Source organism: Halichoerus grypus, unplaced genomic scaffold (assembly GCF_964656455.1).
Source record: "Halichoerus grypus unplaced genomic scaffold, mHalGry1.hap1.1 HAP1_SCAFFOLD_113, whole genome shotgun sequence".
In the NCBI taxonomy this organism is placed as follows: domain Eukaryota; kingdom Metazoa; phylum Chordata; class Mammalia; order Carnivora; family Phocidae; genus Halichoerus; species Halichoerus grypus.
The window spans coordinates 291-72,379 of record NW_027555040.1 but is presented as its reverse complement, the minus strand read 5'-3'; the positions used below and the strand labels follow the sequence as shown (position 1 = coordinate 72,379).

At 33.9% G+C, this 72,089-nt stretch overlaps 1 pseudogene; it reads right to left on the bottom strand.

Moving 5' to 3' along the window:
• Window positions 1-55,153: 55,153 nt before the first annotated feature.
• LOC144380721 (small ribosomal subunit protein eS24 pseudogene) lies at window positions 55,154-62,780 on the bottom strand (annotated as a pseudogene).
• Between the last annotated feature and the right edge of the window lie 9,309 nt (window positions 62,781-72,089).

Below are 72,089 nucleotides of genomic sequence, written 5' to 3'. Positions count from 1 at the left end.
TCCTTGACCCTCTACGGTCCCTGGCTGGGTCTGAAAATTACACTGACACAGACAGATTAACAGGAGAGAAGCATACAAATCTATTTAATGTGAGTTTTATGTGACTCGGGAGCTTTCATAAGGAAATGAAAACCAAAAGAAACAGACCAGAGTATTTTGATACTAAGTTTGAGGAGAGTGGGCAGTTGTGGAGGAACATGATAGGCTAAGGAGGATGGGGTAAGTGTAGTAAAGCAGGGCAAACAGCAAGACTGTTTGTTGAGGTTCTTCTCAGTGTCCCTTTGTCCCAGGTATAGGGAGGGCACCTTTCACATGAGAGTTTTATGACCTGTGTTAGAGGAAGGGGGCTGGGACAATGTCAGACTGACTTTCCTGCTTTCTGCAGTTTACTCAAACTCCCTCAGCTTAAAATATTCAATATGCCAAAGTACCTTATTTTGTCATAGTGTGTCCTGAACACCACACACACACATACACATACACACACACACACACACACACACACACACACACACACACACACCCCTAATATTCATGGGGATTTTGCTGAGCAATTTTTTTATTGTTAACTTGACTGCCAGAACTTTCTGACAAAACAGAGCAGACTGAAGCTTTCTACTATTTGTCTCAAGTTAAGTTATGTCTATCTTTTTCTGTTTCTTTTGCCAGCTAAGGCATTTCATGGACTCTATTCTAAGGATGATCAGATACTCATTTTTCTACTGCAAATGAGGGAGTAAAACTTCATATTTTCACACAGTAGGGTGAGATTTAGACATTGCAGTAGTCCTGGGCTTTATCAAAAACAGCATTCCAAAAGTCAAACACTTAACAAAACTTAAGAACGTTTAACCGCACTAAAATATTACATATCTGGTACTTTCAGAAGATTGAAAATTTCTAGCTAATAAAGTTTTCTTGGTAGTAGTTTACCTCTCTGATATCAAAGACACATAAGCACACACACACATGCACACACACAGTATTTCTTTAATAACTTAGACAAAAACTTTAGATGAATGGTTTCACAGACTTTCTTATGTCCATAAGGAAGGGAGTTGTTTTCTCTATTTTTATGACTTGAGGTACTGTACAATTATTTGGTGATGTCTTGTGAGTTCATTATCATGTCTAGACTTTTAATAGTCCTGTATTAAATATCTCTTCTTCTCTTGGTTACATAATACTGTTTGTTCTTCCTCAAGTTAATGTGCCCTCTTTTTATTTCTTCTTCTTTTTTTAAATTAATATTACTTCTTTATCTTTTCTTGCTACCATTTCCTACCACACCCTACTTGTAGTCTCCATGTGAACATTCTATGTTTTTACATACTTACTGTCATTATTTTTAAAGTAAACATCAGGAGTCTATACAAGACTAAAATAGACTTTCATGAATAAAATTCCTAAAGTCCAATGTGCAAGCTTGTCAAATGTATTTCAGCATTTAGTAATATTTTTTTTGCTTTATTATTAGTGTTTAGACATATTGAAGATGTAAGATGTCCACATATTGAAATTTGGAAAGATAATGACATATTTTAGAATATAAACTGTAGCTAACTCCTGGTCATAAACTTGGTGAAAATATTCCTGTATATCTACTGTATCTTCCTCATTTATTTGATTTCAGGTAATAATTTATTGAGCTCAAATTTTATAACATGTGGTGTACTAAAGTACTTATGCATATTATCACATGGAATCCGAAAAAAAAGATTAATTTTCTTGTCAATGTCATGCAACTATGAAGTAAAAAATTCAAATGTGCAATTTTGCTGACTTAGTCATGTTTCTTTAAGAGGTGCTCCGCATGATCATTTCTTTTGCTTAAAATATTGTATGTAGTGACAACAATTGCAATGACAAATAATTTATATTTTTGGCAAATCCTAACTAATAACTTTTCTTTTTTCATTGTAACTAGATCTGGTTAAAAATAACCAAACACACATGTGCAATTTTTTAAATATGAACCAAGACTTAGATAAAAACCCAGTTGGTGTTGGGTCTATACAAGTAATGTTGATTAAAAATAAAAGCATTTTTTGTTAAAATGTAAGGTGAAATAAATGAAACTAAACAAAATTTTATGTGTTGCAGAAAAATAACATGAAACATCATGAAAAGAAAAAAAACACTTACAATTAAGAATGCTGGAAACCTGTTGTATTACGTAGGAAGTATACAGGTTCACATAACAAGGTACTTTAGAGCATGGTACTAATTTTCATCTGAAATCATTGGATAGTTTTCTAGAAAAGTTATCTAGAGTTTGAAGGGGCAGATTTGTGATATTTAATAAAGGCATTCAGAAGTGTTTTTGAACAAAAACTTTACATTATGTCAGATAATCCAAATTTTGAGCTTCTTAAAAATGTTTTCAGAAAAATAAAAAATGGCAATACTTGTTCAAGGGACACTAATAGAAAAAAAATTATAATTCCAAACTCATTGGACTCATACTTTATCTCATGCAGAAAAAGCACTCAAAATGAACATGCACAGTGACTGTTTATATTGCTTTTAGACTTGCTGTTTATTTTAAAGTTACCTATTTGGGTTTTACTTTTTTGGGGGGAGGTTACTTTTCTTAACTTCATCTTCATGAATGAAAATTGGTCTTTGATGTATGGAATACATTTACAGATCTGAAAGCCTGATATATTATGTGTTTTTTTCCTACTTGGTAGACCGATATACATTATTTAAAACTAAATAAGGCAAAAGCTAGAAGTTATTCATATTATAACAAAAAATAATCTCTTCAGCAATAAGAATTCTACACACAAACAGCATCAAAATTTATTTCGAAAAGTTGTAGGAGACAGGAATCAAACATTTAGCGAAAGAAATCAATTTTAGAGATAATTTTAAAAGGCAAACATTTGTATTGCTATATAACTAAAAAATTTCAAAGCAAAGAAACTTGCAGATACGTATTCTTATATAGATAAGAGTTTTGTATTCTAGCATTTCAGCCATTCTTGTGTAAATGAGTCTCTTAAAGTGCTTAAAATAATTGAAAACAGATGAATATTTTGAGAATAGTAAGAATTCTCTGTTCAAGTTTTTTTTTTCCCCCTTAGAAAACCCCTTCTTTGCGGGGCATAGGATAGGACTACAAAAGTAGTCTTCAGTCCAGCTTGAATATCATGCATTTGAAATGAACAGATCTGAATTAATGAGGTCATGAGGTCTAAGTGAAATATAAAGGTTTTTCTATGAATTTAAAAGTGGATAAAAAACAGTTGCTAGGCCAATTTTTCTTCTTAACATACATTCTCTGACATAAGCACATAAAATGGGATCTAGATGATTTTTTAATAGACCTTTTATTTAGAGCAATTTTAGGTTCACAGAAAAATTAGGTAGAAGGTACAAAGGTTTCCCACATACCCCTGCTCCCTACTCTCCCCCACCCCAGCCGGCCCTACTATCAACATCCTGCACCAGAGTAGGACATTTGTTATATATAACTGATGAACCTACATTGACATATCATTATCACCTGAAGTCCATAATTTACATTATAAGTTACCCTTGGTATTGTACATTCTATGGATTTTGACAAAAGTATGATGACAAGTATCTACCAATCCAGCATCATTCAGAATAGTTTCAATGCCCTAAAAATCCTCTATGTTCTGCCTATTTTTCCTTCCCTCCTCCCTAATCACTGGCAACCGATCCTCTTTATACCATCTCCACAGTTTCACCTTTTCCAGAATATCATATACTTGGAATCATGGAGTATGTAGCGTTTTCAGATGGGCTTCCTTCACTTAGTGATATGCATTTAAAGTTCTTCTATGTCTTGTCCTTACTTGATATCTCATTTCTTTTAAGTACTAAATACTATTCCATTATCTGGATGCACCATAATTCATTTATCCATTCACCTACTGAAGGACATCTTGGTTGTTTTCAAGTTTTGGCAGTTATAAATAAAGCCTCTATAAACATCTGTGGGCAGATTTTTATGGGACATACATTTTCAACTCATTTGGGTAAAAGCAAGGAGCACAATTGCCGAACCATATGGTAAGAGTATGTTTCGTTTGTAAAAAACTGCCAACTGTCTTCCAAAATGGCTATACCATTTTTCCACTCCCACCAGCAGTGAATGAGAGTCCCTGTTGCTCCACACTCTTACCAGCATTTGGTTTTGGTAGTGTTTTGGATTTTTGCCATTCTTATAGGTATGCAATGTATCTCATTATTTTAATTTGTATTTCCCTGATAATATATGTGGAGCATCTTTTCATTTTCTTATTGGCCATACATATATCTTCATTGGTAGGTCTTTTCAGGTTTCTTGCTCAGTTTTAGTTGAGTTCTAACTATGGAGTTTTAAGAGTTCTTTGTATATTTGGATAGCAGTCCTTTATCAGAAATGACTTTTGCAAATAGTTTCTCTCAGTCTATCAGCCTTTCATTTTTAACAGAAAAAAAACCTCCATAAACTTAATGTTCTAACTGTGCAGACAACTTATTCTAGCTCTGGGCATTGCATATGTTTTATTCCACAGCATCTAACTGCTTAAACTATTCCAAAAAAAACTTACGTGCATTCTGAGAACGCACAATTTTTATTGCATCAATTACTTTATGTTTTATAAGTTCCGTTGTTAAATTTCCTTTATACGATGAGGATCTACTGGGCTTTAACTTGATCTTTGAGTAAGTGGACATCTTTCTCTACAGGGGGATTGGAATTGTCACTGAGTTAAAGAACCTAAGTGACCAGCACTTGACCGGTTTGGATGGATTATATTAAACCAGTTAATCTGTTATACTATATTTCCAAATACCTTCCGATACAATTTCCTGAAATATGTCCTATGGGCACGCCAAACATGTGCCACAGAGACTATCACTCATTTGACACCCATCCCCAACCCCAGACCCAAAGGCAGGTATTTTAATTGATTAAAGTCTTGTTGTCTTATCTAGGATGACAAATTTCTTCAGCATAGTGCCCCAGGAAGCTGCCTCCAAGAGTGAGGACAGCATGACAAAAATAACATTTGTCATTTTTGCTTGGCCATGAAAATTCTTCATTTTCCTTAATTAATATCTTTCACTTTCACCTTACAAACATAAAAATAAAAAGAGGCAGTTACTCAATTAAAAATGGAATTTCTTTTCCATTTAAAAACAGAAAAAGTCTGGGGTACCTGGGTGGCTCAGTCATTAAGTGTCAGTCTTTGGCTCAGGTCATGATCCCAGGGTCCTGGGATCGAGCCCCACATCAGGCTCCCTGCTCAGCGAGAAGCCTGCTTCTCCCTCTCCCACTCCCCCTGCTTGTGTTCCTGCTCTTGTTAACTCTCTCTCTCTGTCAAATAAACAAATAAAATCTTAAAATAAATAAATAAATTAATTAATTAATTAATTAAAAAAAGAAACAGAAAAAGTTAGCACCCATATAACATTTATTCATTTGAGTGAAATGTTAAGCCTTTACTATGTCACTGACGCTTCTCTGAACAGTAGTTTCTGACAGTCCACGAATACACAAAATTCACTACTTTCATAGAGTTTACATTCAAACTGGGGAGGTGGTGAATAGATGAGTAAGTAAAATATTAATAGATTAAAGAGAAGTAAACTCTAAAACAAAAAGAAAGCATGAGAGGAGGGTAAGAAATATATCTGGGGGTGGGGTGAAATCTTAGAGAGACCAGAAAAAGCAACACTGAGTAAAGGACTTTGGAGTAAAGACCTGTAGGATGCACATTTGTTAGAGGCAGAAGGAAAAGCAAGTGCCAAAGCCCTGCTGTCTATAACCTGGGATAGTCAAATAACAGTAAGGAGGTCAGTGTTGTTGGAGAATCGTAAACAAAGAGACAGTCTGAGATGGTAGGAGATAGCATTTTCTATTTCCCACAGGCCTTTTTATAATGATTTCATTGAATTATTTTTGCAGCCTTTCAGCACAATTATTAACATACCATTTTACGCAAGTGAAGGCAGAATCAAAAAGCTATACAATTTACGTAATGTCTAATAATTGGTAAATTACACCATTCCCCTCCCCGAGATCCAGGTTTTTGGAATACAAATTCATCACCAATTCTGTTACAACACAGACGCTCTTTTATAATTAAAGAAATAGCTAATGTCTAAAATGGAAACTATCCTGCGCAGAGTATCCTTGGCACTTGAATCAAGACAGCAGGTGGACCATGTCTTGCCAATAAATTCTCTATTTCAGCAGCTTAAATCAAGCAGGGCATCTTATTTGTGCTTCTGTTCATCCATGTCAATGTTCTGCTTGATATGTATGTCAATAAAATAGAGTCAAATTTTTACTTGTTTACACAGTGTATTCCTGATAATGCATTCTAAAAAATGGAAAGAATTTTTGTCAAATTGTACATATCTAAGGGGAATTTCAATCACAGTGAGTCACAATTACAAAATTAATCTGTAGAATTTAGTAGTTTAGATATTGTCTTTATTTTTGTCTTTTTTTTTTTTCCCCCTTTTAAAGATTTTCTCTACTTGAGAGAGAGAGAACATGAGCAGGAGGAGAGGGAGAGGGAAAAGCAAACTCCCTACTGAGCAGGGAGCCTGACATGGGGCTCAATCCCAGGACCCTGGGATCATGACCTGAGCCGAAGGCAGACGCTTAACTGACTGAGCCACCCAGGCGCCCCAGTTTTTGTCTTTTCTTAATATTCAAATATAAAGCAGATGAGCTGAAGTCCCATCAATGTTTCATTTGAAGATGAAATTTAAGTTTATTTTTACCTTTATTTACAAATTTGTTTCAACTGAATTAGATTTACAATACGCTATTTCTTTTCAACAGATTCAAAAACTTTTATTTTCTATTCATTTAAGCAAAGTAACTAGGATCTTTCTGTAGGATTACCTCTAAGGAATGATTAATCACAGGTAGATATATAAAATGCCTGTTACCATGAACCTTGGAAAATAATGGAGTTGCCTATGTGAGAAGCTGCTATGAAAATGATCAATATCTATAGTCTAGAATTTGTCCTTGTTTCTTTTGATTCAAGATTCATATTATAAAACCAATGTTGTTTTTTTTTCTGTTCACTAACTTAATACATATGATGAATTTCCTGATCATCTAACATGTACATTTTTCCTTATAAATCACTTTTTATGACATCATTAAGCTCAGTTGAGGACTGCTTCTACTTTTGGGCCGCAACACTGATAAAATTTTCACATGTTCAAAGCATACATTTAAATGAGATCCGTCAAAACATATTGCCCAAACTTATTAAAAATCTACCTAGGCCTTTTTCAGTGATGAGCAAAAGAAAAACAGACAGAAGATCAATTTATTTAAAAACTACAGCAAAGTGTAACAGAATACTTAAGTAATTCCACAAATATGGAGCCCCAACTGCCTTCACAAAACAAAGATGAACTATTGGCCTGCTTAAATATTTTATTTAGACATGAAACAATCAGAGAAAGTTTCAGGATATCAGTGCAAAACATACAAAATTAATCATCAGTCAATATGCAAAATTCCAGGACCGCATCTATATTGTTTTATTTTTTAAATTTTAAAAAGATAAACTATTTTTAAAACTAGATTATTTTTACATCAGAGATTAAATTATGAAATTGACAAAACTGTCCTGATCACGCACTCTCTCACAGATCATTCTGCACCGTTTGTAAAATCAGAAGACAACCAGGAAATAATATTGACCTGAGTCTGATTTTGGTTTAATAAGACAATGTAGACATTTGGTCAATTGATAGAAATTTAAAATAAGATAAAATAATAAATAAATAAGCTTTGCAGGATCCCATTGAATATGCATACCTCTGGGTTTCTTTCATCTCCTTGGGAGTTTCTTTTGTTCCTTAGATGGCTTTCTTAAGCTATAGCTTAAAAGGAACTTTTCTGTGACATCTTCAAAGACCTTCCCAAGATTAGGTTAGTTGTCACTCCTATGTATTCCTTTAAGGAATCTGTACTAGCACATATCAGAACAGTCATTTGATTGAAGAGTATCAATTTTTCTGATCAATCACTAGATTCTTGTCACTGGTTTCTTGTTCACCAAGATAGTCCCAAAGTCAAGAAGAATGTTTAATACATAGTTGGTGCTTTTGAAAAATCTGTTAATTAAAATAACTTAAATTAAAAGCATTATATCTTAGCATATGTTTTAAAGTGATAGAAATAGTGATAAGAAGCCTTTTATAGATTTGACAGAATAAATGTCATTAATAATTCAATATATTGTATAGTACTTTGCGTGTACAAAACACTGATGTAAAATGGAATGTTTGAAGCAAAAATGGGCTACACTTGATTGTTTTTAAAATATAATTGAACGCTGATATATTTGACATGGATTTTTTATTTCCTTAATATAAATCATTTTAAATTAAGATGCAAATCATGAGTATTCCCCATACATCTTCCTAAATAGTAGAAATATTAAAATAAATAAATAAAAATATTTATTTTTATGCAATTATAATGTCATACCTTCGATCTAATATAGATTCCTTTAAACACAGGTTATACAATACCTTCTTAAGAATCTATTATTTCTAAAAAAATAAATAAATAAATAAATAAAAGAATCTATTATTTCTAGAATTGTATTAACTAAAATAGTCTCACTATATAATCTGTTCTAGGTCTATAATTTGTCAAAAAATTAAACTAGAATTTATTATCATTATTAAACTAGGCACTACATGGTCATTAGGCTAAATAGCAGTCAGATGAGTGAGCTTGTTATAAATGCCGTGTCAATCAGACAAACTTAAAGGAAACTAAGGAAGGATCCAGTCCTATCCTTTTACAGATACCATCCTTGAAAATGGAAAAGTATGTTATACTCAATGTGAAAACTACCACCCTAATCACATTTCCCATCACACTGCAGATACTCATTTCATATTTGTCAAATTAAATTCATTAATTTCCTAAAGGTCTCAGGTGGAATGTAATATGAACCCTCATTGATTGACAGTCCAACCTGTTTTAGCATCCTGTTCTTGCATTTGAAGTGAGCCTCCTTCCAAGGAATGAAGAAAAGATGGAACAGGAATGAGCAAATTACAGCTAATTTTCAAAAGAAATACCATTAACTGAAGCCAGGAAACTAACCTAAAGTAGCTCCAGCATCTGTCAGACATGATTAAAATGTGGCATCCACTAATGTTACTGTTCACGAGGCCCCGGGCAGAAATAGAAATCTACAGAAGTAAAGGGACTATCTGAATTTGAGAATGAAAGGCTACCCTAATGTAAAAAAAGAGTTTCATCATACTAACTCTACATTTAACAACCTAAGAATGATTCAGTTCCATCAAGAATTGTAAAATAGTCCTTTAGGGAAATACAATCTTAGATTATCTTACTACTGTATATTTAAGTCTCTAGCAAACAATATTCTACGTTAAACTTTATAATGTCTGGGATCCTAAAGGATGAAATAATCCTTAGTTTTATTTAAATAATTCACTGTGACACGGAAAGGAAAATGCTTTCATCTTTCTTGCTTTATACGTTTTGAGAAAAAAAAATTAAGTGCATTTTAATGTGGTAATTAAGATATCGTACATCTTCTTCTCAAGATATTTTCACTAAGGATAAATCCTTCTTTTTCAATTGACATAACCTTTAGCCCAAACCAGCTTATTTCCTTGTTTTTCAACATGAATGCTCTGTGCTCTCTTTCTCTTTTTGTGCCTTTTGTTTTCCTGCTTTCTATCACTGAAAGTGATGAAAAGCCCCTCCCTTTTTTAATTTCTCTACATTTCTTCAAGTTTTGCAAAAATATAATATTGTAAACTTCACTGACTTCGTGTATGACGATACTATTTCTTCTGACCTATTATAAGATGCCATATGCATTGCTAAATAGCACTGCACTTATGCAGAACTGTCTAATAAATCCACAGGACTTACGGGGAAAGAAAGGTTGGGACAAAATACTCAAAAACTTTCTCAGTGATACAAACACAATGGAAGATAAGAGTGTAATAAACATGGTAGCACAGTTTTATCAATGTTAGATGATTACAAAGTGTTAGATAAAGACTAGAATGGCACTTTATCTTGAAAAAGACCCAGTATGGACTGGGCATTGGGTGGGTGTGAAGTGGTAGAAGGAGAGTTTTATGAAACAGGCTGAGAACTGAAGTAGTTTGTAGCAGGTGTCTGAGGGGGGCGTGTGTGTGTGTGTGTGTGTGTGTGTGTGTTCTGTGCATTTTGTATATTCCCACATGTCTTGATTCATGTAGCTAGGTGCAGTTTTCTGCATTCACCTGGTGTTTCTCATGAACAGAATCACACATATGCAAACATGAAATTTGCATTATGCTCAAATCATCCCTAATATATCAATCATGTTGGAACAAGCCCACACTTTCAAAACAAGTGTTATAGCTGAACTTTGCACTCAGAAACATCATCTTAAACTCCTATTATATTTCTTAAGCACATACTTCATTTCCCCTGGTAGACTATATATACCTAGAGGATAATTTATCATTCATAATTGTATTTCCCATGGCCTTTAGACTTTTAGGTAACTATATAGGTTACTTTTTTTTTTTTAAGATTTTATTTATTTATTTGAGAGAGAGAGAATGAGACACAGAGAGCATGAGAGGGAGGAAGGTCAGAGGGAGAAGCAGACTCCCCACTGAGCAGGCGCCCCTATATAGGTTACTTTAATTGAAGTTGTTTACCTTTGTTCTGTGAGCCATAGTATGGGCTGTAATAATTTCTTACTCCATATTTAATTATGCCTAGAATAATAACTTAACATAAATATTTCTAAATAAAGAAATAAATGAAAATGGGCGCCTGGGTGGCTCAGTTGGTTAAGCGACTGCCTTCGGCTCAGGTCATGATCCTGGAGTCCCGGGATCCAGTTCTGCATCGGGCTCCCTGTTCAGCAGGGAGTCTGCTTCTCCCTCTGACCCTCCCCCCTCTCATGCTCTCTCTATCTCATTCTCTCTCTCAAATAAATAAATAAAATCTTAAAAAAAAAAGAAATAAATGAAAATGACAAATCCTATCTATATGAATCTTTTTCAGGTAAAAATATAAAAAAGCAGAGAGGATCCAAATAAAATTATTATATAAATACCCAAATTTCTTTATCTTAGATATCTAAGAACACTTACCTAAAGGTGCCTTTTGTATTCCGCTTTGGCCTCCTTTTGCTCATTCTGATTCTAGGGGTCTTCTTCAATAAAAGTTGTGCTGCCTTTATCCCAAGCCATTCACTTGTGTCACTTCCTTAGACTAAATGCTTGCGAAAAATTGAAAAAAAAAAATCTTAATCTATGCATAAAATCAAGTCAAAGTTCATTTTCTCTAAAATTTCTTTTGTGGACCAAATTCCTGAGGAGGTTTGTTTTCCTCCAAGATAGAATTCTAGCTCTTTACAACCTGTGGATCTCATCTCCCTCTATTTTCTTGGTATGGCTGATTATTGTTTTGTTGCCTGTGGTCTCTGTGTTTTGCTCTTATTACTTATTTTGCATCTGAATAAGATAATGGGGAGGACTTTATTATATCTTTTTTGGGCAGAGGATCTTCTGGTTTGGGTCCCAGTTGGGAACATATATCTGTAATAACATAAAACTATATACCATTTAATTTCCCCTTAAAATTTTATTTTATGTGAATTTTACTTGAATAATGTGAGTTATAGTGGTTCTTTTCTAGAAAACAGTGAAAACTCAAAAAATTTATTAGGAAGAATACTTTTTAATATAATTGACTTTTGTGTAATAATCTAATAATATGTAGATGATTCCTAACATTATTCTGCTTTTTTTCTGAGTTCTAAAGAACTTGATTATTAATATGATTGAACTAATTTGTTTGAGAAAAGAGTATGAGAAAGCAAAAAGACTAATATTTTTTGAGGATCTATGAAGTACAAGCATGGGCTAGATGATCAAGTACATGTATGTGCTCAATTAATTTTCCCCCCAATCTCTGAAGGTAGGAATTTCTGTGTATAGTTTATAAAAATATCATATTTTGTAAATAATGATCTGTTAAGGGAATTTATTTTCCAAACATAAGCTTATGTCAAAGATCAGGTAGATTTGGGGTGGAGAGAAGGGAGGAAAGCCACTTAGCTCTCTGCTATCTCATGGACGTGTCAGCTAAAAACAGTCTTATAAACATATTGCCTGGTTTCTTTGACAAGAGTCAAATATAATATATATATATATATACTTATATATAATATATAAATATAAAACATGATTGCTTATATTCTTTTTGACATTAGGTATAGCTCATAAATCTTCATAAATGAAGCCTACTTATAAATCTATAGAATATGCAAAGTCATCTTCTTAAAACAACAATGCTGGATTGTTTGATGACCTTTGAACACTCATTTTCACATGCAGAACTGCATTAGTCAACAAAAGCATCCACGGATCAAGATACCCTTAGGTTTGCAAGAAGTGTTCATTATTTACATTTCTAAGTATTCAGCTTCTTTGAAAGTGCCTGACAAGCCAAATAAGGCAGCCATTCCTCATGCAGGAGAGTATGTAAGCATGGCTTTTGTTCTCTCAATTACAAGAGATAAATGGAAAAAAGGAAGAATTCTTGAAAGCTGTGTTGAGGTGCAGGTTTTGTTTGATAATCAGACAGCATCTTAACTGAATAGAAAAAAATGTAAAGCACTTTATATTATTTATGCAACCAGAATATTCTTGCCTTCCTCATCCTGAAATGGCCAGTCAAGTTAATTAAGGATTTCATAAAGTTAATTAAGGAATTCATAAAAATAGATTGGCATTAGCTTTTGATTTTATTTCTTTTAAATTCTGCTGTAATAAATAATTCTACCATACTGAACTTTTTTTTTAGTGGTGATCACTACTGGTATTTCTGTATGTTCTAAAGGTTTATCTTTTCTCATGTTTGTTGGTTGGTTGTAAGGGCATGTTTTTGTCAGTGATCATGTTTATAGAGTACTGGGGACTAGGTTATATAATTTGGTTTATGGAATGCCAGCAGGGCACCACATATTTATAGAAGCTCAATGTGCTATTGTGTTGATGGATATTATGATGATGGCTGATATCCTTTTTATTATCTATATAGCAATAATCATCTCTTAGTGCTTTAATCTCTCAATGCAACAAAATGAATCGAACAGGAAACCATATGGAATATACATGCTTGCTCAATATGAATGTTCATTATATTTTATAGAATATGAGCAAAAATATTTATAAATTATATACAGGGGTTAAAAAATAACAGAATAATACATAAATCTGACAGTACACTGAAAAATACATTGCCAAAGCCTAACTTTTATGTTTTATGATATATTTATTAACAGAATATCTGCCACTTGGTTCCCGGAGAATCTGTTGTGATTAAATGGTAAGTGAAAGGAAATGAAGAGCATGTAATTAGCTTTTTCAAATAAACCTAATTAGAAGTAAAATAGCCACAGAGTAATGCATATGAACATTGTAATTAAAAAGAATAGTGCCGATAATCCTACAAAAATTGCAAAGAGATTCGGGTAGAAATTATTGTTGATGAAACGATAAGCCATGGCTCAGTTTCAATTTCTGAGCCTAATAACAGCAGAATAATTCTATACAAAATATTTTTTAGCATTTTAGAAATCGTATGTACATAAAATACTTAACAACAATTCCAAAAATATTAATATTGAAATTATTAGTAATTTGCTCTATTTGAATAAGCATACAAAATGATCTTTAGCACTTAGAGAAACAGACAAGTGATTTTTCAAAACAACTAATTTCCTATCCAAGCTAGCATCTGACATTTTGTACAATGAATATTTACAAATATTTTTGCTCGGCTTTTTGACACCATGGTACCGATAAACTTTTGTCAACTAATCTTTTTTGCAAATGTATTTTTGATACCCAGACACTGGTCTCTGAGAGCTAAACTATGTGCAGTTAAGTTATTCTAGAATGATTGAAAGATACCTTAAAATCATTATGTTGTAATTTTTTTAGTTTATTAAAGATTTATTTAAAATGAGATGGTGTTAAACTTGCATTTAATTTTAGCCTGGGTATCAGCGTTAAGAAGTGCCTGGGTTGGCAGGCTGATCAGCCTAAATGTCCTGGAAAGGGTTAATTAACTCCTCTTCCCCCACCTCCTCCGCACCCCCACCCCAGCCCATCCCAAGCAATTTCTTACAATTCTAAATACACAGATGCAGACTGGAAACGCACAAAGACTAAGGGATGGAACATAAAGAACTTTCCCCTGAGGACCTCCAAAGTGAGGACTTCATATGTTAAGGGACTATGTTTGATGAGCTGGGGAAAAAATAAAGAAGGGAGTGACCATATTTCCTGGGCAGAAACGTGTTCACTGCCACCAGAAAGCAGTAGGGAATGGTGCTTCTGTCCGTACGTGTCACTCCATTCATCGTGGAACTCATTTTACTTGATCTGATTTTTAAATATATAAACATAACTGTCGGTAATGTATTACACCTTACTCTCTTCTTTTTATATATTCATATAGCTAATATTTTCTAGTAATCTTGTTCTTCTGGTTCAGCTTTTAACTTCCTTTATTCTTTTATTTTTTTTTTTCTTTGCAATGTGGTGAACACACAAAGTTACCTTAGTTTCAAGTGTACAACACAGTGATTTGACAAGTCTATACAAAATGCTCACCACAGGTATCAACTATCACAACACTTTTAAGATACCCTTGACTGTATTCCCTATGACTAAATCTGAATCTTTTATCCTCATGATTTATTCATTTTATAACTAGAAGCCTGTACCTCTCATTCCCCTTCACTCATTTATTCGTCTTTTATTGGTCTTTTACATACATTTATGGTGGATTCATATTACATATTTAATGTAAATACATATTTAACATCTAACTTAATGAAGTCCTAAAATTAACTCAATTCGTAATGACTTATCAAATATGAAGGAAAAAGCTATGATTAAGAAAATAGTTCATATTCTATATGAAAGAGGTAGAAATTGCTCCTGCTCAAGGACTGTTTCTAGCCCATAAGTCACCTTTCTGTAAATTAGAAAAAAAAAAAAAAAAATGTTCTCCTTCTGGATGGGTTCAGCCCTGCATCTGGATAACTTGGTGAAAAGACAGTACTTTGTGTACAGGAAAGTGGTAGGAAGGGCATGACTTGTATGCAGGGCATAAGCTTGATTCTACCTTTTTTATCTCCCTTGGTCAGGAATCTCTGACGCATAAATGTGCATAACCATCCTGCTTGAAGCATCCCCACCTACCCACCATAGCACAGCATTCATTTATCCTCAGAGACCTCACTCTCTGTCTAACTCTAGGTATAATCCAAAAGTAAAAGCTAACAATAATGTTAGGGAATTCCCTGGACTGCGAAATATATTCATTTGTCAGATCAAACTTTCTACCCTCATTCAAATTCTATGTATGCATTCCTGGGACTTCCCTTCCCAACTGCAAGAAAACTCACTGTTTCTCTTGGTGTTAGTACCTCTGAGATGTGAGAACAATCTGGTCTCATTTACTGAACGTCCTTTTAGGATATAAGGAAGCACTTATGGCCTAAAATATAAGCTCTCTAAAAAGGCACAAAGTGAAACAGAAGGCAGATGTGTTCAAGAAATGATTTCTCACTAGAAACATAATTGTAATCTATGCAAGCCATCAGATGGTTGAACCTTCTGAGTAGGACTCGTAGGAGAAAGGACAAGGGTGTGACATAATGGAAACTCAAATCTCCTCTCTCACAATTTTGTAAATTTCCTTCTTTCCTGCCCACTTTCCTTTTACCAATGAAAAGTTCAGTTCACTTCTACCAAACAAATTAAGAAAATAAACTTGCCTTGGACTTCGCCTCATTTTGTTCTACAAACCTCTTCTCAAACCTAAATAGGGAACCTCTCACGGCAGACACATCCCCTCTTACCGTACATGTTCTTACACCTGGAATTCCATAACTTTATTTATTTATTTATTTGACAGACACGGCGAGAGAGGGAACACAAGCAGGGAGAGTGGGAGAGGGAGAAGCAGACTTCCCGCCTAGCAGGGAGCCTGATGCGGGAGCTCAATCCCAAGACCCTGGGATCATGACCTGAGCCAAAGGCAGACACTTAAAGACTGAGCCACCCAGGTGCCTCTGGAATTCCATAACTTTCTATAATCTCACTGTAGACTCAATACTTTCCTCTCATATTGCTGGCCTTTCCCTACACTTTCATAGTCCTCTCAACCATTCCTTTCTGACTCTTCTAAGAACTTGCTGTATTGTCTCTCCTTCCCTCCACTGACGTACTTCAAAATCCCCTTTTCCTGCTGCCTCTGTCAGAACGTAAATTTTGGTTCACTAGCATTTATGGAGAACTTGCAATGTAGAGGCCTTAGACTAAAGTCTCTTTGATTGTAAATGACAAAAACAACATCACCGACAATAAATACTACTGTTTACTTTTATTCTTCAGGTAAGGGATGCCCCACTTCCTTTGACCATGCCAGACTTCATGGAAAGAGAAACAAACTCTCCCCAACTCTAGTTCTTTTGTACTCACAAAACTACATGTAAAATCTACCTAACTCTGATCTTTATAATCCAGAGGTCACAATTCATCTTTACGTGGTTCAATGGCTTGGAATCTTTATAAATATATATATAAAGGCTTTTTTTTTTTTTTTTTTTTTTTTTTTTTATGAAGCCAGTCTCTCTCTGAGTCTTCTTTGTATAATGTGGCTATACCACCTCACTCTCCAATAGGCCATTTTTGCCTTTGTTTACCCATAAAATATTTCTGCATTAGGTTCCCCCTTAGACCTTCCTCTCTTCAAACTGTGTTCTGTCTTTGGATACTCCAGAAAGAATGTCATTAATAATGAAGCACAGGAAACCATATTCTGTCTTTACACACTTCAATAAAGAGAATAATCATGTCTTAGTATAATATAATAATTTTGATTGTAGTGGTTAATATCTGAAATGCTTAATAAGAATCACATTAAATAATTGCTTGCATCTGTATGCCTTTAAGACTATATATAAGAATGATACTAACAATGAAGGCTTTATAAAAGGATTAAATTTCTCTAATTCTTAATGAGTTCTTGTCTTTCCTGCCAGTTCTATTGGCAGTGACTAATTTTAATTCCCGTATTAAATATAGACTGTATATTTCAAAAAGGAAATGCTTAGTATCTCAAATATTGGCCACTCACCCTTAGGTACAGATTTATTTTCTGCTTCCGCAGATTACTGAATTGCCTAATTACCTACAAAACATTGTGTCAAGAATTCATTTCTGTTAAAAGCTGATAATGTCTGAGTAGGAATAAGGGTTTATCTACAACATGTTTTTGTAGAATCAAAAATGCCCTGTATGTGTCTTTTCATAACAAACAGAAGAAAGGAATAAAAATCCCAAACAAAAGCTCCTGGTGGCAGTATTTCTTCTGTCCATAAGTGGCCTTGCTCACGACAGCATGGATTAACAATCACCAAAGCCAGATGTGAACTGCATTTGATGAAATAAAGAAAGGGCTGGTTTATTAATATAAGAACATAAAAGTTGGATGCTAACTGAATGGAATTCTCCAGATAAGGAAGAATCATAAAATTTTTACTTTTTCTTTGCTTCAAGAAAAGGAGAATTTTTTTTTTAAATTTTAAAACAAGTCTTCCAAACATTGATATTAGCAAGAAAACACACCTGTTTGGAAAAGGGAGTGACGTGTTCGTCATTGGTTAAATTATATTTCTTTTGATATATTTTTGCAGGTTAAATAAATACTTGTATGAAGCTTGAAGTTCGCCTTTATGATAGAGAGCCCGCTTAAAAGTGTATTTGAAGCCTGCGGGAACTAGGATTCAGTCATCTAATGTCTTCTGTGGCTTATGTTTTCTTTTGAACTAGGGAGGAAAATGAACACATTATCTGTTGTTGTGGTTTGTGCACAAAGACTCAAATGAGTGTCTGGGGAAATGTTTAGAAAATTCGGCATGTTTCCCATGAGGTTAAGATTTTGTATTGTTGGAGTTTTTTATTTCCAAATGCAATTTAAGGCAAAGATATATCTCTACATATTATGAGACTGATTTTTACATAGCTGAACAAAACAGGAAATAAAGGAAAATTGATCAAGTAAATAAGAAGTAATACTGTTCTTTCAAATGAAGTTATGATAATGTCCTCTCATTTTTAAGTGAAGAAAAGTAGTAACTCTAATATATAGTGCCTACATGATTGATTCTATCACTTTATTACCTGGTGTGAAACTTATAGCATAAAAATATTGAGATTTGATAATATAGAACTAGTTACACCTGTCTATTTAAGGCCAGAGTTGAAATCATTAAGAGATCAGTGGTATAATATACTATGATATGATGTGAAATGCTACAATATAGCATATATAATGAAATGCAATATGTAATACCATATCATATAATGTCATAACATATCATATCATGTTCCACATTTTGGGTTAATTATAGAAAGTGAGCTAAGAAGTGAGAAAATATTGAACACGTGTCAATGTGTCAAATTGCTTGAAACAGAGCTATATGGCCTAGTAAAGAAGAGAGCTAAATAAAATTCAGGGATCATTTCCAGCATGATATACTGTAGATACAACAGAATGAGAATAGGATTTATGGCATATTGGAATTAAGCACACATGAATAGCATATATATAACTATGTTGATGAATATTATTTGAAATTCTGTGTATTTGATAAAAAACCAACAGCACACAGTTTGACTTGCACATATGAGACCTCTTTTCTTTATCTCCATGACCTCCTTTATGGACTTTCTTCTCAGTCTGAACAACTTCATATTCCTTTGAACACAAACTCCGTAAGATTTTAGGGAGCACAGAGGGTATGTATTAACTAAGTCAGTACACTAAGCTTGGTGCCTAGATATAGACAAAAACACCACACAGAGAGCTAAAAGTTTACAGAAGAAAACAGCAACAACAGTGTTTGGCATTACGTGGACCTAAATCTAAACTTGGCTCCATCAGTTACTAACTTTATATTTTCTTCATCTATAATATTAGAATAACCTGCTTTATAAAATATCAAGTACAATGCCTTGCATATAGCAGACATTTAGTATTTTTTTTTAAAGATTTTATTTATTTATTTGACAGAGAGAGACACAGCGAGAGCAGGAACACAAGCAGGGGAGTGGGAGAGGGAGAAGCAGGCTTCCCGCAGAGCAGGGAGCCCGATGCGGGGCTCGATCCCAGGACCCTGGGATCATGACCTGAGCCGAAGGCAGACGCTTAACGACTGAGCCACCCAAGCGCCCCAGACATTTAGTATTTTAAAATGAGATACTTACAACAAGATAGTATTTAAGTCAGTCTTATCTTTGATATAGCTAAGTATACTATCATGGGTTACAGAAGTCATTGAGAAGTACTATAAAATACGTCTGGAAGGAGTTTTAGGTTTACAAGAGTAAGGATCCCATTTTTTAAAAATGTACCACCCAATACTGTATGTAAGTGATGAATCACTAAATTCTACACCTGAAACTAAAATTGCACTGAATGTTAACGAACTGGAATTTAAACAAAAGCTTGGAAAAAATAAATAAAATAAAATATACTACCCAAAACAAGAGTGATACTAAGGGACAAATCTGTCATCTTTTGTTCTTTGGTAATTATTTTATTCAACACTAATATCTAAATATTTCTCCAAAGACTAAAGATCTATCTTTTCCAGCAAACATGTTGAGTAGAGTTGCTGTCGTCCCTGACCTTGGAACCATATCTTTCTGCAAAGATATGTCCCAGCACAATAAAAGGGATAGAGAATCGGGACCACTGGAAGTGATGTTGCCTTTTCTGACAAAATTATTGACTGGAGATCAGTGAACCTCACCAAACTAGTTTTCGGTGCTCCACATTTGAGTAACTGCAGATCTGACAATGTAGTTGCCCAGTTAGACCTGGGGCACTGGTCATTCATGGTGGTGACTAATGTTGAAAGGCTTAGGTGGAGTACCAGGGCAGAACTATGAGCTGTTTGCTCTACATGGGAGGCATACTGTGGTTCTGACAAAAATGAAAGGGAGTACAAAAGCCTATCTTGGGAAAACACTTACAAATGCTGTCATCATCATATCAGCTTCCTTTAATGACTCCCAGCTCCAATTCTTTTTTTTTTTTTAAGATTTTATTTATTTATTTGAGAGAGAGAGAGTGAGAGAGAGCATGAGAGGGGAGAGGGTCAGAGGGAGAAGCAGACTCCCCACTGAGCGGGGAGCCCAATGTGGGGCTCGATCCTGGGACTCCAGGATCATGACCTGAGCTGAAGGCAATCGCTTAACCAACTGAGCCACCCAGGCACCCTCCCAGCTCCAATTCTAAAGATGTAAAAACCATCACTAGTTTTAACATGCTCAGCATCATCAGTGAGCCAAATACCACTAACATCATTTATGCCTGGGTGCCAAAAGAAATATCTTATATTTGATACGTACATTCTCACTATTAAAAGGTTCTTTATATTCAAACGTACAGCCAGAGACATCCACATTGAAGTAGAAAATTTCAGCACATGAGTCTCCTTCTTCATCACCAAATACAAATCAAGCATACAGTGACAGCAGTGAAAACACTGGGACGGTCTCCTCTACATTTCTTGTAAATTTGCTAAGCTCACCGCTTTCTTTTTATAAGATTTTATTTATTTATTTGAGAGAGGGAGAGAGAGCACGAGCAGGAGGAGCAACAGAAGGAGAAGCAGAAGCAGACCCCCTGCTGGGCAGGGAGCCCGATGCGGGGCTCGATCCCAGAACCCTGGGATCATGAGCTGAGCCAAAGGCAGACACTTAACCCACTGAGCCACCCAGACGCCCCCTAAGCTCATGACTTCTTACAGCCCGAATTGTGATTGAGCCTCTCTGTGAATAGATTTGTTTCTATCATTTTATCATTCTAGCCTTAATCCATTCTAATAAAATTTTTAAACTTCCTCTCAATATATAGATAAAAATATGCTAGCTTTGGTAGCAATTTCACTTTTGAAAAAAACACAATATTCAGTTTCCTTATATTCTAAATATAGGCTGCATGAAAATAACTTCATATACTAGAAGCATTAAACAAAACTCATTTTTTTTTGTTTTGAATTAGCCAGAGTTATTTTCTATAGCTATCAATTAAGAATGTTGAGAAATACAATTTTACAATCAGATATCCATGAGAAAATGTGGTATGTCTTTCTCCCAGAAATATACTACACCCTAAACCCAGATATAGCATCAGCTTTTAATATAAACACATAATAGAACTAACAAAAGTAAATATAGTGATGAGTGACAAAAGTTAAGGATAAACTCTTCCACAATGGTGTGTTGCTGGTGGGGGAGAAGAGCACAGAATATCTTTTCTGGGCCTGCACTGATTGCATCTACTCTCCTATGGTTTTCCAGCACCAACTTTAGAAGAGATTTTCTTTTCTTTTTATCTTGGGAAATTCTTTGACATACTGCCTAAAATAACCACTAACCCCTAAACACTTCTAAGTCCTTTACATTCATTGGTAGGGTTAAAAAATATGGGGAGGCCTATTTTTTTAATGTTCTTTATGGCTTGTTTGGCTATTATGGATCCAAAATACTTCACTGAGATATAACAAAATTGAAAATTATTATGTGCTAAATTAGAATCTTTTTTTCCCCCAAATTCTTTGATCATGCTTTTCCAGACCTCTTCAAATTCAATTGTTATCAAAATATAGGTAGGTAATTTACCTGTAAGTAATTCACATTCCTGAATATAGTGGAACATCCTGAAACATCAGTGTTTGCAAGGAGGCTTGGGTTTCAGAGATTTTTCTAAGGCATCTTTGAATTTAAAAAAAGTATCTTATTGGTCAGATGGGTATGTTTATCTACTTTCTTAAACTGAAAGTATCTGCTAGTCTGAAACTAAACTAGCTTGCTACTAGGCAATCTAGGACATTCTGTACACAGAATTTAAATAAATCAATCTTTTGTGATAATCTGCACACATATTAATTTTCTCTAATTTCTTCTGCCCTACAACAATTCACAATTAACATGGGCTTGGTACTTTGAGATAATGCTATTAATTAGTAATTCTTTAATCAAGTTCTTCAAATAATTGACTTTCCTTGACAAAAATAATTACTACAGAACAACTGTCCAACAATTCTGGGGCCTCACAAATGTTAGATGTAACTACCACTCTAGCACAGCCTATCTAATATTGTAATAATAAAGAATAAAAATGGCCCTCAGCTAAAATTTGGTAGGCACTGTAAAACGTAAGAGTTAAAGCAGTTCAAATCAGTCCATTTTTCTTTTGCCTGTAAGGCCTCTCTTACACTCAGCTGGTGTAAGAGAGAAATGTCCTCTTCCTGCCCTGCAGCCCTCTATCTCTTGGTTTCCCAGCATGCACTAAATGTGCAGTTCAATCTGAAGTAGTTACCAGTTACTGGCTTATAGCACATAATAGTGGACCAAAACTTTGAATGGGCTGATGCTAGTCCATTAAATCTTGTTACTCTTGGTAGACTTGTAGGATTGAGTCATAAAACAGTGCAATGTTCACACATTTTCTCCCCTCCAAAAGTACTCTAGGGAATGCCCAGTTCACCATAACCTACCCTATAAATAGATGGACCTCTCTTTTTAACTTATATGTTCCCCGTTCTATCAGATTATACAACAGAACAGACACACATGTACTCATTTTCTTTAAGGGCTCCGTAAAGCATTTTTATAAGTTGATTCTAGATTTCCTTTATCCTAGTTAGTTGGGGATAAACTAAGACCATAGCAACTACACAATCTCTAAATAACTTTACTTCTTCAAAATTTTATTAGAATTTGAATTCCTCTACCTGTAGAGAATTTCCCGTTTGGACACTTTTTCCTTTCCTAATACTATTTCATTCTCTCCACACAGTCTTATTTTTCATTTTTCTTTCTATTCCAATATATTCATTTCCTATTTAAATAAAACAGATTAAAAAACAAAACAAAGAAAAAACTTGCTAAATGTCCTTAAGAACTCATCAGTGTCCAAGATTTTTTCATTGGTCTTATAAATTATACAAGACTGGCAATCCTCCATAAATTTCCTTTTGACAGATTCTGCTCCCAGAGAGAAGGAAATAATAACTTTAGTCCCAGAGGTGTATGGGACCAAAAAACTCTTGAGGTGCAGTTTGCTATTTTTCCCAAATAACTAAAAGAGTCAAATACATTTATCACTACTAAGTTACTTTTTGGGCCAAGTTCTTCAAGGAGTCACAAACAAAAATGATTTATACTTGTTACATAATCTTAAACTTTTACCAAAAAATAAATTAATAAAGGCCTTCACCCTTTCTACTGATGTCACACTGAAAGATGGGGTACTAATTGGTCTTCTCTATTTATAAAATTTTCTTTTGGATTGCAAGTTGTTGGTCAGGGAAGAGACCAGGACAGTTCAAAAGGATTCATACCGTATTACTACAGGGAGGAGGATATTAGTGATGGCAGCAAATGTTACTGGGATGGAAAACAAAAAGCATGTCTTTATTCATAGGTAAGCGTCTGTTATGTCAGTATTTTGCACTTGCTAAAGGTTAAAAAACTAGCCAACAACTAAAGTTCAGAATTCTTTTTCAAATGAGTGAATGTGTCCATTTTCTTTGACTATACCTAGCTTACTTCTTATATTGTTTTTATTTCTCTCCTGCTGTATGGCAGGACTCAAAACTAATAGACATCCTCAAATATAATTTTTCTGACTAGAGAGAGGGTATCATATTTTAGTTTACACAGGTATTCAGCACTATGAAGTTTGAAAACAGTAAAACACGTGAATGTAAGCAGTTTTCTGAATGAAAGATATTGAATTCAGTCACTGGATTCTGTCCAAACGAAGTATGAGGTCATTAACCAACTAACAAAGTTCTTAAGAGAGATGAGGCTGCTAAGCAGTTTCAAGATGTAGAGGAGAATAATTATTAGTGTTTTTTAATTAAACCATTTTATTTTCCAAAGGAGTTATTTTTATCAAATATGCATTATTGTTTTTTTTTAAAGATGTTTTTATTTATTTTAGAGAGAGAGAGAAGGTGAGCAAGTGGGGGCAAAGGGCAGAGGAAGAGAGAGAATCCAGAAGCAGACTCCCTGCTGAGCGTGGGGCAGGATGCAGAGTGCAAGCCTAGGACCCTGAGACCATGACTTGAGCCAAAACCAAGAGTCGGCTGCTCAACCAATTGAGCTACCCAGGCGCCCCACATACATATTATTGTTTAAGCTCTTTCAATTCCTTATAAGTGTTCGTGGGTCAAGACTCAGATTCTTTCTTTTCTGGGGTTAAATTTTCACCACAGAGTATCCTTAGTAAGCAAACAATAAGCACAAATACACTAGTTTAGTTTTAGTTAAAACAAACAACTACTTAACACATACTTTAAACTAGATGGGTAAATAAGACAATAACTGATATGCTTTGTCATCCATCTATCTGTTTTTATCATCGTGGATGCATTGTATATATATTGACTTCTCTCTGCTAGTTTCATGTTTCTGTCATAGTAAAAATATTTATGTTCATTAGTTATTAAGGGTGACATAATGATAGTGGAATTTTAACAGAATTGGAACTCAAAATCAAATGCATACATTACTTTTGATAAAATTGTTTCCCATGCGAATACAGATTAACAATTCTGAAACTACTATACATGTATACTGGAATTAAACAATTAAGTAAATGAATGGCAATAAATGGGAGCCAGGTTCTTCGCTACTGGAATGGGAAGTTACAGATAAGCAAGGGGAAGAGGCCAGAATGATCGTTGTGTTAATGGATGACAGTTGGAGACATCAGTATGAACCCATCTTTAGCTTAATATAGATATAAGATAGTTATGCATAGAAATATTTGTAGATAAGTATATACATTTGAGTTAGTATACATTCATGTAACCTCTTACTCCTTGCTCTGTCAGCTAAGATTCCTAGATGAAATGACATCCCAGTAGCAACAAGCAAATCTAGCCTCCAGTTATTGGTTTCCAATACCATTCCCTAATGCTGTATAAAATCCACTACCATCACCAAAATGAACAGAACACATCCCTTTTTAAAATCACACTATTTAAAAGATTAAATTTCACTCCTTCAAATGCAAATTGCATCAGTACTATGTGTTTTGTTTGCTTGTTTGAGTGGCAGGTGGTAATTAAAGCAAAATAGCCAAGACTGAGTTCTGTATTAACTTAATATAAAGTAGAGTTAGTGTGTATGGGGGAGAAAGAGGAGGGAGATTGAATTCTCCTTCAAAATATACAAACTTGGGAAGTCAACAGAAACTTTAGTGAGACCTTAGAGTTTCCATAAGGTGGAAACAGGATTTTCTTTTTTTTTTTTTTAAGATTTTATTTATTTATTTGACAGAAAGAGACACAGCGAGAGCAGAAACACAAGCAAAGGGAGTGGGAGAGGGAGAAGCAGGCTTCCCACAGAGCAGGGAGCCCAATGTGGGACTCGATCCCAGGACTCTGGGATCATGACCTGAGCCGAAGGCAGACGCTTAACGACTGAGCCAACCAGGCACCCTGGAAACAGGATTTTCAATCAGTTTTATGTGGATCTCAGTAGACTGATATCAGGTTTACCAGATCTACTGAGAAAAATAAAAAGCAACTAAATAATGATAAGAATAAATAATTAGGGGGCATCTGGGTGGCTCAGTCGTTAAGCATCTGCCATTGGCTCGGGTCATGATACTAGGGTCCTGGGATCAAGCCCCACATTGGGCTCACTGTTCAGCAGGGAGCCTGCTTCTCCCTCTCCCCCTCCCCCTGCTTGTGTTCCCTCTCTCGCTGTCTCTCCTTGTCAAATAAATAAATAAAATCTTTTAAAAAAAAAAAAGAATAAGTAATGAGAAGTCAAAATAATTAAAAATAATGTTAAATATGAAAGAAACAATGGGCTTACTTAAACCTGTCCTTCATTATAAAAATGAGAAGCCAAAATTTCTTATAGAAGTAAAGTGTAAAGTGGCCTATGAAGGACAACTAGGAATTATAATAATAATACATTATTTTGGAAACAGAGGAAAAAAATTGTTGCAAAGACCTAGAAGTGAGAAAAAGTATGTTGCATATAAATAACTACAAAGAACTGATATTTAGAAATAGACATTCCAGATGTATTAAAACAATGAAATAGTAATGAAAGGTATAAAAGACATAATCCCTTATGATCCTATGAATTTTATAACTGAATTTATGTTTCCATGCTGGAAAAATTTATCAAAAATAAAAGAAATGTGAGTAGATTATTTCTTAAAAAAATACTAAAAGAAAATTAAGCCACAGCCATTATGGCAAAGAATATGGGAAAAAATTAAAAATAAAACTATCTTATCATCTAGGAATCTCACTTTTGGATATATTGCCAAAAGAAGTGAGTAAGGTTCTTGAAGTGATCTGTACTCCCACGTTCGTTCCAGCATTATTCACAGTAGCCAAGCTATGGAATTAGCCTTAGTATATACATACCACCCATATATATACAATGCAATATCATTCAACCATGAAAATGATGGAAGATCTGCCATATGTATCAACATGGGTGAAGTTGGGGGACATTGTACTAAGTGAAATAAGTCAGACACAGAAAGACAAAAACTGCAATGATCTCACTTATATGTAAAATCTTAAACAGTCAAACTCATAGAAATAGAGAGTAGACTAGTGGTTACCAAGGGCTGGAGGAGTGGGAAATGGGGAGATGTTGGTCAAGGGGTAAAAAGTTTCAGTTATAGAAGATGAACGAATTCTGGAGATCTAATGTATAAGAATGTGACTATAGTTAACAACATAATATTGTATATTTGAAATTTGTTAAGAGAATAGAACTTCAGTATTATTTATCATCACACAAAAAAAGTAAAGAAAAAGGTAAGTATGCGAGGTGATAAATATGTTAATTACTTTGATTGCAGTGCATATTTCTGTGATGATCACAGATCATCAACTTGTACACATTAAATTTATGTAATTTTTAATTGTCAATCATACTTCAATAAATCTAGGGGGAAAAAAGAAAATGAAGCTCTGCTCACATTCAAAGAAGTCACTATATATATAATACATATATAAAAGATTTAAATAAGTTATATATTTATATACAAATTTCTTTATACCATTTATGTATACAAATATATAATTTTATACTGTTTGTATATATTATATCATTTACATATAAATGGTATAATTTATGCATAAATGGTATAAAGACATTTGTCAAGAAAGGTGTAGAAACCAAAATCTATATAAGGCAAGATAATTACACATGGGCAGAGAGTTAACACAGTTCTTTCCTCTTCTACATGCACAACTGATCTTTGGTTAACTACTTAGCTCTGTTCCTCTGATAACCCAATAAGGTGCAATGTGATCTAAGAAAGCAGCATTGTTTATGTAAAAAGACACTTGATGGGGAAATTGCATCTGGCCTGGGAGAACTGCAAATACCTGATAGCCACAGCTTTGAGTTTCTCTGAGTGTGGTGATCCTTATTACTGGGTCTGTCCCTTGTGGAAGCCTGAAACTGTTTTCAGACATAGTGACTCTTTTCAAAAATAACATCTAAGCCAGTTCTAGTCCTGAGAGAGGTTCATTATGTTGAAGTGAATATTGAAACACATGATAAATTTAGTTATCATATACTTATCATTCAATTATTTGTTTTTTTAATTATTAATAAAAACACAAATCATGTATATTTGAACTCCATAAAAAGAAGTTGTAGCAGAGAACAATGAAAACATGCTTCCAACAAATATTTACTGAGTCTCTGTGTCATGCACTGGAGAAAAGATAGATACATTAATACTTAAAATATATAATTAGGATTTAGAAAAGCAAAGCAATATTTTTTTCAAAGTTAACAACTGAAATTTACAATCATAGGTCACTTACTGTATTCTTGCACATCAGAATTATACGGTAATTTTGCACACCAGCATATTATGAAACTAATAACATTATTATGGCAATTATTTTATAGCATGGGAAAGTATTTAGTTAAAAAATAGACAAACATTTATTTTTAAATTGGATATACATATATTGATATGTTCATTAAAAAACAGTAAATGGAAATATAGCATTGTGTCAACAATATTATTCTCTGGTTAGTGAGATTAAAAAAGCACTTTTATTTTTTCTTGTATTTATAAGACAGTATGTGCATAATTGTTCAAAATAAATTCATTTCAGTATATAATATGTCAGTGAATATTAGAGTTGTGTAGTTTAGAGTTAAACATATGACAGAAATTACATATATTTGACAATGGTAGATAGAAAACTGAGTAATTCTCCATTTTATTCTTAATTAAGGCCTTTCATAAGAGGTCTTTATAGTGTTACTCGGTCCTATGGAATATAAGGGCAAGCAGCTGCCTCCAGAGGACAGTAAAAACTTATACATGAGTTCAAACATAATCTTAGAAATAATTTGAGCCTGAGTTCAGAGTATTAAAATTTCACAAAATGTCAAGCTGTTTTAGAACTGTCTTTTTAAATTCTTCGTATTTTGAATCATTAAAAAATACTGTAAAAAATCAAGACATAAATAAAAACAGCTTAACCAATCACAATTTCATTTGAACTACAATTCATGGTGTTATGGATTGGAAATAGGACATTTATCAGTCATAATAATTTAGGAGATAATTGTACTACATAGAAAGTTCGTTAGCTTGTTATAAATTCACTGAGATTTATCATGGAGATTTAACATCGTGACCCTCAATTTAAAGTTATTCAGGTATTTAGGCTTAGTATGCATTCCAGAGATTATTAATTATAAAAAGGATGGTTAAGTTTAATACATAGTTCATAGATTCTTAGTACCTCCCCCCTTGTATGTTGTTAAATTAATGAACACATGAATAAATAACGTATTTTACTCCTTTTTGAAAAACTGCTTTACTACACAGGATAAAAGAAGACAATGGCTTCTTTCTTTTTTGTCTACATTTTTCTAAGGCATACTTTATGTTCAATTTTTTGTTTGTTAAGCTTATGAACATCCCAGATAGAGAAAGAGGATTTATTTTCTTTGTGTCCTGTCTGTGTCCTACAAGAAAGGTGGTGAACTTTCATCTACATCAAGAAACACTTGAAGCCCATGCTTTACCTATGATAAAACAAACACATAACTAAAATAACCTTCTCAAAACCCATAGCAATTTCAGTTATTTAAAACAGTCAATGGATTGCTGCTTCAAAACAAAGTAAGGTCAGATCTACTTCAGATGTGGAATAGAACACACTATTGTTGGTTGTCATGAACCCTCCATGAAGGTGCACACACGAGTAGTGTCTTTCCACAATGTCGGCTTTATTCAATCATAAAGCAAAGTTAAATCACAATTATAGAGCAGGTTCAGGCTTCCAAACTCCGTGACAACTCACCATGTGATTAAATTAGTCTTCTTACACAGCACACAGAGCAGGGCAGAAGACAAGCCACACAAAAAGCAAGATAACAGAATGGTGCGGGAAGTGGAGGAACCAAACGCGGAGTCAGTCTGTGGGCGCGCCGTTGAGATAAGGCGTCGGTCGGTCCTGTCCGGCTCCGCTCTCGGCACTGACTGCTGATGTGCAAGCGGGGGAGGCCCTCGGTTCTGTTCGGAGATCAATCGGGCAGAGCCTTCGGGAGCAGTTGCCTTTTTTAAGTGGTCAGACATAGAGGGGTCAGGTCTGAAGAGTCTGACGGTTTGCTGCCAAAATCCTTCCCTTTTTAAAGGGATTTAATCAGTTTTGGGTCTCTGCAGACCTCCTCTGGTTCTGCTCCTTATCAGTTCTGGGGTGTCAGGTGACGCTGGTCCTGGTGATGTCACCTAGCTGCAGGACCTTAAGTGCTTGCGTCATTGCTTGACCCGGGCTCCTGCTTGACATGGAGACTTCGTTTTGCTCTCTACATGGGTCAAAGAGGAAGCTGCAACCTGTGGAGCATTCACACCAAATACAGCCAGTGGTGGCTTGGAGTTAGACATCAGGGAACAAGGTACCTGACAGGTAGCAAGAGTATCAGACTTTGAGTAAAATTAGAGCCTAAAATAGCTGACTGTCACCCACAGTGTATATAAAGCAGTGTACTTATAGACAGAGATGATAGCAGGAAAGAAGAAACTAAATAGACTTGGGTCTAGCCACCAGGCTCTGTAATTAAAATATAATGGCAGGGTGGAAATTTTGAGCTACTGATAGAAACCATGGCTTCTATCTAATTGGGTCTTGAGGAGACAAAGGGGAGGGAAACAATAAACACACACACATAAATTATAGAAGCAACAAAAAAATCCAAAAACTTTGTATAAACTATGTACATAAAAATAAGTCATAGCTCATTAATATATATATGTAAATCCTTGAGATAAAGTGGCAAATGCTATCAAAGAAAGACTAAGATGACACAACAGAATAGATAATTAGAATATAAATTCATTCTCAAAGAAATCAAGTATTAGCTATAGCTCAAAATGAATTTTTAACAAAAGATGCTTTACATTTTAAAAGATGTAAAGAAATAACCTACACAATAACGAAATAAGTTATTAATAAGAACATAGGAATATTAGACAAGAAAGCACACACACACAGACAAAATATTAGACAGCAACAAAAAAATCCAGATACATTTATTAAATAGAAGACAAACAAAATCAAATGTATTGGATAGGATAATTTATATATTGAACACAGTAGAGGGAGGCAATTTTAAGACAGTGCCTATAAAACACCAATAAATCAGCACAGAGAGTAAAACAGTTGAAGTATGAAGTTAAGAGATACTCATTGCGTGACTTTAACATATATGTAGTAGCATTTCAAAAAGAACTCTGAGAGAATGGTGGAGATGTAATAATTTGACACACTAGGACTGAGAAGTCTGCTTCTACATCTCGGGAGACTAGAAGTCCAAGACCAAGCTTCTGGCTGATTTTGTTTCCGGCAAGAGCTCTCTTCCTAATTTGTGGAGAATCATCCTCTCGGATGTGGTCTCCTCAGGGCACGCATCAGAAAGAGCAAGCTGGTCCTCTGGCGTGTCTTCTTAGAAGGACAGTAATCCCATTGACAGGGTCCCACCCTTGTGACCTCATTTAACCTTAACTGCTTCCTTATATACCCCATCTCTAAATATCGCCACAGTTAATGTTAGAGCTTCAGCATATGAATTTGGGGGGACATAATATTAAACAATTTTTGTTTAAAGAAGGGTTAAAATGAAAACACTGGCCATACAAAAATGAAATGAACAGTAAGAGGGAGAGACAATATAGTTTAGTAGGGAGATAAGTCTTGATGAAGTTCTTCTCTTAGAAATTGAGAGTGAATAGAAAATATCAAATAAATTTAGACATATAAAATTAAATAAATTAAAGATAGATAAACGTTCTATCTCCATATCAGGAGCCACAGGGCGGCTGAGTTAAAAACCATCAATAGTAAAAAGATAAACAGGAATATCACAATAGCAATAACAACAAAAGGAAAAAAAAATAATCTATAATTAAATGCATATACACTTTCTTCAGCGTTATCAGAAGTTAAAGAGAAAATCATAATGCAGCTTTGAAGTATTTAAACTGGACTGTACATAGAAGTACTGCATATCAAAACTTGTGGAATGAAAGCAAATAGCATTTGAGGAAAAATGCATAGCTTTAGGTACATTTATTCAAAAAATGTTAAAGGTGCGTGGGGGGCTCTGCCAGGTAAGCGCCTGCCTTCTGTTCAGGTCATGACCCAGGGTCCTGGGATAGAGCCCTGCATCGGGCTCCCTGCTCAGCAGGGGGCCTGCTTCTCCCTCTCCCTCTCCCCCTCCCCCATGCTTGTGCTCTCTCTCTCTCTCAAATAAATAAATAAAATCTTTAAAATAAAATTATATCCCTGACTTGTAAAACAAAAAAGTAAACAAATACATTAAACACATTAAACAACATTTTAACACTTGGAAAAGAAAATGAAAAATAAGTAGCATTAAGGTAGGAAACATTTTTTTTAAGAGAAAAATAGAATATATGAATAACCAAAGGCTGGCAAATTGTATCATATCAAAAGTGAAATTTATCAAACTGAATACTATATAAGTGCTAAAAAAACAAAAAAAACAGCCTAAGAAAAGTTTAAAGTGTCAGTAACAGAATAAACATATATTTAAAAACCTCCAATGGAAGAAAATATTAGAATACATGCAAATGCTATTAATAATGCATTCCCAAAGAAAGAACTATAAAAGGTCAATAGATACGAGGAATGACTGCAATCATAGAAACAAAACATAAAACCTTGAGATATAGAGAGGATATAGAGAAATGGGAATTCTTACACACTCCTGGTGAACAAACACGTCAAACAATTTGGTCAAGTATAAAAAATGTTTAAATATAACACTGTGATAAAATATATGTAGCCAATATACTATATTGCTCAGAAAAATTGTTTTGAGAAGCAAGCTATTGATAAAAACAATTTTTGTGCAGGGGCGCCTGGGTGGTTCAGTCGTTAAGCGTCTGCCTTGGGCTCAGGTCATGATCTCAGGGTCCTGGGATCGAGCCCCACGTTGGGCTCCCTGCTCAGCAGGAAGCCTGCTTCTCCCTCTCCCACTCCCACTGCTTGTGTTCCTGCTCTTGCTAACTCTCTCTCTCTCTCTGTCAAATAAACAAATAAAATCTTAAAAAAAAAAAACAATTTTTGTGCAGTAATTAAAAATACAAGAGCCCTTCCAAATGCTAAGAACTAAAACCACTTGCATCCACATAATGAAATTGAAGAACTGAGGTTGTTTGTGTCAATGTAACTTAATTTTTAGTTCTTGGAAATCCCTATCCAGGCAGATAAAACCATAAATCAATAAATAATTTCACTCATTGCTTTACAAAATTTCTGCAAGCCCATCTATCTTAGAAAGAGTTTGTTCATTTGGGTAAAATCTCTTCTGCTCAAACAGCTCTCTTAGACAATATTTTACTTATAGACTTCTTTAAGAGTGTAGGCCCTCTGTGTCCATTAATCCTACATAATTATGTCATAAATTTTGTCCAATATCAATCAATTCTCCACCTTGCAAAATCCACTCAATAAATCAGAAGCTCTGAAGGTGAGGCTCTGAGGACATTAGTTGTTAAAGCACATTTAATTATTCTGAATGCAACAGTTTAAAAGCTACTAGAATTAAAAAGAATTCCTCATTTCAATAAGTGTATAATTTGAGGGGCACCTGGGTGGCTCAGTTGGTTAAGCGACTGCCTTCGGCTCAGGTCATGATCCTGGAGTCCCAGGATCGAGTCCCGCATCGGGCTCCCTGCTGTCAGCAGGGAGTCTGCTTCTCCCTCTGACCCTCCCCCCTCATGCTCTCTCTCTTTCTATCTCATTCTCTCTCTCTCAAATAAATAAATAAAATCTTTAAAAAAAAAATAAGTGTATAATTTGAGAGTAAACTACAATGTGTAGAGTGCATGAAGAGGAATTACATAGGCACTAAACATAATGTGAATGCCATGGGAGGAGCATCCGACATACTTTTTATCATATCTTTGAATTGTTCTCAAATCCCATTTACCTTGACTTGCTAATTAGTGGTTTTTCATGCTGTTAGTTGGTAGCTCCGAAAGATACCTATGGTTATATTATGCATATCCCCAGAGTAACATTTGGAATATAATCACATTTTTGTTTTATTTCCTTTCTCTTAAGCTATGATTTATTTGAGGAAGGAATCTTGCCAAATTCATCATCTCTACTATCCTCATGTTTGGCACATCATATATGATTCATATTTGTTAAATGAATGGACATGAATGAAAAGTTTGCATGATTCCTCTGTAATCTGAGCGTCATATATTTTAAATGATTTATGTTTATTTACCTTAAAAGTTAGCTTTAAAATGGTTCACATGCTTCAGTGATTTTCATTTCTTAGCTGTGGAAAATCAGAGGTAACTAAAACAGTCTCTAAAGAATATAGCTGTAGCTGTTTTTAAAAAAGAGATACTTCCATGAGTATTTTATAGTTTTCTGAGTACAGATCCTTTGCCACTTGGTTAGATTTATTCCTAGGTATCTTATGGTTTTGGGTGCAATTGTAAATGGGATCGACTCCTTAATTTCTCTTTCTTCTGACTTGTTGTTGGTGTATAGGAATGCCACTGACTTCTGTCTATTGATTTTATATCCTGCCACTTTACTGAATTCCTGTATGAGTTCTAGCAGTTTTGGGGTGGAGTCTTAAGGGTTTTCCACATAAAGTATCATATCATCTGCAAAGAGTGAGAGTTTGACTTCTTTGCCGATTTGCATGCCTTTGATTTCTTTTTGTTGTCTGATTGCTGTGTCTAGGACTTCTAATACTATGTTGAATAGCAGTGGTGATAGTGGACATCCCTGCCGCATTCCTGACCTTAGGGGGGGAGCTCTCAGTTTTTCCCCATTGAGAATGATATTCGCTGTGGGTTTTTCGTAGATGGCTTTTATGATATTGAGGTATGTACCCTCTATGCCTATACTCTGAAGAGTTTAGATCAAGAAAGGATGCTGTACTGTTTCAAATGCTTTTTCTGCATCTATTGAGAGGATCATATGGTTCTTTTTCTTTCTCTTGTTAATGTATTGTATCACCTTGATTGATTTGCGGATGTTGAACCAACCTTGCAGCCCAGGGATAAATCCCACTTAGTCGTGGTGAATAATCCTTTTCATTTTAAAATGTCAGTTAAAATTTCTTGCCCTTTTGAATGACAAGAAAGCCTCGTTTTCCGATGCAACTTGCCTTTCCATAAGAACAATTAATAATGAAATAAGGTTCCAGATATGCTTGATTCCAGTTTTCAAGGGATTATCTTGCTGCTTCGTATTTTGAGAAATGATTCTCAAGAAAGAACTGGTGAGTTTATTTCACAATATCTCGATGTGGACCCTAACATAATTAAAAAAAAAAAAAAAACAAACCTTTGTCTTAATTACTTAATTAAATTATTAAATACATGCAAAGAACAGTGTTTGGCAAATGGGAATCCTTTTTGGGTATTATTATGGTTTGTAACAGTAACGATATTTATCATATTTCAGATAACATTGCGGGTTTTTTGAGTTTTAAAAAGCAATGCTCAATTGTTGTCTATGTTGCAAAATTATATATGATGAAATTATCTTCCCATTACATTTGATTATAAAAGTAAATATGTGTTTCTTTTAGAAAATTTCAGGAGATAAATGAATTTTATAAGGAAATATTACTTATGTACTGAAACTAGATCAAACAATTAATGCAAAGATTTACGTTTGACAAAATATTCTGAATATGTTTTAACGAAAGAACATAATACCCTTCTCAAATGACACATGACCATATCTATAAATTAGATGCATTCTAAAGTACTCTTTTCTCTACCTCCTAGCTCTCATAGCTTTGTTAATGAGAAAAGGAATGATACATCAAATGGTCTTGCGGGAACTTAGATGTTTATTTTATTGCAAGTTATTTGAGTGGTAATTTTATATTTATTTGATGAACCTCCACAATTAACATCTAACATCTTAAGAAAGCTTTCTAAAGGCTCAATATGATATTTTCTGTTAACTGTTCTTTGCTTAGTAGCAGCTCAATAAACTTTTTCAAATAAGTCATCTGTGGACTCAAGATATTTTATGAAAATGTTGTGAAATGTGACAGTTACAGTGTTAGACTGTCCCTCTACCTTTTCCTAGAAACAGATTAGAAGTCAATCACATATTGGTCAGAAAATAAACAATACAAAAGAGCAAATCAGGGCAAAAGAACATTACACATTCTCTGTTTTATTTTGCAACTTGTTTTTAAGATTGTCTTTTTCTCTAGACCTTATTATGTAATTTCTTTAGACAAAATTATACTATTTGGAAATAGAGTAGATGGGGCAAATAATTTCTGAGACTTTAATTTATATATACAAACCAATACAAATCCTTTCCCACCATTATAGTTAGGCATCTGATGGCAAGTTTAATACATTTCTCTTGAAAAATGTGATCAATAATTTCTAATTGTCGAATTCAAAGAATTATTATCCATATATTTGTTACTTTAGATGGTAATTCCTTTAAAACTTTCTCCTTTCTTGAATTTTTTAAACAACACTATTTTTTTCATCCTACCAACTGTTCGGTAACTCAGGCACTTTTGGATTTTATCCTTATTCCCCAATATTTAATTAATATTTATAATCTTTAAAATTTATATTTGGCCTTTTGTTTTCCTGTTCTCCAGTTTTTCCTTTAATACTGTGTGATCTCATTGATTTATACAAATATAACAACCATTCTAAACTTGATCTCTTGTATAGACCTATGTGTAATTGAGAGCTCCTGTCTTCCTCTCTATGGATGATGAAATCCATCTTAAACAGTAATTTAAATAAAATAATGTCAACGATTTACTAGGACATAAGAATATGTTAATAAAGCCTCTGTTACTCAACATGTTTGGTAAATATTCAATAATAATTGTTGATGGTGATCACGATGGGCACTGGGAGAAAAGATTGGTACATATATAAATTTACTATTGTTCTGCAACATTAGGCCCATCCACATAATCCAGGATAATCTCCCCACATCAATAGCATTAATTTAATCATATCTACAAGTTCCTTTTGCAATGTAAGGTAACATATTCACAGGTTTCAGGGTTTAAGTGCATACGTTTTTGGAAGGGCATTATGCAGCCTACTGCTGTGTGCTCACTTGCCCTTAAATACCCACATTCATCTCATATGCAAAATACATTCACCCCAAGGTCCCCAGAAGTCTAAACCAATTATAGAATAACTCAATTCCAAATTTCATATAAGTCTTACCAGCTCGAAAGTTCCAAATTCTATCATCTAAATCATCTAAATCAAATATGGGTGAGATGCTGGGTGTGATCTATGCTGGTCAAAATTCCTTGCCAAATATATACCTGGGAAACGAAAAATCAGTAGATCTACTCCCAAAATGCAAGAGTGATAGGCATAGGGCACCAGGTATAGTTCCTTTCAAAAGGAAGAAATTGAGAGTCACCAGTTCCAAGCAAATTCAAAATTTAACTGTACACACTCCATTAAGTTTCAAGGATTGGGAATAGTCCATTTGGCTTTGGGCTCTACCCTCTGATCCCTCAGCTCTGTGTCTGGACCCTCAGTTCTACCTTATGAGTCAGGCTTCTTTTTTCATGAAGGGTAACATGTGTTTGCAGTTGAGTGGTTTTATCAATCTGTCTCCTGCCAGTAGAATTTCGGGAATCTCACAGCCTTTGTTCCCTCTCCTTCCTTCCATCACCACGGTGTCCTCTTTCTTTGCCTCTAACTCAACTGCCTCATTCTTATAAGGCCACTTATGATTACATGGTACCCATGTGGATTATATGGTTTGTCTCCCCATCTCAAGATCCTTAACTTAATCACATCTGCAAAGTCATTTTCCCATATAAGGTAACAAATTTACAGGTCTGGGGATTAGGATATGCATGCCTTGGAGTAAGAGAGACATTATTCAACCTATCATATCACATTTCAAATATGATGTATCCATGAAGAGATATAATGACATAAGTTATGATCCATTATATACATATAATAATTATATGTATATATTAAAATATGAGCACATATGTAGATAAAATGAGAATCATTTATGTTATATAATAATTATGATTATTAAGTGGTAAGTATAGGGCATCTAATTATATTCCCTCCAAATCTTCTTGATGTTAAATAGTTCTAATTGCATTGTCTTCAGAAATAAATTGTTCTTTTATTTTTTTCCCCAAAGTGTTCCATGTATTTTCCAATTAAAGTTCTATGGATATTATAAGGACTGTAAAAACTCATAATTTGACAAAGATTGTTAATTTTGGCTTTATAAAATGAAGGAAACAGTGTTTTAAATGCTCTAGACATTAATTTTGATTGTTTAAAAACTGTTGACAATGCTTTTATTCAGTTATTAGATATTCTGTCTATTTTAATTACTGTCATTTTGTAGTTTGCTATGCATAGCCTTATTATTTTAGTTGTGAAATTATCTGCATACTTCCCATTAGGTCAGTTAATGAACTTACATTTTCTAGAATTTAAGCATATGTTTCTTAGTGAAATTTTTCCAATTATACTGATGATCATTTTCAAAGCTTTGCAGAGGCAACTTGTTTTAAGGCATTAAAAAAGTGACTCTCTGTCCATGAACTAATTAATCCCTTTATCACTTCAGCAGATCTCATGACGTTTCATTAATTTACCCAAAATTGACTATAAGTAGAGAATATAGCTTATCATCTACATTCATTGGTTCAACTACAGAACCAGGAACTAATATTTCTGTTAAAAAATATTTCTTAGGGTTGCAACTACAATGAAAGAGTGGAAACTCTCACAGCCCTCAATGTCACTAATCATCAAGGAAATGCAAATCAAAACCACAATGAGATATCACCTCACACCTGTTAGGATTATTGTCAAGAAGACAAGGGATAACAAGTGTTGGCAAGAATGTAGAGAAAAGGGAACTCTTGCACAGTCTTGGGATTGTAATATTGTGCAGCTGCTTTGGAAAACAGTGAGGAGATTCCTCAAAAGTTTAAAAATCGAACTACCACATGATCCAGTAATCCTTCTTGTGGCATATACTCAAAGGACATGAAATCAGAACCTTGAAATGATAACTGTACCCCCATGTTCACTGCAGCTTTATTCACAGTAGCTAAGATATTGAAACAATCTAAGTTTCCATCAACATATGAAGGGATAAAGAAAATGTAGTGTACATGTATAATAGAATGTTATTCATCCATAAAAAAGAACTTACCATTTATTTATAATAACATTGATGAGCCCTTAGGACATTGTGCTAAGTGAAATAAACCAGACACAGAAAGAAAAAAACTTCATGATCTCACATATATGTAAAATCTAAAAATGTCAAATATGCAGATGTAGAGAATAAAACAGTAGTTACCAGGGGCAGAGAGGTGGGGAAATAGGGAGATGCTGATCAAACAGCACAAAGTTTTATTTATGTAGAATGAATAAGTCTAGAAATTTAGTACAGCATAATGACTATTGTCAATAATTCTGATTTGAATACTGGAAATTTGTTAAGAGAATAGATTTTAGGTGCTCTCACCACAATAACAATTAAAAAAAGGGTAACTATGTGAAGTGATGGAAATATTAATTCACTACATATATGTACAGCAAATCATCATTTGTGTATGTATGTACTTTCACTGTATATGTACATCAAATCATCATGTGTACCCCTTAAATATACATATTTTTATTAAAAATGCCGTACTTTGCAAAAATTATTATTTTAATTAAACATTTTAAGTATATAATGGATTTCTATTTTTAAGAAATCAATGATTTACATGTATCTTAAAATTTATTGTATATGAACAGATAGCATATGTTTACAGAGAAAAAACTCTGGCTTTAATTTTTCTACTTTGTTTAAATACTACTATTATCTTGTCTTCTATTTTATTCATTTCTGAAGATATAAACCAATTACCTAATTGAATATTGAAAAAATATTTGCTAAAACTTCTAGTATTCCTATCATCTAATAATTTGGATGTAGAAAGTAAAATTTTTTTAAAGATTTATTTATTTATTTATTTATTTGACCCACACACACACAGACACACACACACACACAGAGAGAGAGAAAGAGAGAGAACACAAGGCAGGCAGAAGGGGAGGCAGGCTCCCCGCCGAGCAAGGAGCCCAATGTGGGACTCGATCCCAGGACCCTGGGATCATGACCTGAGCCATAGGAAGATGGTTAACCATCTGAGCCACCCAGGTGTCCCAAAAGTAAAATTTAAAAATAAGCTGTCTTTTGCCATAAACTATGATCTCATTACTGGTATTTGTCTAAATATTCTGTACTTAAGATTTTAATCTTACTTGAAGAAATTGCTATTAGATTTGAAAGTATTAGTAAAACTCGGAAGGCAATTATGTTTTCCTTAAATGATAAGCTGTGAAGTAATAATCACACTAAAATATTTTTAAGATGTTCACTCTATTAGACAGAGAAGAAAAATCAAAGAGTATACCAAAGTATACCAGAAAGATTGAGATAAATGACAGAGGAAGTAGAAAAAATATATAACTGTACTACTTTTAAAATATATTTTAAATGATAGCTTATCATTTCCAATATTGACAATTTGAGATTCTAGAATATTTAAAGAATTGAAGTAGTATCAAATAGATTGTACAGCTTCAAATTTTTTCAGAGTAAAACTTATCTAAGGAAACAGACAATACTGAAAAAAATCAAAATACAAAAAAAAAAGAAGTCTTACAAATATTTAAATAAAATGAGCAAATAAAATTACCTTCTTACAAAAAGTTAGAAATAAAACACTTTCTCAGAGATAGCTTTTGATTCAGTGGGAAAATAAAAGTGGTTTATTATTTTTTTTTTTAAGATTTTATTTATTTATTTGAGAGAGGGAAAGAGAGCACAGAGGGAGAGTAAGAGGGGGAAGCAGGCTCCCCAGTGAGCAGGGAGCTAGCCAACGCAGGGCTCAATCTTAGGACACCGAAATCATGACCTGAGCCGAAGTCAGACGCTTAACCAACTGAGCCACCCAGGTGTCCCCATAAAAGTGGCTTCAACAAGATATTTGGAAAATACCTATCATGAGAAAAGTACACAGAAAAATCTTTATGAATTGACACAATCTATACTTGGAGGATAGCACATTGCTTTGTAATTCCATTACTTAAACAATAAAAATACACTAATCATTTCGCTCAAAAAGCTAAAAGTTACAACAAAGCAAACCTAGGGAAAGGAGAAAAATTAATTCAGATGGATTTAGAAGAAAATAAGAAAACAAAAGTCAGAGAATAGACATGGGAGAAAAACGGGGCTCTTCTTTTAATTGAATGGATCCCATGCTAATATTACAAAAATTATTTTCAGCATAAAACTGAAAGCCTTCCATGAATCACTGTAATCTGCTGTTCTGCAATGGGGAATGAGGTTCCCAGAAAAGAGATTCCCATTCTCCATGACTGGCCCACATGGTCCATTTTGAAGTTTTATGGGATATCAATAAGGTTTGTCAGAATTCCCTCTACTTTCTTCCTGAGATAGGTCACTGTTATTTCAGGTAAGAAAATTATATTTAACTCTTGCTAACTTTTCCTGATTCATTCATTTATTTTACAGCCAGCCAAATTATTTGAAATCCTTGGAGGATATATTTTGCTCTGATTCCAACTTTTAACTAAAGTGGTTTTGGTTATCATTGGTGTTTTGTGTTTATTAATAAATGGTGGTGAATGTGAAATCTTTTCCTTATGCTGTTTGGTGCGGTCCTTCCCAGAAAAACCTGCAGTGTGGATTTAGTAAAATTAATTATACAATTTAGGAAAAAAGAAGAATCTTTCTTCAAAATCAGTATAATTTGACTAGGAACTCATCCTTAAATCCATAGACACTCAAGTTCCGTCAATCCTCAAATTTTGTTCAAGTCACCTCCAAATTGTATGTCTGATGCATCTTCATTTTTCTCTCTCCACAATTTTAGTAAAAGTGACTATCATTGCTTGTTTAGGTGAGCACAGGCTTCCTATCTGGCTTCCCTCCTTTCTTTCTCCCACCTCTCCAATTAGCAGAGAGAAAAATCTTTTTTACAAATGAAATTATGCTATTCCCAGCTTAAAGTCAATGATTTTTCATTATGCTTAGAAAGTACTTGAAGCCTTTTCCCAGGACCTATAAATCCTTACTAGCCCACTTAGCTGACTTCATCTCTGAGAACCCCCTAACTCCTTCACCCTCTTATTATGATCACAATAGCTTTTGGCAATTACAAGAACAAACATGCCACATTCCCCCTATTGCAAAACTGTTGCATTCATTATTCACTATTTCCCCCTGTTACCTGGCGTTCCTGGAGCCTAGCAACCTGAAGGTCTCAGCTGAAATGTTATCCTTCCTGGAAGTCATCCTCTTTGTTTTTCTGTGTCACAGAATCATAGCATTTCCTTCATAGCACTTAAATAATCTATATTTATTTGAGTCACTTGTTGTATTATTTTCTGTTTCCTACACTAAAGTATAATTATATTACAGCAGGCATTCTGTTTGTCCTTCTCAATATATTACCCAGAGTGTGAGGCATCAAGTCTGGTGTTTATGTAAATGTTGAATAAATAAGTGAAGAGTGAAAAGATGTTAAGTTTTGTGTTTTTTTGTTTGTTTTTTTTTTTTGTTTTGTTTTTGCACTTTGCAATACATCTTACACTGGAAAATACATGTCTCTTTCATGTATAAAAGAGAGATGAGCCATTAGGCAGGAAACAAATATATTTTGAGTCTGGAGCAGAACCCCAGAGACAGAGTAACAAAATTAGCAAAAGATAGAAAGCAAACAAACAAGCTTCTCCTTTCCTATTTGGGTGCAATAAATCTATTCTATGGCCAAATGTGACCTAGGACTGTTTGAAAATGATTGTATATTTTTACACTATTCAAAGTTTTAATAAAACTTCTTCAGCAGATTTATGCAGATATTAGATAGACATTAAATTACAAAGGTCCCCAATGTTAATAACCATTATATTAGTCTTAAGCATATTCTTTTGTAGAGGAGGCAAAATTTCCCTCCACCCTCTTATAGTTTTTCTGCCTAGCCTGAGAATTAAACTGATATAAAACAGATAAACGAGAGAAAGGCATGCAAATGCATTTAAGTTCTACATGAAATGAGAGCCTCTATAAGGAATGAAGACCCAACGAAGCAGCAAAACTGGTGGCTTTTACACTAGGTTGAACAAAAAGAAGCATTTGTGGGAAAGTAACTCAAATATATGGGAGGCCAATGAAAATTAAATATTTTAACGAAGCCTGTTCTACAGAATTTTCTTAGTTTCAACTCCCTGTCAAAGACTTTCTTTTCTTTTCTTTTTTTTTCCTCAAACTCTGTTACTCCATTGCCTGATTATGATGACAAGTGATCTCCACGCTGATCCAGAGATAAAGGTTTATCATGAATGTATATTCTCACATGGTTTTGATTTCTAAAGGATCTGTGCAGACTTCAGTTACATAAACAGAATGATAATCTTTAGCTATTCATTTAAAGTCCTAACATCAAACCATTTTCTCAGACCTCAAAAAATGTTAAAAATATCGTCATTTATATTTTAAATTCTCTCTCTCTTCTGTTTATCTTTTACTGGCTGATAGAACTCACTTTGTTGAACAGCCAAATACCTTTTTTTTAAAATGAAAATCAAGCAGTTTAAATAGTTCAGAAGCTTAGTAAAGCCAGAGACTTGTTAATTTATTTTTAAATATGTTTTTAATATTTTTTAAAGGAATAGGCCCCTTTTGGGTTTTTCTCCTGGTTAGATTAAAACTATTTCAATAAAAGACAGAATGAAAAAAAAAAACAAAAAAAAACAACTTTGGAAACCTTTATGATGTAATCAAAGTGAACAGTAATAGAAATGAAACTGGATAATTAAAAGAACAAGGCACGCTGATATATGACATTTTATTTCTCATTTTGAAGTTTGCTATCAGGTATGCAAGATAAATAGTTATAGATGATAAGTGAATGAAAAAGTAGGCAGTAGCATACTAGAGGGTAGTTCCAGATAGTAAACAGACCTCTGATGTTCCATTTACGTCTGATGGCTTTGTGGTTATTACTTGAAAGGAGAAATTACTGACTCACGCATGTCAGATTCAGTCTTGGTTTAAATCAGGATAATATTTGTGTAGTCTTTGGAGGAAAATCTTATATTTTTGGGGCGCCTGGGTGGCTCAGTCGTTAAGCGTCTGCCTTCGGCTCAGGTCATGATCCCAGGGTCCTGGGATCGAGCCCCACGTCGGGCTCCCTGCTCTGCAGGAAGCCTGCTTCTCCCTCTCCCACTCCCCCTGCTTGTGTTCCCTCTCTCGCTGTGTCTCTCTCTGTCAAATAAATAAACAAAATCTTTAAAAAAAAAAAAAAAGAAAAGAAAATCTTATATTTTCAAAATTACTATACTGGTACCTTTTATAGTGTCTGATAAAGGAATATAATTAACAAAATTACTTCTATTTTATAAGATTTACAAGAGCAAGATTTGTAAAGAATGTATGTCAGAGAACCTTCCACTGGTACAAATGTATTAATGGAAATGTACCGTATGCAAATTCATTCTCCTACATTACACATTTAGAAAACAGAAGAAACTTCTTGAGAAGACAAAATTAACCACAATGTTTTTATCTAGTTAGAAGAATAAACCTTTGGGCGCCTGGGTGGCTCAGTCGTTAAGCGTCTGCCTTCGGCTCAGGTCATGATCCCGGGGTCCTGGGATCGAGTCCCACATCGGGCTCCCCGCTCTGCGGGAAGCCTGCTTCTCCCTCTCCCACTCCCCCTGCTTGTGTTCCTGCTCTCGCTATGTCTCTCTCTGTCAAGAAAATAAATAAAATCTTTAAAAAAAAAAAAAAAAAAAAATAGAAGAATAAACCTTTAGCATTTAAATTTTGCACCATTCATTTAATCTATATAATTTTTGTTTTTGTTTTTGTTGTTTTAGGAAACAAAATGTGTTCACCTAATTTGTAAAGGTATTCACTAGCTTTTTTAAATGATGCCACCATTTAGTAAAGATAAAAACCTTGGAGTTATTCTTAAATTATCTCTTCACGTCAAGCCCCCCACCTAGTTTATCAGTGAAGCATTTTAGCTCTACTTTCAAACACACATCTTATCACATATCATAAGAAAGAGGTAATGTGAGGTTATATCTGGCATATTACTTTAAGATTTTTTTACATTCAAACTAGAAAACTAAATCTCTTTTATATTGAGTTTTTAAAAAATCTACCTCATAAAAATAAGAACATTGTGATTGTCTGGAAGAGCATATAATATTAATCACACTGGAAATCCAGAAATAATCCATCTTGTTAAAATCGCCATCATTTCTCCCACAGACTACAGAAATAACTTTTTAAAACTATTCTCATTGCTATCAGTTTTGCCCATAATGCTTCTCCCTTGCTCCAGCTGATTTTCAAGGAGAGCTACAATGATACAGAAAATAATAATCTCTATGCATTTGTTAAAACCCATAGAACCTGTACATTATAAAGAGTGAAATATACTCACACAATTTTTTTTTAAAAATCAACCCAGATATCAGAGGACCCCAGGAAGAAATGCAGACTGTGACAACTGAATCTAGCTGTGTTACAAATGTATGGCATAAATGCACCAAAGGAGAGGGGGAACGAGGAAAAAGGGAGCTAATTTAAGCAACTTTGGAAAAGAACATTTTGAATAATGTACAATTGAAAACAAAGAACATAAAGACTATACTTCAATCAGTTGATTTGTTTCTATAGGTGTAGGGATTAACAATTCTGCAACTACTTTACATGAATATTAGAGTTGAAGGACTAAATTGTTGACACTAGGAGCCCCGTTTTTCTCTGTCCAGGAAAGAAGTTATAAATATTAAAGGAGGCTAGATAAATGCAGGTGCATGAACCCTGTGGTACTGGATTAAGCTTGGAAGTATTGGTGGGAATTTATGTTTCTTTTCCTATAGACATAGACAGAAGGAGAAGTAACTATAACCACGTGTGTAGACATGGGTGGTGTGTGTACATATATTTCTTAGCTCGGTGTACCAAGATGGCCTAGAAACAGAACGAGTCCAGCATTAGTGAGCACACCTAGCATTCTTATCCCAATGTCTAAACCCAATTCTTCAGGAAAAGGAACCTGGGATCGCTGGAGAAATGGCTGATTCTAAGGCTGTGGTAGGAGAAATAGAAGATGAGCCTGTGGCATGTTGTAGTGGCAGGAAAGTAAAAGGGACAGGGCCACATTGAAGGGACACAGGATCCAAGTGGAAAACTCTCCTGGTAGCTAAGTCTGGAATAATCTGAGCAACGATGTAAATAATAATAGCATTGGACTATAACCCAAAGAATAAAATACATATCTATGAACCCATCTAGATAAATAAATGACTTAATAGATAAATAAATGCAGGAGAAGGCACAGGTTTTCCTTAATGAATTCTAAATAATAAATTTAGAAGAAATGAAGAAATAGAAGATCATCGTTAGAGGAACGTAGTAACGTAATTTCTACAGGCAACATTTGCAGGTACGTGCTAATATTGATGGACAAAACTTGAAGGAGAAACAGCATCTTGGCATAGCCTTGAAGTATCACCCCCAAAACATTTACTAAACATTGTGGTGGTTTAAAAATATCTAGAAATTCTTTGATACTCCCTCCAGAGAAGTGGAGCTCAATGTTACTTCCTTTTGGCAAGGAGTGGATTTAGTTACTCAGGTCTAATAACTAGAGTACAGAAAGGGGAAGAAATATCATACAGAAACCTGACGCCAGCTTCTGCATGGGATCAAGGTTAACATCACCAGTACTAAGTCATGTTGATATCATGCCATCCTTCCCCAGATGATATCATGAGAGGGACATTTCGTTCCTCTGGTATCCATTCTTCCCCCAAATCCATAAATGCAGTCCAATCATGATAAACATCACACAAGCCCAAATCAAGAAATATTTTTTCATGATACCTGAGCAGTCATGAATATCGAGGGAAGAAATCGTCACGGGCCAAGGAACGGTTAGGAGACATGATGACATGACATCCCGAATTAGCTACTTGAACAGAAAAGGACATAAGTGGAAAAATTGTTGAATCCCAAATAATCATTTAATAGTATTGTGATATTGTTTATTTCTTAATTCTGTTCAATGTAGCATGGTTACATATGGTGTTCATAGGAGAAGTTAAATGAAGGACGTATGGGAAGTCCCTGAACTATCTTTATGGCTTTTCAGTACCTCAAATATTATTTCAAATTTAAAAAGTTAAAATAACATTAGTAATATTTACAATGCTTCCTGCTAACACTCTACCATAGCAGCCCGCCGCATTCACAATGACTTCTAATCTCACTATCTTCGCCTACATAGCCTTAGTTTCTAGCCCTTGTGCGGTGAAATTTACCACCTTCCTTTCTTTACTCCTGCATACTCGTTGCAAGCACCTTCTTTGCTCTTTGTTCCTATCTTAAGGCTTTGAAAATACCTGTTCTTGAATATAAATTATCTGCTGAGTACCTTGCCTTCAGATAACATCAATGTATTCCTTCTCTATCCTTCAGCTTTGTTTTGAATCTTTTTTAAGCGATAAAATTACATAATGAGCCAGCTGAATTTTAAAAATCAGTTGGATTTTATATTATCTTGATATTAAATTACTCCTCCTAATTTGTCATTTGCACAAAAAAACTTAGGATATAATCAATTTAATTAAAATATAGTTTTCACATTTAATGTCAAAAATGTCTGTGTGATGATGACTTATAAAACTATTTCAGAACACAACTGAATTGATTATATGTGTCTTTTGTAACATCCTAAAACATCTACTCAACTATACGATTTAAAATAGATTTTTTTTAAATGGATAAAATGTAGCTCAGTCTACTGGGGGCTCTTTATTTTACAGACGAAGAAACAGATGCCCAAAACAGAGTTTGTGGCAATTTGCAAGAGTCCCAGGGCTTACATTTAGCTCCCTAGATTGTCAAGCTAATTTACGATTGACAAATTCCCCCAGCTTCTTTTATATATCAACTTCTTTATAAGTATAAACTACACAGTATACAAATTTTGCATTCAGGGGATCAGGAATGAAAAAATATTGACAGCGTAAAAGTCATAGTAGGTCATGTTTCACAAAGAGGTAGGACTAATCTATATCAGGCACTTTTTTTTTTTTTTTTTTTGAGATAAATGAGTATAAGTATTTCAGCCAAGAATTTCACTTAAGTAAGATACCCCTTTCCATGAACACTTAAAAGTATTCATGAAATACTAGAAATGATAAAATTGATATCTAAGTATATGACAAATCTTAGTATTGATTGAACACAGAAGCAATGACTGCTTCTTTCAAATATTAATAACTTCTTTATTGCACATTAAAATCCCATCACATGAATTTATTATTTAAAACTCCAGTAAATTTAATATTATCTCTAAAGCAACTATTATAGAGACTTAATGGATTTCTTAATTAGGATATAGCATTAATGGTTATAGAACTACAATTTAAATGGAAGGTTTGAGAAACAGCCAAAGTCTGAAGAAATTATTCAAGCAATGATTTTATTAAAACAAGAAAAGTGGATGGAAGCTTTATTTAAAATGTTAAAAGAAAATGTACAAATCATACACTTCATTTAGTCATTATAATGTTTTCCATGAGGATTGATATGTATTGTTACCTTCTAAATATATATTCTATTTTACTTTAATATCCTGGAAGTTACCTAATTCATATTGCTATTTAATTGGAGTTTATTGATTTTACAGAAAAATTAAAGTGCATTTTCTATGATACTTGGCAAATTTGTTTGTACATCTGAAATTTCTTTCATAATTTTACTTACTTGGATACAGATTTTCATTATAAATGTATCACTGCATTAAGAATTCATCTGGATAAATTTATTTAGAAAAAAAATGTTATCTGTAACTGATAAAAGTTGATATGATCAAAATTATTTAATATTTTTTAAATTTAGTAATAGAGTTTAATATTTGACTTCAAACAACATAATTTGATTCAAACACAAATTATCTACAGCTATTTTTAATCCATTATTATGTATGTTAATAATACACTAATTAGTTTTAGGATTCTTTATTAGATAACAATCCTCCCATATCCTTTACTAGTCTCTGGATAGTTAAGATACTTTGTTCCAAGGAATAGCAAATCATTTTTAAAGAGCAGAAGTAGAAAATGAAATTGAGCACAGGGGATCAAGAGTATCTTAGGGAACCAAGAAATGCCACCAGGATTCTTATGAGTTGGCACTTAGGAACAGGGGAATTTTCAGGAATTTGAGAGACATTTATTCTTTGTCTGACTTGCTTATGTTTAACTTACATGGACTCACATCTCTGCTTTTTTGTGTCTCTAATTCATTCTCCTCTCTCTGTAAACTGAATTTTTACCTCTTTAAAATTCCTGTTGAAAACATGACAACTTCACCATTCCAGAATTCCAAGTTGTCAAGTAAATAAAAATGATTAAAATGAATTATTTTTCCCAATTCCGAATTCTGGCAAAAAGAATCTGATTGTCCTGACCTGGATCAGTGTCCTTCTGGTACAATTAACTATGGTCTGGGGTTTAGAGCCTGTAATATAAATGGATGAGTCAATATCCAGTCCTGTTTAAGCAAGTATAAGATCAGGAAAGCAGAAGTCACAGAAATGCTCAGAAGGTATAAACCACATGGAGAGAATTAACTATCTCTCCTAAGTGAAACTGGGAAAACATTTATGCTTATTAGACTTAATTCTTCATCAATGTTGAGTTGGCACTATAAAATTTTTTTTAAAGATTTTATTTATTTATTTGACAGAAAGAGAGAGCACAAGCAGAGGGAGCGGCAGAGGGAGAGGGAGAAGCAGGCCCCCCACAGGGAAGGGGGAGCCCGATACGGGACTCGATTCCAGGACCCCAGGACCATGACCCGAGCCGAAGGCAGTCGCTCAACCAACTGAGCCACTCAGGCGCCCCTTAAAATTTAAATAGTATAAAATAATCATACAATTTTAGTGATTTATACTTAACATATTTAAATGCTCATAACAATATATAGCTGGAATCTTTTCTGGTGGAGGCGAGAATTCTTTTGGATGGAGCCTAAATTCAACACTATATTTTTAAATGTTTAATGTATTCCTACAGCTGCTAGAATATATACTAATTCTTAAAGACTTGCCAGTTTATCTCTTATTTCTAGATAGATATAAGCACACCTTTTAACCTCCAACAGAATTCATCAAGTCTTTTGGCTACTGAACGATGTATTTTAAAATCACCAATTAATCAAAGTACTTACTAATCCGGCACCATAAGCCACTAAGACACACCTAAGATATATCTCAAATAAATAAATAAATAAATAAATAAATAAATAAATAAGACAGTCGCAATATCCCTAGTTTTGTGGTGATGTTTTATTTCTCTGTTTATTTTAAATATCCTAATTGGAGGTGAGCAGGGCAAGACACTCAGGTGCCTCAGGTGCAGGGCTTGGGTGGGCGCGGGAACTCCTGCCACCAAAGGGCAAGAGGATCACAAGGTGGCAAACAGGAGGCTGGCACCAACCAGACTGGGACCTGAGCAGGAACTCTGGCCCGTACCCCAGGGCGAGACTACAAGGGGGCGGGGCCATCAAGTGTCGTGATTTGGTACCCACGTCAGATGCATCAGAGTTGCTTGATAAAGCATATATTCTCTAGTAGAATGCCCTCCTACACAATAAAAACCCAAGCTAAAATAGCCCCATAACACTCCAGCAAATATCGAACTACCTGATGTTATGGATGGCTTTTGTCTTGTCCAGACACAGAAGTCTCCACAGTAACATATCGTTAAAAAATTCCAAAATGAACAAATTTCCTCTGAATATCTCCGGAGTAGCCTAACCTTCTACATTTTCAAGGTATAATGTCATTCCTGGCACAGAGAAAATACTCAATAAATTTCATCGAATAAATGGATGAGTAAATGGATGGAGGGAAAAAGCTAGATTTTAAATCAGACCAGGGATTAAATCAGTCATTAGGAAAGGCACTTGAGCCTCAGTTTCATTAAGGGGAATAATCATTTTTATAGAGTCGATCTGTGAGTAAAATCAAATCATATTTTTAAACACTACAGTTCTTTCTGGCACAAGTTGTTTCAGGCTGACTTTTACTTTTTTTCTTCAGGACGTTGGCTTTGAAATCAACCATTTCTCCAATGAGTCCTAGCTCAACATAATGGAGAATGGAATTTAGAAGACAAGATGGCTTGCTAGGTTTGCAATTTTTCAATTGAAAATTGGGGAACAAAATTCTATCAGGTGTATAAAGGAGTTTTCATAGCAGATGCCACTGAATGAACAATAAATGGTAATGATTCTTATTAATTACTATTATTTGCAATATACACCTCATCATGTCTACAGAATATAATAATTTCTTATTCACAGAAAAAATTTTAAAACAAAAAATATTCAAAGTGTCCAATGTATTCTGTGTGATTTATGCAAGGATTTGAAATATTAGTGGTGAAGTAATTGATTATTTAAAGATTTTAAAGCTGTAGGTTTTGTTTGCATGTATCACATTGTATATACAAATCCAGCTCTTCTTTTGCATTAGAAACAACATATATTCTGGAGATACTTATAATAGGTTAGAAGAGATAATTGAAATGTTTAAAATACCATTAGCTTAGAAAGGAGAATATATTTTTCACAGTTGATAACTCTGCCAAGTATTTAGTCTTCATTAAATATATTGAAAACTTGACACAATGCATTATAACATACATATATATACATACATGTTATATACACACTTCACCCCTTGGCCCTATAATAAATCATAAATAAAGTTGTAAGAATAAAAATAATTGAAGCTAAAAGTAAAATATTCTTATTCTGCCTTAGAGAATAAATAATAAGTTAATAACTATTTTTCATTGTAAATGTTCATTTGAATTACCTTTTTTGGTTTGTTTTTTCACATATAAGTATCAGGGAATTTATATTTTCAAATATAAATATTCTTAATTTAAACTTTAATGTATTCTTTAATTTCCACTTTCGCAGTTGTCTGACTAGCATGTAAAAAATAATAACTCTTCTGCTAAAAACAACTATAAAGTCCCTGGGGGAAAAAGGTGTTTGAAGTCTTTGGAGTGCAACTAAGACAACCAAGCCTTTCTGAGCCAATCTACCAGAGAGAAGAGAAAATGAAGAGAGATGTGTTGAGGAAGTCCTGCTTGTGAAGCTTTTCCTCTTGGGCCAGGCACACATCCTCAGCATTGGGCATAACAGCCAAGCGTAAAACCTTAGTTCAGTGTTCGTAGCCATCTCTCTTGGCTGCAGGAGCCTCAGTAGCTACTCTGGATTGCATGGAATCTGGGATGGAGAGGCCAAGATCCAGGAGAAGAGGGAACCCGAGAGACGTGAACCTGAAGCTTTGTGTGCCGCTTTCCTTTGAGGATTTCACCAATTCCTGAGCTGTGCATGCACATGGCAAGAAGAATAAAAACTCACAGCAGCAGCTAAGATGCTAAAAAGCTCAACAGAATTTTTAGGAATTTCACAATTCTAAAAAGACAAAATATATATATATATATATATATTTATGTGTGTGTGTGTGTGTATATATATATATATATATATATACATTATATACATTATGTGTATATATATATACATTTACTGTTGGAAGCCACTATTTTCAATTAGAAATTTCCCTTATCACAAAATTTAATTTTATGTAGAACTTTATTTAAAACAATTATTTTTATTATTGTATTTGATTTTTATGTTGGCTTGAACATTTTTTAGGAATTTCACAATTCTAAAAAGACAAAATGTATATATATATATATATATCAGATATATACATACCAAGGAGGACGACTTCAGGAAAGTATCCCAGGTTTGGGTCAAAGGCAAACTAGAAATGATTAGCTTTCAGAAAGCTTGAATTCTACTCTTGAAACATGACAATCCTTGACAGAATCAAGATGCTTGAATGTTCTCTAACTGCTAGCCATAGAGAAACCAGATCCTCCCTGAAGAAAATAAAATGCCAATAATTTAGATCTTTTCATAAGTAATGTATAGCACTCATTTAGCAATTACCAGGCATACAAGGACCCGAAAACTGAAAATCAAAAGAAACAAACAACAGGTAGAGATCCACACATTATCCAGCTAATAGAGTAGTTAGACAAGATAGGTGATTGGAAATATGACTAATATTACAGAAACTTCCAGAAGATACCTTCTCCATTATTTTAATGAGCTCAACATATCCTTTATTTTTTAAAAAAAAGATTTATCTTACAAGAAAAGTATAGACTGATCTCATTTCTGAGCATTAAGCAAAAATATTTTTAAAATATTAGCAACTCTAATTGTGGGTATAAATTGGTACGACTTCTTTAGAAAACTGTTTCACATTACAAATTATAGTGAATCTCTGAGTAAATTACTATGCAACAATTCAACTCCTATTTACATATTGAACAGAAAGGCATTGGGGTTTTGTATCAAAATACCTGTACAAGAATGCTCTCAGTAGCATTATTCATAGTAAGCAATAGTCAAAGGTTGGAGATAACCCAGCAGTAGAGTATATTTTTTGTTTCTAACTTTTCCTACTTACCTATACAATAAAGTTAACAATTTCCTTTGAAAACGGGATTTTGCAGTGCTCCCTAGTAGCTTAAATCCTGTATCTGTTTCTTCTCCATTGACTTTCAACATGGCCAAATGATTTGCTTTACTAATATCATATTAGCGTATGATAGTATACCATATCCAAGCTGAGGCTTATAAGAGGCATCCTTGGTAACTTCCAGTCCACCTCAACTCTTATCTTCCATGATAAAAACAAACACGAACACAAAACCAAACAAACAGAAACACTGATCCCTAGATATCAGGTGTTCCTTCAGCCTTGGCCCCCTAGAGCAGACCTAAACTGAGTCCTGGGTCCAGCTTAATCCATGGGAGCCCAAAATGAGATTGCCCAAATCTCAGCCAACCTGTAAATAAACCCATAAGTGTAACCTAAACATTTACTGTTGGAAGCCACTATTTTCAATTAGAAATTTCCTTTATCACAAAATTTAATTTTATGTAGAATTTTATTTAAAACAATTATTTCTATTATTGTATTTGATTTTTATGTTGGCTTAAACATTTTTCCTCAATATGCTATTATATAACTCTTCTTAATGTCTTCTTGAATAATATATTTTTATAGTTATACAATTAACTAATTAATTTGTATTTTTTAGTATCTTTTGTGATAGAACTTTAATTTTTTTGTGTGCCAAATTAATACCCAATGCCTCTACATTACTTCAGTGTCACTTTCTGCTGTTTTATGTGTACTTGTACAGCATAATCTTTGCACAACATGAAACCACTGGGTTTCAAGTGAGGATGAGACCTTGTCTAATTTAGGAATTTATTTTATTTACAATAAACAGGGTTGAGGTGTTCTGATTTTGATTATATTTTGAAGGATTATCTTAAACAGAATTTGCCAATAGATTGGTTGTGGGGTAGGAAGAAGAAAGGAATAATTGATGACTCCAAGGTGTTTGGCTTGAACCTAACATACATATAACAGAATATGATACATCCTTTGAAATTCTTGTTAATAAAGAATTTTCAATGACTTTTGGGTGTAAAATCAATATCATTTTAAAACAAAACATACGGTATAAAATTTATGTATGATATGACTGTCACCATGTGTATTGTTTTGCAATAAAATGAAGTCTAAAATGTAAATTAAAAATGTTAACAAGAGCAAACTTTGGAATATGATATTGGGAATGAATTGTTGTAGTTATTTTTCATTAATCAATTGCTATTTTTAAAATACTGTATACCTATCCAGTATATTAGACAGACATGTCATATGTATATTTTATTGTAAAAAGTATGTTTGTCTCATCATTATTCTTCACTATCCATTCAAAGAGATGTTTTAATACTATCAAAGAAAATAGAAAACTATCTCTGCATTTTTTTGAAAGAAAAACTTTTTGAATATCAGTGACATTAAATGCAACCTCTGGGGAAAAAAAGCAAAACATAACCTTTTTTTTCATTAAGTGCAGAAAAAATGACAAGTGCAGCTTAAACTACTTTGTGGCTATAAGCCCTGAACTCATGTGTAGTGAACTTGACAGAATCAGAGCTTTCTTTTATATTTTGAAATGAAGGGCTGAGGTATGGAAAACTGCCTTATGATACGAAGTGTAGGATAACAAAATGAACCCAGAATATCTAAAGCCATCTTATGCCTATTCATCTGTACCACTGACTTACATGAAATAAATCCATTTAGAATACACATTAAATATACTATTTTTTTCACTTACAAGTTCTTAGCTTATTAATTCTCTCAGGACAAATGTGCACAATCACCATAGATGAAGTCACTGCAGAATCTTTATTCCTGTTGTCCATTCTCCAGCTAACTTGTTGCCAGCACCAACATTGGCTTTTGCAGCCCCCCTGACTTTCTTCATGCTGTTCCTGCTTTCCTTCCGCTCTCTTCTTGAGGTCTTTTTCTTCTCATACAGGCCATGTCTTGCAAATCTATGTCGTGGTTCATTCTTCTTTGCATCGTCAAAAGAATAATAAATCATGCCAAAACCAGTTTTCTTGCCACCACCAAAATGAGTTCTGAATCCAAATAAAAGATGACATCTGGTGTGTTCTTGTGCATTTTGGCTAGTTTTCCCTGAATTTCTGTCTTGGGTAGTCACCTTCCCAGGGTGAAGGACATCAATGACTATTGCTCCCGCTGAAATAGTCTGTTGGTCATGAACTTCCCAGTCCAGATAGTCACTGTCCAGATAGTTCATGATGGCGGCCAAGCTTCAAGCAGCCAGGGAGGAAAAAAGCTAAATATACTACTTGAAGTGTGAAATTATTTTGTAATAGCACATATTTGTTTATAAAATCAGAAGCCCAAGGTTAAAAAATGATGAGAATGAAAAAGGAAATGCTGAGCCATGCAATTATAAGAAAGTGACATTCAAGCCAGTAAGGACATGAACACCAATAGCAGCAATGATAATATGACCTAACCTGTATTAAGTACTTACTGTATGCAATTCATTGCCCTGATTTTCCACATTTCTATTTAATATTTAAACTTAAGAAATTGGTATTATCAGTGTTTAGTTTTTAAATATTGATTTTTTACTGTTTTTTCTTCCTTTTATTTCTATTTCTGAAATATTTTTGTAATATTTATTATAGGACAATATAGGATGGAACAGTATAGAAATACAAACAGACAACCATGGTGTTTGTGCTCACAATTATTCATGATGGTTCTGTGATCAAAAGAAAAAAAAATGTTTGGAGGTCACTGTCACAGGCAATGGGAGATATTAAAATTCTTAAGCGAGATAATAATTTGTATTTTAGAATTTTCCAGTTACAGTCTTTCCTATGCTGTCATTTTTGTTCACCACAACATTTCTTTTATAAAAGAAAGATCTATCAATCCAAAATATCTTCTGGCTTAATAGTAAGATGTAGTTCCATGAGTTTAATTTCTTTTCTTTTTTTTTTTTTTAAAGGTTTTATTTATTTATTTATTTGAGAGAGAATGAGAGACAGAGAGCACGAGAGGGCAGAGGGTCAGAGGGAGAAGCAGACCCCCCAGCTGAGCAGGGAGCCCGATGTGGGAATCGATCCCGGGACTCCAGGATCATGACCTGAGCCGAAGGCAGTTGCTTAATCAACTGAGCCACCCAGGCGCCCTATGAGTTTAATTTCTACATGTGTATTAATAGTATAAATATACTTACCTTCTCAAAATTATTTTTTTTTGCAATTTGAAGAAGTGCTAAAGTCAATTTGTTTGATATTTATTTTAATGGTTTTCCTGGATGAAACAGCTCACAAAATATGTGGTTTCAAATGGCAGATTTAACTGTAGGCTTTAGCACAAGTTCAGTTAAAGGGAGATAAAATAATACATAAAACAATTTAATCCATCATATCTAAACCGCAATACATCCCAACATACTGAAAGGAAATGGATATGGGAAGGCAATCTCTTCTCTGAGGTTATATTATACACTATCTTGTGATATATGGGCCAAATGAAAGATACTTTATCTACCTGCACATGAAACATAATAATAAAGCATCTTTTTCTCTCTCTCCCTCTTTCTGTCTCTCCCTCCTTCCATCTCTCTGTTTCTCTCCTTCATTCTCTCTCTCTCTCTCTCTCTCTCTCACACACACACACATAAACACACTTTCTCTCTCTCCTCTCAAAAACTAAATAGAATTTTAATATTGTCTTCTTATTTCATTTATCACTGTATCATCTTGGGCAATGCACCAGGTATGCACATTTCACTTTGGAAAATGAAGCTTAAAGTTTATTGGGCATAAGATGAAGGGGTTTGTTAAAGTTTAACAAGCCCCTCTGGTGGCTTTGCTAGAGTCTATAGACTACAGAACATCACGTTCTGAGATTAAAGCCATCCCCTCGAGTTCAATGCAATCTGTCAACCAGTTACCATTTCTGGCGTCATTTCCAGGCTTTCCCTTTTGTAACCTATTATCTGCAGTTCACTCACAGCCATTCTTTCTCACATCTGCCTTTGAACTTGATGTTCCCTTTACTGGAATATTCTTTTTATTTTTTTTAAGATTTATTTATTTATTTGAGGGAGAAAAAGAGAGAGTGTGTGCATGCACGCATGCACTCCTGAGCGGGGGGGGGGACCAGAGGGAGAGGGAGAGAGAATCCTCAAGTAGACTCCCTGCTGAGGATGGAGCCTGAAGCAGGACTCCATCCTAGGACCCTGAGATCATCACCTGAGCCGAAATCAAGAGCCAGACGCCAGTCAGTCAGTTGACTGAGTCGCCCAGGTGCCCCCTGAATATTCTTACTTTACCTATCTAGTGAACCCACTCAGTCTTCAATACCAACTCAAATGTCACCTGCTTTATGAAGATGAATGGTGATTCTTTGCATTCAAACAAAACTTTCTTTATAGTGCTCTATAATTTCAAATGCTTATCCTTCTAGGCTAAGTTATTTATATCCTCACATAAACACAAGATGTTCAATAGATGCTGTCATGTTCACAAGAAACACTTAAATTATCAAAAACCATATTATGACAATAATCATGGCTCAATGTAGAAAAGTAGATGAGGAAGTACATATTTCCAGACTCCCAAGTTATTTTCCCTATCTATATTAAAGGTTTGTTTTTCTTTTTTCTTTCGCTGTTGGGCTTGAAGTGGACAGTTTACCCAGCAACACCAAGCCAATCCAGAATTTGATCCTATCTAGATTTACCCAAGAGTAATGTCCTGTCTATTCTTATCACAACCATTAGCAGCACACAACTTCTTATTAGCCTTATCACCCATTGTTATGATAAACGAAGCACTAAACCATTCAACCAAATCTGCTGTCTTTAGAGGGTAATAGCTTCTTTATCTACTTGCTGCAAGAATCCTGACTTTTGTTAGTTGAAGACTGAAAATTTATTGTAACTACTGTCAAACTAGGTAAGTGCAAAGGTGTTCCTTAATTAATTTTTTTGAACTTCCAAATTCTCTCAAGAAAACTCATTTTATAGAAGAAATGCCAATATTACAAATACTTAATACAATACTTTTGGACGCAGAATATTAAAACCTTTCTCGAACATTTGAAGTGTCTATATGTTGCTCTTGTCCTGAGCAGAGTGTAATGTATAAACTTTTGAATCACTATGTTGTCCACCTGAAACTAATGTAACATTTTGTCCAATATACTCAAATAAGAAGAAAGAAAAGAAAGAAAGAAAGAAAGAAGAAAGAAAGAAAGAAAGAAAGAAAGAAAGAAAGAAAGAAAGAAAGAAAGAAAGAAAGAAAAAGAAAAAAACAGGAGGGAGGGAGGAAGCAAAGGAGGGAGGAAGGAAGGAACAAATGAATTAACAAAGGAACACATAGTGTTATTACAGGAAATTGTGAAACTGAAATTAAGACTTCTATTTGTTGTATCCATAACTGGATATGCACTTACATATGTTTATTTTAATATGTTCATTTATAATCTAACTTGTTCCAAACTAATTTTTTTTTTTAAAGATTTTATTTATTTATTTGAGAGAGAGAATGAGATAGAGAGAGCATGAGAGGGGGGAGGGTCAGAGGGAGAAGCAGACTCCCCCCTGAGCAGGGAGCCCGATGTGGGACTCGATCCCAGGACTCCAGGACCATGACCTGAGCCGAAGGCAGTCACTTAACCAACTGAGCCACCCAGGCACCCCAAACTAATTTTTTGAACTGGTAATGTACTTACTTTTTAAACATATTTTAATTTTAAATATAGAAGTACCATTTTTAAGACCACAATGACAATATATAAGATAATATTCAAAGAAAGAAAATTTTATCTTTTTCTCACATATCAAAAGTATAGAACTAAAATTATAAGGCACAGCATAAAGATGTAAGATATTTAGGTGATTACTTTACTCTTCTAATAGTATATTTCATGATTTTCATTTGAATTGATAAAGATTTTAGTAAGAAAAAATGTGTCATAATGTAGAATAAGTGCTAATAAATTACAAAGCACTCTATGATATCAATGATAACCCACATTCTAAATATCAACATATTTTATTTTCTGTCCATATAAAGGTTAAAATGTCAGGGTAATGAAATGGTGACAAAATGTAGTTGCAGAACTAGAAGGTAATCTCCAGTTTTGGAAAACAAGCATATATACCTGTGAAAGTGTAGAACACATGTTTATACCTTTTATAGAGATAAAAATAGTGAAGCAATAGTTTTACACAGATAAAGCCTATTTCTCAGTGGTTAATGATGGAAAGTGGGAAAAAGTGGTTCAGTCAATGAAAAAAAAGGATTTTTGAATAAATATCTGTTTTTTTCATCTCTAAAATTTTGGGGTGATTTTTTTAACAATATTTAAAAATTTAAAACAGAGCCTGGCACATAGTCATTCTGAAATAAAAATGTGCTTTCCCTCTTCCTTTCAAATGTTTCTGGGAGGAATAGTTATGCAGGAACCAGCTAATTTTAAATAATACATACCATAATACACAGCTGAAAGTTTTCCTCATTCACCTTATGAAAAAAGATATATTACATTGGATCTGCAAATATGCCTATAATTCCAAAACTTCTTTTTGCAAGATTATTTTAGAACTCATCTTTGTTTTTACTTTTTTTTATTTAATATTGTGCACATATAAAATTATATTTATATCATAAATTTAATATGTAGGGAAAAATAAAGTGAACATCAGTAAACCCAGAAGTGATTATTTTGAAGGCATATATATATATATAAATTTTATATTTTTTGGGGGGGGTAGTATCTGTGCTTTAAGAACTTGTAACTCTCATAATGTTTGACTTTACTAATAACAACTGGTTATTCTAGTGAAAAGAAAAATTTTTTTTGTATTTAAAACTTAAAAAAAAAGTGGTTAAAGCATTTCTATACTATATTCAGAAAATCAGAAAGGAAACACACCATAAGATATAATAACCAGTATTCTACATTAGATGTAAAAGCACTGTATTTATGCTATATGTCAATCATTTGAACTATGCAATTTGTTAACTTAATAGATAAAATAGATGCAACAGAAGGTATACATACGAAATAAGTCATTACCTGGAATTACAGACTGCTTCCTGATATTATGTCATGTCCACTTTGCCCACTAGACCAGTACATTACACTTATTACTGTCTTATACTACATACTTGTGAATCATGTTAATATGGTCCAGGGTTTAAATTTTTTTAAAGACGCCCTATTTTATATTCCTCTAAAATAACACATATATGGCTATCTGCCTAAACACCTATTTTATTTTATGCATTTATATGTGACAGATATTTTTTGCAGCTTTAACTATATTGACTTCATCTTGAATTATGATACCTGTTAAAAAGCCTCCAGATGCCTTCAAGCAAAGCAAATAATCACCTTGAACAGCACATCTCCAAGCATCAGTTTACATCTATGAGAAAAGAAAGTACCTTGATTTTCATGTTACTAATCTCTGGAGTATCAGAAGATGGTGATGGAGAGACAGTGCTGAGATATATACCACACCTATTTAGAGTATGATATATGAAGTCAATCTTACTTTCCTTGTGTTGGTTTTCTCACTTAGTGCCTTGCCTAAATATAAAGCTATCCATAACTCAGAAGATATATCATCAAGAATCACATGGTTACTGTTTTCTACATTTAACCCGTGAATAATTAGATAGTTCGGGTGTGTTACTCCCTTCTGTATAACTAATAGTGATCTCTGACTCTTTTCAATTTTAATTCTGTACCCAAATGGAGCATTATGAGCAACCTTACCTCTGGAAAGACTGAGGAAGAGGATAGTATATTGTTGGCTGGAATCATATTTTGTCAGCTTCAGAGATGTCCTGAAAAGGCAGAAGTAAGGTTAAAATTATTATGACCAAGGATAAAAATCGCCAGTAGAGACAACCAAGGCAGGATTTCTGCAGCTCCTGCCTGAGTGCATCCCTACCCTACTCATTTGTTCATAGCCCTGCAAGACAAAACTTCTGCAAAAGATGGTTTTTTGAAGGAACTGGCAACATTGGTGTCTGAAGCAAAAAGGGAAAGGTCCTGGGGCATAGAGAAGAAATATCTAACAAATTGTAAATGGTAGAAAACAAGATGATGGTTATTTCTTAGAAAGTACATTGATATCTCAGGATTTCTGGGCAGATAGAGGCAAGTCTGGAAACAGCTGCAAGATCTATTAGCATGTTGTTAAATCTAGATATTAAGAGAAAAAATATTTAGTCTCAGCTACAACATGGCAGGAAAATTTAAAGGACTTAAAAACAAGTAAAAGAAATATAAAACAAAGTATAACACCAAGAATGAATGTATACCGAAAACTACCTAAAATACTCAATTAGGAACATACAAACAATTGAAAGAAACAACCGTGGTAATAAAGTAATTTATAAATAGAACACATTGGAAGAATTAAAACTAATTGGAAGATCTTATTATTGTATCAATTTAGGCTGTGTTGCAAAATTCAACCACTGTTTATCAGAATGTATATTATAATTGAAATAAAATCTATTGTTTAGAAAAGTACAGTGTGTTTGTGAAAAACTTATGCTTCCAAGTACGATAAACTTGGATAAGAGTGCAGCTCCATCACTTACTAGGCTGGTACTGGAGTCACTGAGTTATATTCATATTCATATTCAACCACAGTTTATAACTCTTCAATAATATTCCTTAGATTCAGATCCACTCAGTTATTTATTTCATTTATTCAAATAATATTTTTTTAAAGATTTTATTTATTTATTTGACAGAGAGAGAGCGAGAGCAGGAACACAAGCAAGGGAGTGGGGGAGGGAGAAGCAGGCTTCCTGCTGAGCAAGAAGCGCGATGTGGGACTTGATCCCAGGACCCTGGGATCATGACCTGAGCCAAAGGCAGACGCTTAACGACTGAGCCACCCAGGTGCCCTCAAATAATATTTATTGAAGTCTTATTATAGCCCAGTTACTATTCTGAGCAGTGAGCATAAAGTGGTTGACAAGACCAATAAAACTGAAAGACAATCCCACATGGATGAATTTTACATTCTATTGGAAAAAAAAAATACCCAGGCACACAAATGTATTCATATACACATATGCATATATGAAATGTTGGATAGTGTTCAGTGATATGAAGAAAACATAAAATAATGTAAGGAGAAGGCTTGCTAAGATTTGACTAAAGTGAGTGAGTAACCTTTGGGAACAACTGATGGATGAATTTACCTGAGAGAACAGTAAGTGAAAATGCCCTGAGGTGGGAATATGCTTGGTGTAATGGATGGCCCGTATGGCTCAAGTGGATGAGAGGGCTAATGGGCACTAGGAAATGATGCCAGTGACATACCAACGGGACAGATTATATGGCATCTTTAAGCCTTGGGAAGGATTTGGTTTTAATCTTGGTGTAGAATCATACTGACAGAAAGCATCGATGCCTGACTCATTTCCCATCATAAAAATTAACACAATGTTATAAAAATAATTTTAGGAAATCTTGAAAAAGCAGAATAAACTTCTATAATTTGGTCTCATAAGGGTTAAGGATAAGACTATTGGGAAGATAGGATATTTTAAATTGGATCCAATTACAGTACTACGTGTCAATAGCATTCATTACTGTGATACTGGACCTAAGAGATCCAATTCAACTGCACCATGCAAAATTTCCAGGTATGGCAGGGGCTTTCCCCACCTGGATTCTCACATCATGATAGGCACTTTTCCCCAGCAGAGGCACCTTGTAGGAGGCAACAGGGGCTAAGGTGCAAGTAGAAATTTTTCACTTAGAAATAATTTTGTGCCAGGTTAGAGTCAGCTGGGCTTGAGACAGAAGAAATTAAATGTCACACCACAGCAGAAGGCTGCGGTCAAGGTGACTTTTCTTTGATAAAGATTCTGAGCATAGAAGGGACATCACTTTCTTGAGTTGCGAACATGCCACAAATTACAGAGCAAGGCACAATAATGGTCCCACGTGATCAAAATAAATCAGATTTTACAAAAATCTAGATGCGGAAAACAGTTTCTTGATGCAGCAATTTGTGTGTGTGTGTGTGTGTGTGTATTCATGGTCTACTTCTAGCAATTATAGAAGAGTAGTCATAGTCTGAGGACTATTTCCATATTTATTGAACATTTTTCATGTGTTAATGTCAACCAGAGCCACAATACAGGAGTGTGGTAAATGATACAAGCAGAGAAAAGATTAATTATTTCATCAGGATTTTTTATAGTTTCCAAAAACTTGAGTAGACTTTGCGTCACTTAATTATGAGAATACGTATGGTGATAGTATGAGATTATGAGGCCAAGGATTATTGAAAAAAAATGATAATCTTCAGCATTTGGGAGATCTCAGTGTAGACTCTGGGTATAAAACAATTTACAGGGCACAGAGTTAAATAATAGATTCTGGTCTTATAATAAGAACAATTTGCACTTGCCCTGAACACTTGAGGGCTAAACAAATAAACAAATCATTTTTTGTTTGAAATGTTTGGTGTCCAATTACCTCCCTGCTTATAATGGAAGGATTAATAACTGTTAGTGTGTTAATGAAATATTTGTGAATGAATTAATGAATTTTAGCATTGTTTTTCTTCATCTTGCTCATCAATATATATGGTGGCATATGTTGAACAAAAGCAATGTAACTTTGGAAATTAAACTTGATATATATGAATTTTCTGGCAAGTATGGAAATGATTACTACAAATCAATAATCTCTTTGATCTCAGTTTAGGAACTTGTTATGATTGTATTTTATTAGAAACCTACAATGATAATAATATTTAAATATTTCTTTAAATGTATTAATGTATTTTCAAAATATTAAAATTTCAGTATGCAGTAGATATCTTCAAACTGTATTCCTAGAAACAATAAAGTGTTAAAAAAAGATGGACTCGCCAAGAGGAAAAGAAAATATTAGCAAATACTTTTGTATCATTACATAAGCTATCAAGGCCATATACTATCCAAGAATACACCAATATGGCTTTAATAGCTACTAAGTGTTTTGTTGTTTGACAAAAAAGACCCATACTTTTTTGAAATATAGATTATATCTTTATAAATCATATTTCTCTGGCATATAGAACATTGGGTAAAGTAATATAAAATACACAAATGTATGTACATATTTAAGAAATATAAAACACAGCATCATGATTACAAAAATAACTATTTTAACAGGTAAAACTTGACAAAGCTAATCAAGTTAGAAGATTTATGTTGTTAGCTTTCTGGAAGTCAAGACATTAAGAAAAGACTTGAAAAGATGTTTAGTTCTCATTGGGTAATGGATAAAAGCGTTTTAGTGTTTTACTTGTATTTACTTGTTTAGTGTTTTACTTGTAGTGATTTGTTTTGTATTTTTGTAAAGACAAAATTTTCCCTAGCATTGAACTCTTATAAAAATGTAGCACATGGCTCATTTTATAAAAATCATAAAGTAACATAATAAACATTCTCCTCAACTTTATTTCTGTAGTGCATGAATAAAATAGACATGCTTTATAATGAATTTCATCAATTCAAATGCATAGTATATGGAATTGTAACCATGCCAACAGATAGCTATAGGAAGCTAGAGAGTTTTAAACCAAATATAGAGTTTTAGGAGATTTAACTTGATAGAAATATAATAGTTAAAAACATTAAAAAATGTCCCTTGTATGATCTCTTATGTCTTGTAGGTAGCTTTTAAGTAGATTTAAGAGTTGTAACAATGCAATTTTAAGTCTTCCTAATGTATTTGCATAGGCTAATTATGTTTATCATGTCACTTTAATATCAGTATGGAGAAAATTAGAAACAAAAATAGATATTTACTATAGTTCTGGCTTCTTCCTTTCCTATCCCAAGCCACAGGCCCTCATATTTTTATGTACCATTCATGTCACTTTTAGAATGGAAGCATGTGCCAATATATGCATAGTTTGTTACTGTTATTAAATCATTAACTAACTCTTATGATTACCTCTTACAGTGTCTCACCAGGAAATAAAATAGGCCAATTTATTATAGGAAATGAGCAAATCAAGAATAATATGCTAGTTGCTGATAATTCCATTTCTTATACAATAATCTTACTCATCTCTTAACTTCTTGTTTTCTTATAGATTTGATCTTAAGAGCTCCTAAGGTTCTTTAGTATTTCTAAGGATAAAGCAATTATATTGTTTTCAAATATATAATTTGACCAATCATAAAAATATATGGGAGATAACTTCCTACACTAGATTATATTTAAGAAGATACATTAAACAGAAACGTGTCTGAAGTATAAATATTCTTTACTGGAGGCTGACAAAGTTATATATGCTTAAAAAATAAATGATCAAAGCTCAAGGTTATACTCTACTGAAAGCTAAGAATGCTGACATATCTTTGTTTAGATGAACACTCAACATATCTTCTCTGGGATATAAACAAATATTTCTTTAAAAAACAATAAAAATATGTGTATCTGCTGAAGAAGTAATACTCATTTGAAATTTGAGATTAAATTTGATCTGGAGGGAGTAAATAATGATAATACCAACTATAGTCTTCACCATTAAACACTCCAACTTATATTATAGAGTTTTGAATAATATTACCACCATTTTGGACTTGGCTGAAAAATATATTTTCAAGTATATTGGATCTGCTGGACATAAACACTTTATATTTTAAATTAATGTCTAATAACATTTACCAGAAGCCACATTAATTTTTTTAAATATTATGAATGTGATACTTAAAATATGTTATCTAATACGCTTGGAAATTATCAGTCTTCTAATTTATCTAATTATGTAAATGATAAATATGAACTTAGTGGGCTGTCTGTGTTCCAGACTTCTTGTATTAGAGAGGAGGTCTAAATAACCCTGAAAATTTGGGGAGACCTCCCCCGAAGAACTAAAGAAAAGAAGGTAATTGAAATTTATTGAATGCATACTCTCCTATTATTGTTATTATTTAATTGAATACATAAGTGACAAAAGTCACTGTCTTTTAATACAGTGACTCTACAAATTTATTACAACTGGTCATTTGCAAGAGCTAACCCAAGGATGAAATAGGCAAGGGCGAAATTCCCCCTGATGTAAGACAAATATTCAAAAATAGATTCAAGTTATCTTAATGATTTCAGGTGACCCTTGAGAATGTCAATTTTACATCCTCTTGTATTACAATATATCCTCAGAACCCAAGTAAGTATATGGATAGCTCACTCTGCTAAATTTTCTTGACTTCTTAGCTTTGTGCATTTTTGAGGGTGTTGTCATTCTCTCTCTCTGCTATCAGTGTGTTAGATGTTATTTTTCATTACTGTCAGTGTGATATCCCATTATAAACTTCCCTATTCACATTTAATCTACATGGTCTTGAAGACTGAATAGGCAGGTTTGTTTATATATATATATATATATATATATATATACATATACATACATTGTGTATATATATATATATATATATACATACATATATACACACATATGTGTATATTACACCTGTTAGATTCAGAGATACTATGTAAGGCCCTAAATTAAAGAATATGCAATTTTGAAAAATAATTCACATACAGGGCATTATGTATACAAATGCTAAAACAGTCCTAATGGATTCTAAAGTTTGAAATTTTCTTACTGATTTAAATAAATGAGAGAATTTTAAAGGTTAACATCTGGTTTTTTTTTAACATCTGGGTTTCTATTAATTTCTTCTTTTGTTTGTTTGTCTACTAATTAGTATTGCCTTTAGGATAACATCCTCAGACCTAAGGAAATGGAGAATGTATAGAAAATTCTAGAATATTTCTTTTGGATGGAAGAGTTTATTAAGAATATGCCCTCATCAGCATTATTTTCAATTAAGTTTATCTTTTTATAAGATTATAGAATATAGCAGAGAGAGGGATAAAATGGACAGTCTATCTAAAATGGTAGTCTTTTGTATAGGAAACATTTTCACAGAAGTGACTATGTATATACACACACATGCCTAGATATGGAAAGTAATTTACGTTATAGAGTAAATACCTCATAGTACAATTGCTGGGTCATAGGGTAGTTCAAGTTTTAACTTTTTGAGGAGCCCCCATACTGTTTTCCAGAATGGCTGCACCACTTAGCATTCCTACCAATAGTGTTAAGAGGGTTCCTTTTTCCCCGCATCCTTGCCAACACCGGTTGTTTCCTGTGTTGTTAATTTTAGCCATTCTGACAGGTGTGAGGTGGTATCTCATCATAGTTTTGATTTGTATTTCCCTGATGATGAGTGATATTGAGCATCTTTTCATGTGTCTGTTAACCACCTGGATGTCTTCTTTGGAAAAATACCTATTCATGTTTTCTATCCATTTCTTAACTGGATTATGTGCTTTTGGGTGTTGAGTTTGATAAATTCTTTGTAGATTTTGGATACTAACCCTTTATTAGATATGTCGTTTGTAAATATCTTCTCCCATTCTGTAGGTTGCCTTTAGTTCTGTTGATTGTTTCCTTCTCTGTGCAGAAGCTTTTTATCTTGATGAAGTCCCAATTGTTCATTTTTGCTTTTATTTCCTTTACCTCCAGAGATGTTTCTAGTAAGAAGTGGCTATGGCTGAGGTCAAAGAGGTTGCTGCCTGTCTTCTCCCCTAGGATTTTGATGGTTTCTTATGTCACATTTAGGTTTTTCATCCATTTTGAATTTATTTTTGTGTATGGTGTAAGAAAATGGTCCTGTTTCATTCTTCTGCATGTTGCTGTCCAGTTTTCCCAACACCATTTGTTGAAGAGACTGCCTTTTTTCCATTGGATATTCTTTCCTGCTTTGTTAAAGATTAGTTGACCATATAGTTTTGAGTCTATTTCTAGGTTTTCTGTTTTGTTCCATTGATCTATGTGTCTGTTTTTGTACCAGTACCACATTGTCTTGATCACTATAGCTTTGTAGTATAACTTGAAATCTGGAATTGGGATGCCTCAAGCTTTGCTTTTCTTTTTCAAGATCACTTTAGCTATTTGGGGTCTTTTGTGGTTCCATACAAATTTTAGGATTGTTTATTCCAAAATGCTGTTGGTATTTTGATAAGGATTGTATTAAACATATAGACTGCTTTGGGTAGTATAGACATTTTAACAGTGTTTGTTCTTCTAAGCCATTAGCATGGAATGTTTTTCCATTTCTTCGTATCATCTTCAATTTCTTTCATCAGTATTCTATATTTTTCAGAATACAGATCTTTTACCTCTTTGGTTAGGTTTAGTCCTAGATATCTTACGGTTTTTGTTGCAACTGTAGGGGGATTGATTCCTTGATTTCTCTTTCTGCTGCTTCATTACTGGTGTATAAAAATGCCAACAGATTTCTGTACATTGATTTTGTACCTGTGACTTTACTGAATTTGTGTATCAGCTCTAGCAATTTCTTGGTGGAGTCTTTGGAGTTTTCTACATTGAGTATCATGTCTGCGAATAGTGAAAGTTTGACTTCTTCCTTGCTGATTTAGATGCCTTTTATTTCTTTTTGTTTTCTGATTGCTGAGGCTAGGACTTCCAGTGCTATGTTAAATAACAATGGTCAGAGTGGACATCTTGTCATTTGCAACAATGTGGATGGAGCTATAGTGTATTACTCTAAGCAAAATAAGTAGTCTGAGATAGACAAATGCCATATAATTTCACTCATATGTGGAATTTAAGAAACAAAACAGATGAACATAGGGGAAGGAAAAAAAAAAGTGAGGCAAACCATAAGAAACTCTTAGCACAAATTGAGGGTTGCTAGGGGGAGATGGGTGATGGGTGGGAGGATGGGCAAAATGAATGTTGGGTATTAAGGAGGGCACTTGTGATGAGCACTGGGTGTTATATGTAAGTGATGAATCACTAAATTATACTCCTGAAACAAATATTAAACTATATGTTCATTAATTAGAATTTAAATAAAAACTTGAAACATGGAAAAAAAGCTCTTATAACAGCTAAAATATGATTGATTTCAAAATAAAGGAAAATAAATCATGAATTTGCTATTTAAATTTTTCCAATGAAAAAAATTTTTGATCTTTATAAAGTGTTGAAACAGCTACTTTGTAATTTAGAAAAAGAAGAAAATGTAACTCTGATTCAATAACAAATAAAAATTATACATTTAAAATATAAAAATCCTATAATACAGTGATTCTATAACTTTTCTAATTAAACAAATGGTTCAGCAATTTAAAAGCTGATGATACTCTTGAGGCAGATAACAGAAGTGAGTACAAAAATTGCTCAGGAGGGTCACTTTCAAAAGCAAAGCCTACTTGAGATTACCTATAGTAAACAAGTTTCCTGAAAATGATCACACAAACAAAACTACCAAACATGAAGTTACAATCTATCATGAATGTAGGTCAACAGATACAATATGAAAGGAAAACTAGCATTGGAATTATTTAATTATTTAATTATTTAATTAATTGGATAATCTAAAAACATATATAATATGTATACTGAAAATAATAAAGAAAATTGCAAAAAGGAAAATAGAAGCCATAAAGCTGCCAGTACCCTGCCTCTCCTTTTCATGGCCACCTACTTCTGCCCTCCATTATCTGGTGGATGTTATGCAGTAGAGTGTTGTGTTGATCCCTCAAAATAGGAGACTTCTAATAATGTGGACACACAATAGATTGCTTGCACTCCTCTGAAAGTGGAGGGGGTTTTGTTTTTTTTTGTTTTTTTCCCCTTCTTCCAGACTCAACTCAATGGGTCTTTTTTTTTTTTTTTTTTTTTAAGATTTTATTTATTTGCGAGAGAGACAATGAGAGACAGAGGGCATGAGAGAGAGGAGGGTCAGAGGGAGAAGCAGACTCCCTGCTGAGCAGGGAGCCTGATGTGGGACTCGATCCCGGGACTCCAGGATCATGTCCTGAGCCGAAGGCAGTCGCTTAACCAACTGAGCCACCCAGGCGCCCCTCAACTCAATGGGTCTTTACCTGTGCCCTGGAGGTATCAGAGCATTTGCTGTGTAGTTTGGTTAAAATTGCTTTCTGTGACTTTCTTGTAGTGGTGGCCAATCTCCTCCATCTCAGGTGGGATCAAAAATTGTTAGAACTACTTGGAAAATAATTTTCCAGATTCTTATAAACTTATTCAAAACCTCAATTATGATTTAGTAATTCTAATCTTGGGTATTTGCTCAAGACAAATTAAAACTTGTGTTCAGACAAAAATGCTTATAACACTTTAATTCATAATCATCCCAAATTTGAAACAATTCAAATGTCCTTCAGCTGGGAAATGAAAAAACAAATATAATATATCTATACAATAGAATATTACTTAGAAATAGAAGCGAAGGGCACCTGGGTGGCTCAGTTGGTTAAGCATCTGCCTTGGCTCAGGTCATGATCTCAGGGTTCTGGGATTGAGCCCTGTGTTGGGGTTCCCTGCTCAGGGGAAAGACTGCTTCTCCCTCTGCCCCTCTCCCACGCATGCTCTCTCTCTCTCTTTCTCAAATAAAAAAAATAAAATCTTAAAAAAAGAAATGGAAGGGAAAATTACTGATGCATGAAACTATAAGGATGAATTTTCATCACATTATGCTAAGTAAAAGAAGCCAAATTTAAAATGTAACATTTATGTTTCAATTCTTATTGTATTTTTCAGTTAGTTAATTTATATTATTGTCTATCTTACTTCCCATTTTCATTTGTTTTGTATGCTATTTTATTTTATTTTTTATGTGCTATTTTAATCTTCTTCTAAACACTTGAGTAAAATATTTGCAACTTTCTATAACAAAGTTTTATTCAAGTATAATTTACCAAGAGTAAAATTTACTCTATTTTTGGTAAGAGTTCTATGAATTTTGACAAATGCATACAGTCATGCAACCACTACAAATCAAGATATAGAATATTTTCAGTTCTCCCCAATTTTCCTTTACACTGTTATTGTCAACTCTTCCCCAAACTCCCATCATCTGACAACCAATGATTTATTTTCTGTCAGTATAGTTTTGTCTTTTCCAGAATGTGATATAAATGAAATTACACATTTCTTTGACCTAACTTTCTGCTTTCTTCCATTTCTAAGGGCCCATGTGATTACCTGGTCCCATCCAGTTAATCCAGAATAATCTCCCTATTGTAAAATCTAAAACCGAATTCCATTTGCAAAGTTCTTTTTCATGGAATATAACATGTTCAGAGAATTAGGGCATGGACATCTGCAGAGGTAATTCAATCTATAATCGAATAGAGGCTGCCTCCGTAGTTAATTCCATTGTTTGAAGACAGATGGGTAAATTCGCATGGCAATTTTTTACCATGGCCTTTAAGATCCTACATAATCTGCCATTCTACTGCTTCCCTGACCTCATGTCAGGCATTTTCTTCGCACTAAGACAGCAAATGTGTTTGTAATTCAGGGTCATTACACTGGCTCTGCCTTCTCTCTCAAATATTTTCTTCATCTTTGCACAAAAAATGTCTTCATCTCTGTATAATACATGTCTTAATGTAAATGGGATTTAATTTTTTTAGATTTTATTTATTTTGAGAGAGAGAGCATGAACGGTGGGGAGGGGCAGACAGAGAGGGAGAAGCAGGCTTCCTTCTGAGAAAGGAGCCTGATGTGGGGCTTGATCCCAGGACCCTGGGATCATGACCTGTGCGGAAGGCAGACACCCAACTGACTGAGCCACCCAGGCATCTCTGTAAATAGGATTTAAACCCATGATATCTAAAATAACTACTTTCCACATGCAATCTCTGTGTCATATTACCCGAGT